The sequence below is a fragment of the Rattus norvegicus genome, chromosome 17, assembly GCF_036323735.1.
Source record: "Rattus norvegicus strain BN/NHsdMcwi chromosome 17, GRCr8, whole genome shotgun sequence".
Taxonomy (NCBI): domain Eukaryota; kingdom Metazoa; phylum Chordata; class Mammalia; order Rodentia; family Muridae; genus Rattus; species Rattus norvegicus.
In genome coordinates, this window is record NC_086035.1 from 30,368,222 (window position 1) to 30,440,310 (window position 72,089).

At 43.2% G+C, this 72,089-nt stretch overlaps 1 protein-coding gene across 2 annotated transcripts; it reads right to left on the reverse strand.

The window, feature by feature from the left end:
* Positions 1-11,574: 11,574 nt before the first annotated feature.
* Positions 11,575-31,178, reverse strand: Fam50b (family with sequence similarity 50, member B). Of its 2 annotated transcripts, none has more exons than NM_001107349.1 (2): positions 25,818-25,964; positions 11,575-12,743 (listed from the first exon to the last, which is right to left on the reverse strand). In NM_001107349.1, exon 2 carries the CDS (start codon positions 12,653-12,655, stop codon positions 11,648-11,650), a length of 1,008 nt encoding a protein of 335 aa, NP_001100819.1. In that variant the 5' UTR covers positions 12,656-12,743; positions 25,818-25,964; the 3' UTR covers positions 11,575-11,647. The 2 variants fall into 2 exon arrangements, with proteins under 2 accessions (NP_001100819.1, XP_006253889.1); XM_006253827.5 differs by lacking the exon at positions 25,818-25,964 and adding an exon at positions 30,617-31,178 and having other exon boundaries at positions 11,578-12,743.
* Between the last annotated feature and the right edge of the window lie 40,911 nt (positions 31,179-72,089).

Consider the following 72,089-nt stretch of genomic DNA (forward strand, 5'->3'; position numbering starts at 1 on the left):
TCCTCTTTCTCCACATCCTTACCAGCATTTGCTGCCACCTGAGTTTTTGATCTTAGGCATTCTGATTGGTGTGAGGTGGAATCTCAAGGTTATTTGATTTGCATTTCCCTGATGACTAAGGATGTTGAACATTTCTTTAGGTGTTTCTTGGCCATTCAATATTCCTCAGTTGAGAATCTTTTGTTTAGGTCTCTACCCCATTTTTAATAGGATTATTTAGTGCTCTGGGGTGTAACCTCTTGAGTTCTTTGTATATATTAGATATTAGTCCTCTATCGGATGTAGGATTGGTAAAGACCTTTTACCAATCTGCTGGTTGCCATTTTGTCCTTTGACAATGTCCTTTGCATTACAGAAGCTTTGCATGCATTTAATGAGGTTCAATTTGTTGATTCTTGATCTTAAAGCATAAACCACTGCTGTTCTGTTTAGGAAATTTTCCCCTGTGCCTATGTGTTCGAGGCTCTTCCTCACTTTCTCTTCTTATGTGAAGGTCTTTGATCCACTTGGGCTTGAGCTTTGTACAAGGAGATAAGAATGGATACATTTGCATTCTTATCATTCTTTATATGCTGACCTCTATTTTCCACTGGACGGTTTTAGCTCCTTTGTCAAAGATCAAGTGGCCATAGGTGTGTGGGTTCATTTCTGCATCTTCAATTCTATTCTATTGATCTACCTGCCTACCCACACCAATACCATACAGTTTTTATCACAATTGCTCTGTAATACAGCTTGAGGTCAGGGATGCTGATTCCCCCAGAAGTTCTTTTATTGTTGAGGATGGTATTTGTTATCCTGGGTTTTTCATTATTCCAGATGAATTTGCAAATTGCTCTTTCTAACTCTATGAAGATTTTGATGGGGATTGCATTGAATCTATAGATTGCTTTCAGCAAGATGGCCATTTTTACTATATTAATCCTGCCAATCCATGAGCATGGGAGATCTTTCCAACTTCTGAGATGATCTTTGATTTCTTTATTTAGAGACTTGAAGTTCTTGTCATACAGATCTTTCACTTTCTTGATTAGAGTCACCCCAAGGTATTTTATATTATTTGTGACTATTGTGAAGGGTGTCATTTCCCTAATTTCTTTCTCTGTCTGTTTATCCTTTGAGTAGAGGAAAGCTACTCTTTTGTTTGAGGTAATTTTAAATCCAGCCACTTTGCTGAAGTTGTTTATCAGCTCTAGGAGTTCTCTGGTGCAATTTTTGGGGTCACTTAAGTATACTATCATATCATCTGCAAATAGTGACATTTTGACTTCTTCCTTTCCAATTTGTATCCCTTTGACCTCCTTTTGTTGTCTAATTGCTCTGGCTAGGACTTTAAGTACTATATTGAATAGGTAAGGAGAGAGTGGGCAGCCTTGTCTAGTTCCTGATTTTAGTGGGAAAGCCTGTACCTTTTTGTCCTATAATTCTGTGTCACAGTTATTTCATCAAAACTATTGATCATATAAAGGTGGGAAAGCAAGAAGATATTTGTGGAAGTTGGTGCTAAATAGTAATTAAGCCCATGTGCCTTCACTTGTCCAGGATATATACATGGATATACTACACACACATATCCATTCATACATATGGAGATGTGTGTGTATGTGTGTATCCATATATATGTAGTCTTTTTCATAAAGTGTGACTTGGTCTGAAGGTAATGGATTCTTCAAGAGATACATTTCTAGTATGAATTAAACATGAGAGAAGCTGTTTTCTTACTACTATACACTATAAAATTTCTTGGCAAAAATAAGCATATGCAGGAAATGTCTTTTCCTGTTGCCACCCCCACTATTAGGAGCAGGGAAACACAATCCTCTTGCTCAGGAATTATGAAAAGCACAAATTCAGTTTGAATTGGGCTGCTTATGCCTGTCAGTGTTTTCTGAAGTAAAATACTCAGTTAATTAGGATTTGGAGGAAAGATGAACCAGCAAGCATTCATGTACTTGCAGGTTTTGCTGCAATGCTTTTACTGGGAGACATTTAAGCTTGGGTGGTCCTCATGTTGCCCCTGGGTAAGAGGATTATTTTGCCCTGGTTGAACAAGGCTTGCTATATCCAGCCTCCAAGGCAGCTGAAAAATCAAAAGGCAACCTCCTATTGTCAAGTGGAGGAAACAGAGCTTTCCTCAGCTAGGGAAGGCAAATCCAGGAGGGGAGGTTGGGTTCAGCAATGGTGATCTTCAGATTGGTCAATGAAATCTCCTGGACACACCAACAGGAGTCCCTCATTGTTCTTTTGTTGTTATAGTAGTTTCTTTGTTTTTCAATAAAGAGATTTCACCCAGTCAAGAGTTCTAGGTAGAAAAGAAGAGAAAAGAAGAGAAAAGAAAAGAAAAGAAAAGAAAAGAAAAGAAAAGAAAAGAAAAGAAAAGAATAGGAGTTCTGGGAAATCCTACATTCCTCATACCACCTCAGGGTGCCTGAGGCAGGGTGAACCAGAGAACTGAACTGGAGTTCTCTGGTTCAAGGCTGCTTTGCTAACCTGCCTGCCACCACAAACTAGTCAGTCCTCTGCAGGGGTCTCATTGCTATTCTGTAGTATGAGACTACTAAAATAGCTTCAGGGTTCCCAGATCTTCATCCCAAAACAATGGGGATATTCACAGGGCAGTTATTTCTGCCTATGATCCATTTCTGTAGATTTATTCATCCTCTCTCAACACACCTCAGTATCTACAATGATTATGCTCTCATTTTAAAGAATTTCTAGATTCCCCCTCTCCCCCAAAAAACAGTTTTTATTTTTTTTTACAAAACAGTTGAGGTCATTGTGGTCCTCACCCTCTACATATCTTTGAAAATGTCACTGGTCCTCTTTTGGGAGTCTGTCTGTGCAGGGCCTCCTCCTCTATTCCAGCATCCAAACATTCTCTAACAGTGTCTATGGCACTCAGGGCCCCAGTGCTTCCGAGAGGCTATGGGCCACAAGATTGGGGAGACCTAGCAGGGAACAGTCTAGTTTTGCCCTCTCCTGTCCTACCCCTGAGAGCACCGGCCGCCAGACTCCTTAGGCTCGGCTGTCATCTCACCCAGGTGTGTTGGTAGCTGCTAATTATGCTAAGCATCACTTGTCCAAAGAGCAGAAATGCTGCCACTGTTGTCTGCTGCTCACCAGCATCATATCCAACTCAGGGGGACATGCTGCTGACTCCCCTGGAAGGGAGGATGGTAATTTACTATTCAAGCCTTAAAAAATCAAGCCTATAGAAGCCATAGCTCCCTAGTTTAAATCTTCATAGCCAGCAGCCAGTACGCATTAAAACCTTCAACCCCAGTGAATTTACATTCTGAGGTGGGAGGTAATTTTAGGGTTAGATATCTTCACAAGGGTAGGGCCTTGTAGGAAGAGACAATGGAGAGGTTCTTCTATCTTGCTTTCTGTCCTTCTTTTCCCTCTCTTGGCAACACACACACTCTCACACACACCCCAAGAGATAGCAGCCAGGATGATAACAACGTGCATTGCTAAGCCTAGGGAGTAGTACACCATCCCTTTGCCATACAGAGTTGCAGCAGGGGTGATGTGGTTGTTAGAGAAGAGGAGGCAGTAGGTTGGTTGCCTGGAGAAGAACTAGCACAGCATCACCTTTCAAGAATGGAGAATGGATCTCACAGCTGTGGGAGCCACGATGAGGCCCTTGGGGTGGAAGGCTTTACAAAACGGTAGTGCATGATATCAGAGAAACATTAACGTGTCATTAAGGGGAGGAGGCTTCCTTCTGGAAAGGAGTTTAAGAGGGATAGCTTCTCCCTACCCCCACCCCCTCTCTGTGTCTGTCTTTCTGAGAGAAGGGAGAGAGAGCCTCATACATAGAAAGAGAAAAGCTTGCAGAAAAAGCCACTGACCAAAGGGAAATATCTGACCTTTGTTGAAAGGTACCAGATTAGACCCTGAATTAGCAACTATGAAGTGATGGGAAAGTTTGGTGTCTTAACTCCCTGGGGATGGGGAGAGCTGCAGGGAGGGGTGTGTGCCCTTATTTCTTCAGGCTATGGGATCTGGCAGTTTCGAATGCTCAGTGTCTTAAAGGGGCAGGCCAGTACCCAACAGTAGTGTTCCCCTAAAAGGAAACAGCACATCTGCTATTGAGAGTGATCCAAGATTACAGAAATGGATGTACCAACACCAAAGCCAGGGCTCTGCACAAAAACCAAGGCCTCAAAGGACCTCAATTCTGTCCATAATAACTGGACAACTTAAAAAAATCACTAAAACCTTTTGGGCCCTCATTTGTAGAATGGGGATCATAGAGTCTGTTACAAAGGATCTGCGTAGGAATATAATTAAGAAAAACAGTGGAGGTGTGAAAATAGTTGCTGCGGTCTATCTACTAAATGCTGGTTCCTAATGTGACCAGCAGTAGGTAAACTTCTCAGAGTGAATGAACAGAGCTGGTTGATATTCCACAAGCCAGGAAGGAAATGTAATGTCTCATTCAAAACACAGAGTTCATCTTTGAGGGAATGTGGAACATGACTTCACACAATAAGCTTGGTGACAGGAGCAGGGTGGGAGAGATGGCATATGTCTGTGGGGATTCTTCTTTTTTTTTTTTTATTAACTTGAGTATTTCTTATATACATTTCGAGTGTTATTCCCTTTCCCGGTTTCCGGGCAAACATCCCCCTCCCCCCTCCCCTTCCTTATGGGTGTTCCCCTCCCAACCCTCCCCCCATTGCCGCCCTCCCCCCATAGACTAGTTCACTGGGGGTTCAGTCTTAGCAGGACCCAGGGCTTCCCCTTCCACTGGTGCTCTTACTAGGATATTCATTGCTACCTATGGGGTCAGAGTCCAGGGTCAGTCCATGTATAGTCTTTAGGTAGTGGCTTAGTCCCTGGAAGCTCTGGTTGCTTGGCATTGTTGTACTTTTGGGGTCTCGAGCTCCTTCAAGCTCTTCCAGTCCTTTCTCTGATTCCTTCAACGGGGGACCTATTCTCAGTTCAGTGGTTTGCTGCTGGCATTCGCCTCCGTATTTGCTGTATTCTGGCTGTGTCTCTCAGGAGCGATCTACATCCGGCTCCTGTCGGTCTGCACTTCTTTGCTTCATCCATCTTCTCTAATTGGGTGGCTGTATATGTATGGGCCAAATGTGGGGCAGGCTCTGAATGGGTGTTCCTTCAGTCTCTGTTTTAATCTTTGCCTCTCCCTTCCCTGCCAAGGGTATTCTTTTTCCTCATTTAAAGAAGGAGTGAAGCATTCACATTTTGATCATCCGTCTTGAGTTTCGTTTGTTCTAGGGATCTAGGGTAATTCAAGCATTTGGGCTAATAGCCACTTATCAATGAGTGCATACCATGTATGTCTTTCTGTGATTGGGTTAGCTCACTCAGGATGATATTTTCCAGTTCCAACCATTTGCCTATGAATTTCATAAACTCGTTGTTTTTGATAGCTGAGTAATATTCCATTGTGTAGATGTACCACATTTTCTGTATCCATTCCTCTGTTGAAGGGCATCTGGGTTCTTTCCATTTTCTGGCTATTATAAATAAGGCTGCGATGAACATAGTGGAGCACGTGTCTCTTTTATATGTTGAGGCATCTTTTGGGTATATGCCCAAGAGAGGTATAGCTGGATCCTCAGGCAGTTCAATGTCCAATTTTCTGAGGAACCTCCAGACTGATTTCCAGAATGGTTTTACCAGTCTGCAATCCCACCAACAATGGAGGAGTGTTCCTCTTTCTCCACATCCTCGCCAGCATCTGCTGTCACCTGAGTTTTTGATCTTAGCCAATCGCACTGGTGTGAGGTGAAATCTCAGGGTTGTTTTGATTTGCATTTCCCTTATGACTAAAGATGTTGAACATTTCTTTAGGTGTTTCTCCGCCATTCGGCATTCCTCAGCTGTGAATTCTTTGTTTAGCTCTGAACCCCATTTTTTAATAGGGTTATTTGTTTCCCTGCGGTCTAACTTCTTGAGTTCTTTGTATATTTTGGATATAAGGCCTCTATCTGTGTAGGATTGGTAAAGATCTTTTCCCAATCTGTTGGTTGCCGTTTTGTCCTAACCACAGTGTCCTTTGCCTTACAGAAGCTTTGCAGTTTTATGAGATCCCATTTGTCGATTCTTGATCTTAGAGCATAAGCCATTGGTGTTTTGTTCAGGAAATTTTTTCCAGTGCCCATGTGTTCCAGATGCTTCCCTAGTTTTTCTTCTATTAGTTTCAGTGTGTCTGGTTTGATGTGGAGGTCCTTGATCCACTTGGACTTAAGCTTTGTACAGGGTGATAAGCATGGATCGATCTGCATTCTTCTACATGTTGCCCTCCAGTTGAACCAGCACCATTTGCTGAAAATGCTATCTTTTTTCCATTGGATGGTTTTGGCTCCTTTGTCAAAAATCAAGTGACCATAGGTGTGTGGGTTCATTTCTGGGTCTTCAATTCTATTCCATTGGTCTATCTGTCTGTCTCTGTACCAATACCATGCAGTTTTTATCACTATTGCTCTGTAATACTGCTTGAGTTCAGGGATAGTGATTCCCCCTGAAGTCCTTTTATTGTTGAGATAGCTTTAGCTATCCTGGGTTTTTTGTTATTCCAGATGAATTTGCAAATTGTTCTGTCTAACTCTTTGAAGAATTGGATTGGTATTTTGATGGGGATTGCATTGAATCTGTAGCTTGCTTTTGGTAAAATGGCCATTTTTACTAAATTAATCCTGCCAATCCATGAGCATGGGAGATCTTTCCATCTTCTGAGGTCTTCTTCAATTTCTTTCCTTAGTGTCTTGAAGTTCTTATTGTACAGATCTTTTACTTGCTTGGTTAAAGTCACACCGAGGTACTTTATATTATTTGGGTCTGTGGGGATTCTTATGGAACATTAGTACCTCTGTGAAGATGTTACAGCATTCCTGCTAGATTCAATCTAAGGGAAAATTAGCCCTATCTATCCCAGTCTTGAATCCCACCGGAAAGGTGTGGGTGCACAATGCAGATGTAAGAGATTTGTTTTGGCATCCTGGAGAGAGGTTGCCTTCATCCAGTCAAGTTAAATGGCTCATGAGGTCCTGGTGACTTCTGAAGTCAGAAGGAGGCAGGAGTCCTTGATATCTTGGTTGCAGGGTTGACAGAGGAACCACAGAATGAGAGACGAGGCCTAGCCTAACAGATTATGTGATGCCTACTATTGTGATAGGAAACAGAGTGCCCAATAACTCATTTGTGGGTTAAGAGTTCCTGTGGGAGAGGGTTCAGCAGGGCAGGTGTCTGCCTTTGAGGAGAAGACCATGCAGTGGGTCTGTACAGGTAAGCAGAGTACTCTGAAGGTTCTGAAGAGGAGGAGGCAACGAAAAGGGGTTGCCAGTCTGGCCTTCCCCTAGGGTGAGCCTGGTGATTTTCCAGGTCTGCTGTGCCTTCTATCCTTGAGCTTCTTCTGAGTGAGTTTTATGGAGTTTACATGGAAGTGGAAGACTGTGGACCTTGCCTTTAACATCTTGAGAGACGTTAGTTATACAGCCTGCCACACTGTAAGAGGCTACAGTGAAGACTGGTTTAGCAATGTAAGCTCTAGAAACAATTTGTTTTAGCTAGGGATTGAACTAATAGCCCCAAGAACATAAGTAAACACTCTACCTCTGAACTATATTCCCAGTATCTTTTTAATATTTACTTATTTTTACTTTTTATGACACAAATTATTTCCAAGTTGCTCGGGCTGGCCTTGAGCTTGCCATCCTCCTGCCTCAGCCTCTGGACTACTTTAGAATATAGGAGTGCACCACCATGTCCAAAACAATGTTAATACTTCTTAAACATCCTCAGTTGTTGAACAGAAGACACAAATCAAAAGAAAAACAGAAAAAAGAGGTGGGAAATCTCATGCTTGAGCAGAAGGAAAGTTCCAGAATACCAGCTTTCATCATGGAGAATGCTCACACTAGGTGGGAGTGTATGGGAAGGCCTCTGATCAGTTTTCAAGTAGCTGAGATTGCTGGCATGCTTGCTGATTTGGTCTCAAGAGAGGAAACTTTGGGTTTGATGTATGAGGAAAGAACGCTTGCCTGACACAGACTCCACCAACAGATGGCTGCAGCTTCTCCATAACCGCGGCTCTCTTTATCTTGAAAACACCCACAGAACCCTCCTCATTCTTGTCTTTAAAACTCCCTGCTCTTCTTTTATTTCCCACAATATATCAACAGTCATCCATGGTTTGAAAGGCACCACCTACCGCAGGCTTCTGCTGTCACTGTCTCCCAACTAAGCTCATTATCATTAGAGATGTCTGTTATTTTAGGTTTGACATCATTGCACTGAGGGGAGGAGGACACAATTGACATATTGTATGAGGTACATTCAATAACAACACAGGATTCAACCAAAATAGAAAACAAGAAACATATTAATTCATTACAACAAAGTATTTAAAATGACCATACTGTGAACACATGAATATTGATCTGGCTGAAATTGATCGAAGTGGTCAGAGTCGTGGGTGTGGTGAGGTAGGATTGGTACCTCAAAACCAACAACACAAGAGGCAATGTGATACACGTATTACTAAGGGATGTCTGTACATTTCCAGTTTCAGCTGAAACGTCTGAGGACCTGGTGTGGGAAGGGAAGAGGGCATGTGCTTTTCGGAGCCTGGCAAAATGGTCTCTGTACAAACAGAGCATGTGATGAATGAACATGAGTTACCATGAACAGGCAGTCATGGGTATTGAGATGAAACAGATTTAGATTCAAACCCGAGAAAACGCATTTGTTAATACACACGGCACAGCTGACACCAGCTGCGTGGCCATCATAACTAATCTCTGGCACCTGCTGGGGCTGCAAAAGAATGGAATGGACCCCTTTTCTCATAATGTCAACAAAGATTAACTCAAAATGGATTAAAGGCTAAACCGAAACACCCAAAGTCTACACTCTCAGAAGAAAATATACAAGGAAAAAATGACATTGTCTGGGCAAGGAATTTTTTTTTAGATGTGACCCTAAAAATGCAGATAATAAAGGCAGAGAGAGAAGATGGCATTATATAAAGATTTTAAAATGCTTCTACACCAAGGGTAACAATTCACAGTGTGACCAGCCAAACTAAGGTTGGGCTAAGAGAAAATATTTGCAAAGTAAACATCTGGCAAAGCATTGGTATCTAGAGTGAATAAGGACCTCAGCTATATTGCTAAAAACAAAGCAAAACAAAACAATTCAGATATGCACACCTACCCGAAAAGATATACTTCAAACAACAGATATGCTAATAGTTAACCGGTGATGGGAGAATGCAAACATCACTAGTAATCGGAAAGATACACATTTAAATCACACGAGGGAGCACGTCACACCTGATTGGATGGTCATTTTCAACCAAAGGACAAAACGTGCTGGTGAGGATATGAGAAAAAGACCCTTTGACTGTGGTAGAAATGTAAATTAATGAAAAAAGGTCTTCAAAAACCTAAAGGTAGAATTAGGCATCTTTTATGTTATATTAAATATCAAGTAATCACATTTTTGTTTTCAGATACACACAGATCAAAATTCATACTCGAAGAGAAGTCTGATGTTTACCTCAACACTATTCTCAATTGCCAATTATAATTACACAGTTCTCGATTCCAGAATCAATGCCCAACAAGACATGAAAGGTAAAGAGGATGCAGTCTACACTCAAAGGAATACACTCAGTTCTGAAAAAGAAGAAACTTTATCTTCAGTAGCATGAGTAGAAGCAGAGAATATTCTGCAATAAGCAAACAGAAGGAGATAAATTCCACGTGTTCTCACGTGTGGAATGTAAGTTTTATATTCAGGGAAACGAGTGTAGGGTAGGTGGTGGGAGAATGGAGGAGCAAAGTCTGAGATGTGGGAAAGTCTGAGCTTTAAAAGACACTTGCACGGCATGTGGAATATACCTAACAGTTTTAGAGCTATACATTTTAATGGCTAGAAATAATATTTTCATGTCCTCAAAAAGTTAAAATACCTGAGATGCCCAGGTCAATTAGCTTAATTTCATCACCCTACCCTATATTAAAAGTTACGATACAAACTTGAACCCCATAAATATAGCTTGTCAACACATAATTCAAACAAGGAAATAGGCACAGGAATTAGAATGTGTTCAGACACTAGGTTTCTTTTTTTTATTGGATATTTTATGTATTTACATTTCAAATGCTATCCTCTTTCCCAGTTTCCCCTCTCTCCCACCCCCTCCTCCTGCTTCTATGAGGATGCTTTCACTTCCACCCACCATTCCCACCTCAACACCCTGGCATTCCCCTACACTGGGAAAGAGGACCAAGAGCTTCTTTTCCAATTGATGCCAGACAAGGCCATCCTCTGCTACATATGTGGGTGGAGCCATGGGTCCCTCCACATGTACTCTTTTTAAATGACAGCTAGACTAGGGAATAGAGCATGGACCTGTGGACCATTAGCAGCCGTGGAATCTAGAGCTTGAGCTGAGAGGCCGGAAGTGCTGACTAGAAGGCATACGTGTGGCTGGCTAGATTGAGTCACACAAGGATGGGACTCACATTCTGATTCAGCAAGTCTGAGGTGGAGTCTGAGATTCTGATCAGTGAAGTGAATCAGAAACACTTCTGTGGGCCCTAAATTCAGGCTTGCATGCCCCTGCAGGGACTCCAGGGTAGGGCTGAGGAAGGGGAAGAGCGAAAAGAAAGGGGTTGGTATGGAGGGGTTGGAGGCTGAGAGACTACCCTTAAACCTTTGCTCACAGCCTGGCTCCCTATCAGGATGCCAAGTCTTCAAAACAGACAGATATCTCGATCCTGCCATGAGGAAAGGCTCTGGATACGACCAAGTTATTGAGAAATTTGCGTGTGTGATCCTAAGACAACCAGAACCCAGTATCACTAGGGTTGTGGGGATTCGTGTTCTTGGGCTGGCACAAGTACAATGCCAGAAACAGCAAGAGATCCAAAGTACTAGTCTTGGTCTTTAACAGAAAAGGGGGGTAACCTTAAAATTCCGTGAAAGAGACGAATTGTGTTTTAGATGTTTTTAAAGGAAAATCAACACAACACTCAACAATGAATAATTTATAAAACTTATAGGGTGGGGTTCATAATCGTGCTATGTGGATGTGAGCTTTGGATGAAGAAAAATCGGTGATTCTGACCTTAGAAACTGTATACCACCTTTCTGGCTTCCCAAGTCCTCAGATAAACAAACCTTACCCATTGATCGCCACACCAGTGATGTCTGGTCTACCCTGGTCCTGACATTTCAGAGATGGATTGTGTGGACATTCTTTAGTAAAGCAACCAGGCCCACAAAAACAACCGCAGGCATCTACTGAGTTCCGAGTGTTTACGAATACTAACTCACTCCTTGTGTTGGCCTTATGGGGTGTTGCTTCCTTGTATGGGTGGGGAAACTGAGTCAGTTGACCACAATGATTTGCTCACAACTACACAAGTGAGACATTGAGCGAGAAAATCAAACCTGGTCTGTGGCCCACCAAGTCAATGTGTACAACCCACTTAGTCAAAAACGTGTCCCTTATCACACGGAGCACAAGAGAACCCCAAACAGAAACATTAAAAACACGGAAGAACAATGCCAGGAACAGAATCAACACATCGATTCAGGGAGACCCTCTGTATTTATTGACTTTCTGTATAAGAGAGTAAGGTCACCAAACTGGGACTCAGCATCACCGGATGGTGTACTTGTCCCACTTCTTCTCGGGGTCGTAGGGCTCCCAGCGGCTGGCGGGGAAGATGTGCTTGTTCTTCTCATACCAGCTGCGCAGCACCACCTTTCCCGCGTGTGACTCGTCTTTCTCCATCGTGGCATCGCTCAGCAGCCGCACATCATCGTGCACGTCGAAGCTGAAGAGCGGCCCACTCTTGCCCCGCGCTTTGGCCACGATGAAGTCGTAAAAGGTGTGGTAGTGCGGCAGGATGAGATCCTCCTTGACGTACATGAGCTGCTCCACGCCCGCCGCCCGCAGCTCCCGGAAGTCCCTGCGCAGCCCCTGCAGCGCCCGCTTCAGGAACTGCTGCACAGTGCTGCCCTTGCGCATGCGTACTGTGCGCCGGTGGCCAGAGCCATCCCAGTAGCTGAAGGTGATCTCCACCTCCTCGCCCTTCACCTTCTCGCGCTTCGCCTCCCACTCCTGCCGCAGTTCCTCCCGCAGCCGGTTCTCCTCCTCCTCGCGTTCGCGATCGGGCAGGAAGCTCGTGTCCACATCGGGGTTCTTGCCCAAGTTCTTCTTGGCCCCACCACTGTGGACCTCAGCACCTTCGGCCTGGCGGCCATCCTCTTGGTCACCGTCTTCTTCCTCATCCAGCGTGAAAGACAGGTTGGAGATCTTGCGCTTGCGTTCGCGCCTTCGCTCCTTCTCACGCAGGATCTCTAGCTGTAGCCGACGCTGCTCCAGTTGCTCCCTCTTGGCCAGCTGTATCTCCCGCTCCCTCAGCAGGGCCTCCTGCTTGGCCTTCATGTCATTCAGGGTCACCAGGCCCACCGTGCTGGACTTCAGCTCGGCTTCCACAGCGTCGTAGTGTGCCGAGAACTTCTTGTCCACTTTTGACTTCATGATGGTCTCCTCTGCAATGCGTTGCTTCAGCACCTCCATCTGCTCCTTCTGCTTCTCGCGCTTCTTGATCAGATGCATGGCCCGGCCAGCCTCCCGCATGGTACCTTTGTATTGCGCCATGCTAGCAGCTCAGTGCAATGCCTTTGGCCTGCCCAGTCCCTGTTTCTGGTAGCCTTCCGGATCTGGCGTCAGTTCACAGATTATGCAGCTAGAAACAAACAAACAACAACTAAACAAAACGCTTGAGAATCAGACCAGCACAGCTGATTCGTTAAGGGTCTACACCAGAGCCCTACAATGGAACTTCCTCTCTCATGAGTCTGTCTCCAGGGTGACCCAATGTGGTAACTACCACAGAAGGCCCTTCAGTTCTTGAAATGCAACTACTGTCACCAAAGGAGCAATTTTACTTCAAACTGAGATAGCCTTGTGTGACTACTGGATCAGTACAGGGTGTGTTTTGAGGGGCTTGCATGTAGAGGTTGGTTTACATGCTGCCCCAGTGTCTGCTCAAGTACAGCCATCCAAGAGCAGAGCAATGAGAGAGCCTAGACCTGGAATCCTGAGAACTGGGTCACAGAAAAACTAGGGTCAAGAGGAAAACTGTTGTCTCCTGATGAGGGAGGTTGACCTCGCAGGATAGCACCTGCCCTTGTTGGACCCCACTCCTGCAGGACAGAAACAAGGAAAGTAAAAGAGCCCTTGTGAGCTTTCCCTACATGTACCTGGAGGGTGACAATGCTAGCTTAAGTTCCCATTAATGTTATGGTCTTGGGAGATCCCAAGGAGTTTTCATTCCTAGCACAAGTCTTAGGACTGATTTTTGCATGGAGTTTTAGTGGAACTCACTTTTTGTCAGTGCTAAAGTACACAGAAAGCAAAAGAACACTGAGCTCTCCCTCCCTTGAGGTGAGAAACAAGACATCAGGGGAACGGCATGCAGCAAAGATGGGCCAAGTACAAAATGCCTTCTCTGTGCTTCAGCCAAAGGAGGAGAGAGGTCTCCTAATTTAACTGGTCTCAACTTGAATTGGCTGCTTTCTCCTAGTACTGCCTTACTGTTTTGTTAGAATGGCGGCTCATCAGATAGATCGCACCAGGCCAGCGCAGTTTTACAAGAGAGGTTTACTGGGGGAGAAAGGGACGAAGAGGGGCAATGAAGAAGTTAAGAGAGAGGGAAGGTCAGGGGGCTCTGCCTTTTATTTGGGCCATGACATAATCACACACACTGCTGAGAGCAGGTAAGGGCCGGCAAGTGGAGGCTGGGCATGAATGTATATCGGTTGCCATGGCAACAGACACACAGTTCCTTTAGTGGTTGCATAGGGGTGACATCATTGTCATCACTGGATTCGGAGGGTGACCGGAAACCATAACTGGTTCCTGACTACAAAGCCGGTTCCTGATGCCAACACTTACCTTTCTACAGCCCCATCTTTACTCAGTGGACTCTCATTCCCATAATCAACTGACATCCTCTTATCCAACTCTTCCTAGTCTCCAAACTGGTCCGCCATGCCCTTTCAAACATAGTGCAAACTCATAGGACATCGTCCCTCTTTAATCTTCTTGGAGTAGACTTGAAGCCCAGGTTTCCTCTGAGGACGCCATTTCTCCACATGGCTATGTTTTGCTCTGACATTCCGTATCATTCCTAAAGCCTAAATGTGAGACACATTTCTTCACCATTCCAATAGCATCTTTATTTTCTGTGATATTACAAGCTGCTTTGAAGCTCATGCTGTTTGAACTCCTGTTTTACTAAGGCCTTGGAGATCATTGACGCATGGCTCAGTTGCTGCCTTCTCCTTTGCTATTCTGGGTGTCATCAGCCTGACCCACCCAGAACCTTTACCTCCTCACTGCCCTTGTCCACGTCACTCCCTTATTCACATAGCGATACCTTAGCTCATACCACAGTCAATAGTTCATATTAACGTTCCTGAGCCCTTCCTCTGCATTCATCTTCTCTAGTTGTCCGTATTCCAACTGTCCTTTTTTAACCCAGACCTCCACACCTAAAGGACTCCTGCCCATCATCCTTGCACCCTCCTATACCTCTGGGCTTCCTACCCACCAAAGATCAAACCTTTTCCTGAGGCATTCACAATTCTTGCTGAAATTCTCACCTAAGAAACCTCAATCCTAGCTAAACCTGGAGTATGTCTCAACCCTTAAACGCAGGTAGTTGACTGACCAAGAAAATGAACAAAGTGCTGGCCAGCCTCACTTTAAATTCATGGCTTCAGGCCTCTATGAGGATGTAAAACCACCTAGAAATTCTGCCACTCTGCTCCAGTGTGTCTCTAAAACAGAGATCTTATTCCTTCGTCATTTCTACCCTGGTGGCTGGGGACCCTTCACTGCCACACCTCTTAGTTCTTATAGCCATTGTTTGATACCAGAATCCTAACACCTTGCAAAGAGATTGAACTAGCTTTACTAGATCACTGTAACACAGCACATTCTCTAGGTATTTTATCTGGGAAAGAGGTCTCTAAACTTAAGTTCAGGTGGGAAACAGGTATCTGAGGCTAGGAAGACTTTAATCTTTTTTTTCCCCCAGGAAGCAAGGTCAGGGGCACATGGATGGAGGGCAGAGGGCCTCTAAGGTGCTACAGCACAATGCATCATTGAAACACAGCTTGTAAGTCTCAGTAACCACAACACCAAGACATGACAGGAAACAAGGGAAGAGGTTAGACACCTGCTTACATCTGGCTGTGTGAAATAGAGACCAGGAGACCAGCAATATATAATCCCCATGAGGCCGACACCTGCTGACCTCCACCTGCTCCCAGGAGGCCCCCATCTCCCAATCCTAGCCCGAAGGTCCAAGTCTCCTGCTGAATCTCAAGGCCCCGCTGGAGGTTGTCTCACATCCGCATCATAGTTTTTTTTTTTTTTTCTTCTTCTCACATCCGCATCATAGTTTTTTTTTTTTCTAGAAAAGTAAATGTTTTAAACAGGTCAGGAATGGTCACTTTAACTGTTGTAGCAGAGAATGGCAGTGTTATTTTTATGAGGAAGCAGGTGGACCCTGCACGTCGTTCAGCCTCCTCTTTCCATTCTGCATCCTCTTTCCAGCTCTTCCAATGGCATTTAAAACTGTTCCAAGTCAGAGGAAGGATGAGCTCACTCTCTGCCCCTGCTAAAACATGCCCGTGAAGCAACTTGGCCCTTTGCCAGTCCCTTCCTCTTGTTTTCCATAATATATCACTGGTGAGGATTATTGGTGCCCTAACACCACTGTGGTCCTGCTCTGCCAAACTGAAAACAGAGAGTTTCTGTTCTGGGCAAGAGACAGCATAAAAATGAATGATCGCCTACAAACTTTTATTGTCTCCCATCTGGGAGCAGCAGTGGCTGCTTTCCTGGGTCTTTGCCCTGGACCCAGGGAAAGCCACACTCCACGTAGCCAATGCTAAGGCCCAGGAGAGCATTCTGTGTGTCAGAGGGGTTGATGCACCTAGGAACTGTGGAGTGGGAGTCAGGAAATCCTGTTCCTGGGGCTACTCTCTCCAGGATGGTAGTTGTGGGATTCACAATGAGATGGGAGTCTACTCTGAAATACCAGAGTATTGAGGTAGATGGAGAACGGCAGCCGACCCACTCGGGAAATGAGATTCCAAGACATTAAGAGGCTTTAGAGAACATCTGAATCTAGCTTTGACCTGGTGAGCAGGAAGGCCAACACTTCTGGGGGAAGCATGGCTGTAAAGAAGAGCAGAATTTACACGGCTAATGTGTTCACAGCATTACTTACTGTATCCTTGTATTTATCTTTGGTTATCATTGGGGATGTGCTATTATCTAAGGCTTTTTCCCCTATTAATTTTTATACATCCACACAACGCAAACCACTCTTTTTTTGTGTTTAGTTATGGAAGTTTTCACAAATAAATGCCCAGGTGCCTAGAACTTTTGGCAAATTGTGGTCATCTTCTTCTCAGAAACACCTGTGGTGACACACCTGCAGTCAGCTGACAGGTCCTGTGAGCTGCTTTCCTGATTATCACTTGCAAAGTGCTACCTGAGGGCAGGGAGCTTGGGCCAGCCTTGGGGTGGTGCGCCAGCTCTGTGCTGAGGTCCAAGCAGGCACACACAGCTGAAACTGGTGACATCAACTCTTCATTCTGTACCCTGACCCCCACACCCTGGCTGCAGTACCACGTTCTGCAACATTATCGGTTATTCGAGTGAAACTCTCAGCTCATGACTTCCTGGTTTTCTTGTCTCGGTGTTGTGACTGAAAGTTTAGTCTTCAAGGGGAAAAAGGAAGGAAGGAGGGAAGGAGGGAAGAAAGAAGGAAGTGAGGGAGCTTTGTTGACTCTTGATCTCCTAGGTGAGATCTTGCTAAAACTGTTGTAAATAGAGCAAGATGTTGGCAACATCTTTTATAAAAAGTTAAGTATAGAGTTCTCTGCACCCAAATCCCGTGGGAGGGAGAGCTGAACCTTCAGAGAGGCAGACAAGCCTGGGAAACCAGAAGAGACTGCTCTCTGTACATACATCTCGGACGCCAGAGGAAAACACCAAGGCCATCTGGAACCCTGGTGCACTGAAGCTCCCGGAAGGGGTGGCACAGGTCTTCCTGGTTGCTGCCGCCGCAGAGAGCCCTTGGGCAGCACCCCTCGAGCAAACTTGAGCCTCAGGACCACAGGTAAGACCAACTTGTCTGCTGCAAGAGAGCTGCCTGGTGAGATCGGGACACACAGAGGCAGAGTTCATCTAGGACCGGGCACGTCCTGTGTTTGCTGGAGGTCCCACGCCCGCGGATCCCAGGCCCGCAGCAGCTCTCCGCTCCCAGACCCTGTGGGAAAGACACCTCACCGCCTGATCAGGTGGGCACTCCTGAGGCTGCAGAGCGGAAGAGACCACCAACACTGCCCACCCCTGCCCACATCCCTGGCCCAAGAGGAAACTGTATAAGGCCTCTGGGCTCCCGTGGGGGAGGGCCCAGGAGCGGCAGGACCCCTGCCTGAGACACCTCCGGAACCTGAGGGAAACAGACCGGATAAACAGTTCTCTGCACCCAAATCCCGTGGGAGGGAGAGCTGAACCTTCAGAGAGGCAGGCAAACCTGGGAAACCAGAAGAGACTGCTCTCTGTACATACATCTCGGACGCCAGAGGAAAACACCAAGGCCATCTGGAACCCTGGTGCACTGAAGCTCCCGGAAGGGGGGCACAGGTCTTCCTGGTTGCTGCCGCCGCAGAGAGCCCGTGGGCAGCACCCCGCGAGCAAACTTGAGCCTCGGGACCACAGGTAAGACCAACTTTTCTGCTGCAAGAAAGCTGCCTGGTGAACTCAAGACACAGGCCCACAGGAACAGCTGAAGACCTGTAGAGAGGAAAAACTACACGCCCGAAAGCAGAACACTCTGTCCCCATAACTGACTGAGAGGAAAACAGGTCTACAGCACTCCTGACACACAGGCTTATAAGACAGTCTAGCCACTGTCAGAAATAGCAGAACAAAGTAACACTAGAGATAATCTGATGGCGAGAGGCAAGCGCAGGAACCCAAGCAACAGAAACCAAGACTACATGCCATCATCGGAGCCCAATTCTCCCACCAAAACAAACATGGAATATCCAAACACACCAGAAAAGCAAGATCTAGTTTCAAAATCATATTTATCATGATGCTGGGGGACTTCAAGAAAGACATGAACACACTTAGGGAAACACAGGAAAACATTAATAAACAAGTAGAAGCCTACAGAGAGGAATCGCAAAAATCCCTGAAAGAATTCCAGGAAAACACAATCAAACAGTTGAAGGAATTAAAAATGGAAATAGAAGCAATCAAGAAAGAACACATGGAAACAACCCTGGATATAGAAAACCAAAAGAAGAGACAAGGAGCTGTAGATACAAGCCTCACCAACAGAATTCAAGAGATGAAAGAGAGAATCTCAGGAGCAGAAGATTCCATAGAAATCATTGACTCACCTGTCAAAGATAATGTAAAGCGGAAAAAGCTACTGGTCCAAAACATACAGGAAATCCAGGACTCAATGAGAAGATCAAACCTAAGGATAATAGGTATAGAAGAGAGTGAAGACTCCCAGCTCAAAGGACCAGTAAATATCTTCAACAAAATCATAGAAGAAAACTTCCCTAACCTAAAAAAAGAGATACCCATAGGCATACAAGATGCCTACAGAACTCCAAATAGATTGGACCAGAAAAGAAACACCTCCCGTCACATAATTGTCAAAACACCAAATGCACAAAATAAAGAAAGAATATTAAAAGCAGTAAGGGAAAAAGGTCAAGTAACATATAAAGGCAGACCTATCAGAATCACACCAGACTTCTCGCCAGAAACTATGAAGGCCAGAAGATCCTGGACTGATGTCATACAGACCCTAAGAGAACACAAATGCCAGCCCAGGTTACTGTATCCTGCAAAACTCTCAATTAACATAGATGGAGAAACCAAGATATTCCATGACAAAACCAAATTTACACAATATCTTTCTACAAATCCAGCACTACAAAGGATAATAAATGATAAAGCCCAACATAAGGAGGCAAGCTATACCCTAGAAGAAGCAAGAAACTAATCGTCTTGGCAACAAAACAAAGAGAATGAAAGCACACAAACACAACCTCACATCCAAATATGAATATAACGGGAAGCAATAACCACTATTCCTTAATATCTCTCAACATCAATGGCCTCAACTCCCCAATAAAAAGACATAGATTAACAAACTGGATACGCAACGAGGACCCTGCATTCTGCTGCCTACAGGAAACACACCTCAGAGACAAAGACAGACACTACCTCAGAGTGAAAGGCTGGAAAACAACTTTCCAAGCAAATGGTCAGAAGAAGCAAGCTGGAGTAGCCATTCTAATATCAAATAAAATCAATTTTCAACTAAAAGTCATCAAAAAAGATAAGGAAGGACACTACATATTCATCAAAGGAAAAATCCACCAAGATGAACTCTCAATCCTAAATATCTATGCCCCAAATACAAGGGCACCTACATATGTAAAAGAAACCTTACTAAAGCTCAAAACACACATTGGACCTCACACAATAATAGTGGGAGATTTCAACACCCCACTCTCATCAATGGACAGATCATGGAAACAGAAATTAAACAGAGATGTAGACAGACTAAGAGAAGTCATGAGCCAAATGGACTTAACGGATATTTATAGAACATTCTATCCTAAAGCAAAAGGATATACCTTCTTCTCAGCTCCTCATGGTACTTTCTCCAAAATTGACCATATAATTGGTCAAAAAACGGGCCTCAACAGGTACAGAAAGATAGAAATAATCCCATGTGTGCTATCGGACCACCACGGCCTAAAACTGGTCTTCAATAACAATCAAGGAAGAATGTCCACATATACTTGGAAATTGAACAATGCTCTACTCAATGATAACCTGGTCAAGGAAGAAATAAAGAAAGAAATTAAAAACTTTTTAGAATTTAATGAAAATGAAGGTACAACATACCCAAACTTATGGGACACAATGAAAGCTGTGCTAAGAGGAAAACTCATAGCGCTGAGTGCCTGCAGAAAGAAACAGGAAAGAGCATATGTCAGCAGCTTGACAGCACACCTAAAAGCTCTAGAACAAAAAGAAGCACATACACCCAGGAGGAGTAGAAGGCAGGAAATAATCAAACTCAGAGCTGAAATCAACCAAGTAGAAACAAAAAGGACCATAGAAAGAATCAACAGAACCAAAAGTTGGTTCTTTGAGAAAATCAACAAGATAGATAAACCCTTAGCCAGACTAACGAGAGGACACAGAGAGTGCGTCCAAATTAACAAAATCAGAAATGAAAAGGGAGACATAACTACAGATTCAGACGAAATTCAAAAAATCATCAGATCTTACTACAAAAACCTATATTCAACAAAACTTGAAAATCTTCAGGAAATGGACAATTTCCTAGACAGATACCAGGTACCGAAGTTAAATCAGGAACAGATAAACCAGTTAAACAACCCCATAACTCCTAAGGAAATAGAAGCAGTCATTAAAGGTCTCCCAACCAAAAAGAGCCCAGGTCCAGGCGGGTTTAGTGCAGAATTCTATCAAACCTTCATAGAAGACCTCATACCAATATTATCCAAACTATTCCACAAAATTGATACAGATGGATCACTACCGAATACCTTCTACGAAGCCACAATTACTCTTATACCTAAACCACACAAAGACACAACAAAGAAAGAGAACTTCAGACCAATTTCCCTTATGAATATCGACACAAAAATACTCAACAAAATTCTGGCAAACCGAATCCAAGAGCACATCAAAACAATCATCCACCATGATCAAGTAGGCTTCATCCCAGGCATGCAGGGATGGTTTAATATACGGAAAACCATCAACGTGATCCATTATATAACCAAACTGAAAGAACAAAACCACATGATCATTTCATTAGATGCTGAGAAAGCATTTGACAAAATTCAACACCCCTTCATGATAAAAGTCCTGGAAAGAATAGGAATTCAAGGCCCATACCTGAACATGGTAAAAGCCATATACAGCAAACCAGTTGCTAACAATAAACTAAATGGAGAGAAACTTGAAGCAATCCCACTAAAATCAGGGACTAGACAAGGCTGCCCACTCTCTCCCTACTTATTCAATAAGGTTCTTGAAGTTCTAGCCAGAGCAATCAGACAACAAAAGGATGTCAAGGGGATACAGATCGGAAAAGAAGAAGTCAAAATATCACTATTTGCAGATGATATGATAGTATATTTAAGTGATCCCAAAAGTTCCACCAGAGAACTACTAAAGCTGATAAACAACTTCAGCAAAGTGGCTGGGTATAAAATTAACTCAAATAAATCAGTTGCCTTCCTCTATACAAAAGAGAAACAAGCCGAGAAAGAAATTAGGGAAACGACACCCTTCATAATAGACCCAAATAATATAAAGTACCTCGGAGTGACTTTAACAAAGCAAGTAAAAGATCTGTACAATAAGAACTTCAAGACACTGAAGAAGGAAATTGAAGAAGACCTCAGAAGATGGAAAGATCTCCCATGCTCATGGATTGGCAGGATTAATATACTAAAAATGGCCATTTTACCAAAAGCAATCTACAGATTCAATGCAATCCCCATCAAAATACCAATCCAATTCTTCAAAGAGTTAGACAGAACAATTTGCAAATTCATCTGGAATAACAAAAAACCCAGGATAGCTAAAGCTATCCTCAACAATGAAAGGACTTCAGGGGGAATCACTATCCCTGAACTCAAGCAGTATTACAGAGCAATAGTGATAAAAACTGCATGGTATTGGTACAGAGACAGACAGATAGACCAATGGAATAGAATTGAAGACCCAGAAATGAACCCACACACCTATGGTCACTTGATTTTTGACAAAGGAGCCAAAACCATCCAATGGAAAAAAGATAGCATTTTCAGCAAATGGTGCTGGTTCAACTGGAGGGCAACATGTAGAAGAATGCAGATCGATCCATGCTTATCACCCTGTACAAAGCTTAAGTCCAAGTGGATCAAGGACCTCCACATCAAACCAGACACACTCAAACTAATAGAAGAAAAACTAGGGAAGCATCTGGAACACATGGGCACTGGAAAAAATTTCCTGAACAAAACACCAATGGCTTACGCTCTAAGATCAAGAATTGACAAATGGGATCTCATAAAACTGCAAAGCTTCTGTAAGGCAAAGGACACTGTGGTTAGGACAAAACGGCAACCAACAGATTGGGAAAAGATCTTTACCAATCCTACAACAGATAGAGGCCTTATATCCAAAATATACAAAGAACTCAAGAAGTTAGACCACAGGGAAACAAATAACCCTATTAAAAAATGGGGCTCAGAGCTAAACAAAGAATTCACAGCTGAGGAATGCCGAATGGCGGAGAAACACCTAAAGAAATGTTCAACATCTTTAGTCATAAGGGAAATGCAAATCAAAACAACCCTGAGATTTCACCTCACACCAGTGAGAATGGCTAAGATCAAAAACTAGGGGACAACAGATGCTGGCGAGGATGTGGAGAAAGAGGAACACTCCTCCATTGTTGGTGGGATTGCAAACTAGTACAACCATTCTGGAAATCAGTCTGGAGGATCCTCAGAAAATTGGACATTCAACTGCCTGAGGATCCAGCTATACCTCTCTTGGGCATATATCCAAAAGATGCCTCAACATATAAAAGAGACACGTGCTCCACTATGTTCATTGCAGCCTTATTTATAATAGCCAGAAGCTGGAAAGAACCCAGATGCCCTTCAACAGAGGAATGGATACAGAAAATGTGGTACATCTACACAATGGAATATTACTCAGCTATCAAAAACAACGACTTTATGAAATTCGTAGGCAAATGGCTGGAACTGGAAAATATCATCCTGAGTGAGCTAACCCAAACACAGAAAGACATACATGGTATGCACTCACTGATAAGTGGCTATTAGCCCAAATGCTTGAATTACCCTAAATGCCTAGAACAAATGAAACTCAAGACAGATGATCAAAATGTGAATGGTTCACTCCTTCTTTAAAAGGGGAACAAGAATACCCTTGGCAGGGAAGAGAGAGGCAAAGATTAAAACAGAGACTGAAGGAACACCCATTCAGAGTCTGCCCCACATGTGGCCCATGCATATACAGCCATCCAATTAGACAAGATGGATGAAGCAAAGAAGTGCAGACCGACAGGAGCCGGATGTAGATCGCTCCTAAGAGACACAGCCAGAATACAGCAAATACAGAGGCGAATTCCAGCAGCAAACCACTGAACTGAGAATAGGACCCCCGTTGAAGGAATCAGAGAAAGAACTGGAAGAGCTTGAAGGGGCTCGAGACCCCATATGTACAACAATGCCAAGCAACCAGAGCTTCCAGGGACTAAGCCACTACCTAAAGACTATACATGGACTGACCCTGGACTCTGACCCCATAGGTAGCAATGAATATCCTAGTAAGAGCACCAGTGGAAGGGGAAGCCCTGGGTCCTGCTAAGACTGAACCCCCAGTGAACTAGACTGTTGGGGGGAGGGGGACAATGGGGGGAGGGTGGGGAGGGGAACACCGATAAGAAAGGGGAGGGGGGAGGGGGATGTTTGCCCGGAAACTGGGAAAGGGAATAACACTCAAAATGTATATAAGAAATACTCAAGTTAATAATAAAAATAAATAAATAAAATAAAATTAAAAAAAAAGTTAAGTATAGTGAAGGCAGGGGAGATGGCTCAGCAGGTGAAGATCTGGTGACCCAAGTTTGTATTCTCACGTCAAAAGCCAGACAGAATGGCACAGGTCTCTAACCCAGCATTCCTGCAGCGAGAAGGGAAGCAGAGACAGACAGCCCCCTTCCTCCACCGGTGAAGCTTGCAGGCCAGCTCACCTGATGTTTGCAGCCAATGCAGCTGTAGAAACAAGAAGAAAGATTCTGGCTCAAGGTGGAAAGCAAAGCCTAGCCCCTAGGATTGCCCTCAGACCTCCACATGACTGTTGTGGCAAGCACGTGGGATCCCCCACCCACCTAAACACACATACGGAAGCCCAGAACAACAATTCTTAAAAATTTACTACAGTAAGATGACCTCTTTCTGGTGTGCAATGCTATGGATTTGACATGTGCACAATCAGGCACAGCCATTCTCTCTCATCCTGGGTTTTGCCTTTCAGTTTCAATTAAATGCACCCAGGAGCTGGACAGATAGCTCAGTGGTTAAGAGCACTTAATGCTTTTGCAGAGGACCTGGGCTCCATTCCCAGCACCCACAGAGCAGCTCACAACCATCTCTAACTCCAGTTCCAGGGGAGTCAACACCTCTCTGGCCTCTACAGGCACTTGTAGGTATGTACATAGGCAAAGCTCTCTACATAAATTTTTTAATAAAAAAGATAAGTTACGTGGACTCAACAGTCCAGAAAATATGAAATGGAAATTTCTGAAAATTGACAGTTTATAGTTTTTTAACTGCATGGTGTTTTACCGTTCTACTTGATAGTGTTGAGAGTTCCTATTGCAGTCTGAGTGTAATTCTTTCACGTGGCATATGGCCTACAAGGTTTTCTAACCTTTCTTTTAGGCTTGTAGGTGTCAATTTTAGAGGAAAAAGTCTTAATCTTGACAAAGTCCAGCTTATCAGTTGTCTATTTATGGACCATGCTTTTGGTATTTAAACCAAGGTCATAAAATTGGTTTCTTATGATTTCATCTAAAAGTTTTATAGTTCTCCACTTAGATTTATGGTTTGCTTCAAGCTATTTTAGAGTTGTTTTGAAATTCCCATCTAAATACTGAACTTCCTTTAACATTGGCAATTTAAAAAATATTTATTTATTAATATCTATGAGTGTTCTATCTGCGTGTGCAGCTGCACACGAGAAGAGGGCATCAGATCTCATTACAGGTGGTTGTGAGCCACCATGTGGTTGCTGGGAATGAACTCAGGACCTCTGGAAGAGCAGCCAGTGCTCTTAACTGCTGAGCCATTTCTCCAGCCCAAGATGGGCAATTTTAAGTAACCATAATTAATGTTCCTCCCTTTCTCCTTCTCTCCCTTCCTTTCTTCCTTCCCCATTTTTCTTTCTTCCTCTGCTCTCCTCCCCCTTTCTCTCCTTACTGTCTTCTCTCTTTCAGTACTAGGGACGAAACCCTGACCATTACTCAAGGAAGGCAATGTCTAGACCACTAATCTACAACTCCAGTTCTGTAGCTAAAATTTCTAAAAATAGTATTTTCTCAGTGTGATGTGAATTTATAGTGCCAACAGAAGAAAATTTACCCAGTAGAACATTGATAATCTCAGAGACTACAGGAAGACAAATGGGCAGTATCAGCCAGGGTGCTTGCCCCCATCCATGGTGTATGCTGAGACATAGTTATACCATTGATGTCAATGGGGATGACACCTATCTCCCCAAATGCTTCCCTAAGACAAGCAGAGGTGCCCATTCTGACACAGGAAGACCATTCTTCCACACACTACTCATAAGATGTCTGAGTTTCAGAGTTTATTGAAATAGAGCTGTGTTTTACTGTATTGTAATGTAACAAGAATTAACTAGAATTTCTGCCAAGCCAAAGGATTATCTCTAGTCACCCATGGGTTAGGTAGGACTGGCCTATGTGCTTTAAGTGATCACACACCTTGGCCTCCCTGACAGAACTGTGATGCTAAGGATCCTGAAATTCTAAACAGGTGACATGAAGAAGTGCTCCCACAGACGTGTATATTGAAAGTTCGGTTTCCATTTGTGAGAAACATTAGTAGATATGGCCTACCTGGAGGAAGTAGGGTAACTGGGGTTGGTTCCTTAGTGGGTATGTTATATCCACCCCTCTCCAGTTTTGCTCTGCCTTCTGGCCGGCCATGAAGGGAATAGCTTTCTTTACCACATGCTCCCATTGCCATGATGTCCTTTTCAAGCAAGTGAGACCAAGTGAGCATGGACTGAATTTGAAACTGTGAACCGAAAGGAGTTCTCCCATCCCTTTGTTGCTGCTATTGGGACACACTGATGAAAAACTAAGCAACAGAAGCTGCTTCTTACATTTTGTAATCCTGAAATTATCCCTATGATCACCAACCACAGTCACCATGTTCCCAGGGTTTGCAGCTAAGAGTTGACTGCATTTCAAATATTGCCCGAGGGCCTTTGGCAAAGTGCACATTTTTGCTGGGATTCAGCAATTTCTCTGTGCAAGAGTTTCACAGACCAGGGATCTATTTAGCAGGACTGCAGGGTGACTAGATAAGAACGGTGAGTTAATTTTTCATCCCAGAATGACTGGCATAAATTACTTCAAAGGAGGAAAGATTTATTGAGCCCACAGGTTCAGAGGTCTGCCCATTAAGGCAGGTAGGTTAAGGTGAAGCTGAACAGGTCCCATTAGGGCGGTGAGGAAGCAGAGAGGGAAGGCCTACACTGTGATCAGTCTCCTGCCCTATTCCTTTTAATTCCCTCTAGGTTCTCCAGCCTGTAGGTCAGGGCAGTTCCCCCTCTGACATAAATTAATCCTCTCTGGGAAATGCCCTCATAGTCACACCCAGAGGTAGGCTTTGTAATCTCCCAGGTGCTTCTCAACCCAATCAAGTTGACAATAATTTATTCATCACAGATGAATGGGGATTATTCCTCATAAACAGATGGGGTTTTGCTAGGTCACCTAGCTCATTGCTATGACAGCACCTCCGTTTTTCCTGCTCTAGGTCCTAAATGTTTTATAGGTTGCAGGCACAATAAACATTGTACCATTTGACTGCATGATTCTGAGATACTGTTAATATCAGCAACTCTAGGTGTCATGGTAAAGATATTCCCTGACACAGTTTCATTTTCAGTTCCCCATTTAGAACCAATGCATCGAAGTTCGATCATCACAAATCACCAGGGCTCTGACCTTCTGCACCTGGCGATTAGAGTTCGGTGTGACAGAGTAGACGTCGTATTGCCTGAGGTCTAAGGGTCTATGCTGGGTTCGCCTACTGACAGTAAAACACACTTACTGTTTAAGGAGGTCACAGGAGTATTTTAAGCCCCAGGGTTGTTTTGTTTGTTTTCCATCTGAACACTTGCAAGCTGAGACTTTCTTGCCCCTTTGGTTTGGACAGGGTTAGGATTCAGGCAAGAGTATGTTTTCACAAATCAAATTTTAAGTTCATCACAAGACATGGATAGATGGCCCATGGCCTTTTAGTGTTACACTGCCATCCTGGGGAGGGGTCTTACTATTGAGAGACTACAGACCCCGGCTTGTGGGGAAGCAGATGCAATTCCATCGAAGCATTATCGTATAGGATCAATCCCAATTAGACTTTATCCACTCGTAAGACTGCCGACGTGTTATCAACTCAGTCCAAAGGCAAATCCACAGGACTGAGAGGGCAGGGACAGACAAGAAATCACTGGGTAGGCAATGGAGGAGAAGGAAGAGGTCACTGGACCTCACAGATAGAGCCTGCTAAAGCTCTAGGGACCACTGCACAGACCTTCCAAGGAGCCAGTTCTGAACCACTTTGTCAGGAACTCATGCAGGTAGACTGAGCTGAGAAACCATATCTCTATATATGAGGATGTCCCAGCAAAGTTTTTCCATGGCTGGTTTCTTGGTTGAGGAAGACACTTTCTTGAGCTTTCCAAGAGAGTGGGAATTTTTCCTTTCCCACCTCTATACTTCTTTCTTTTCTTCTCCCAACTTTGTTAATACCCAGAACAGATTTCCTAGCCTGTATTTCTCCCTAACTTGTAATCATTTAATTCTTTATTATAAAACAAAATTCTTTTGGCAGCTTTGTAAAATGGCCTCTGAATAATCTTAAACATGAGAAATAACCATTATTAACAGTTAGGGCTTTCTTCAAAGACTTGGGTCCGCATGTTAGCATAAATCTTAATGCAAGTGGGATTATTCTGTACATTGGTAACCTCCAGCAACAGATGCCTGTTTTCATCATAAAGCTCAAGTGGCTACCTGAGCTTTGACAATGACCTCAATGTACTTTATCATCATCTTACTGTTGACTTTCCAAACTCTAATCATTATTATACATCTCTGAAATAATCTTCGGGTTTCTGCTGCTTAATGTTCATTAGTTGTGATTATAGGTAACCATTATTAATGTGATGGTCCTGACTTTAATCTTAAATATAGCATCTTATCATATGTTGCTTAAATTTTGTAATTGTACATGTTACCCAATACTACCCGCCATTTTCTTTTTTGATGCTGGTGATGAAAAACCCTGGCCTCAATACATGCTAGGTGAACATTCTACCACTGAATGATAGCCCGAAACCTTACCTGTAATAAATCTCAATAATATAGTGGCTTTGTTCTTTTCTTATTGATTTACAAGAACTCTGTACATAGAGAGCACCAACCTTTACTCTGTCAGATAAGTTTCTGCCGATTTCGTTTGTTATTTATGTCTTTACTTACATTGGGAATTTTTACAATATAACAAGTTTTATGTTTTTATTTTTATGTATTTGACTAACATATAAAATAAGTGGGATTTCTATCTTCAATTATTTGTTTCTTCACATAAATATTCTAGATGGGATCAGTTTCTGAACATGCTGTGAATGAAGGATCTAGTTTTTTTTTCTTTTTCTAAAAGAAGATAGAAAATCAAAACAAGCATTATAATATTATCTCAAACTACTGCATGGCCCATCACTCTTCTTGCTATCAATGGGCAATAGCGAAATTAGCAAAGGGGAATGATCCATAGGTCTATAACTTATGAAGTATATTTGCACGCTAGCAATTGAGAACCTTTCTACAAACAGGCAGGAGGAACCTGCCTCAAAATGGCTTCCAAACAAAAATTAAATAAATAATAGTGCACTTATCAGAAGCTATGTGAGGCCACGTGGACTATGCAGGAGTTCGATTCCAAAGTTCAGTAATCTCTCTCCTTTCTGTTTCGCCTTAGGCTGCCACTCATTAGCCATGAGATGATTCTAGCCATTTCTAGAGCCTACATGCTGGCTTCTTTGATTCCTTAAGAGTTTGGCCCCAGATCTCCTGATTGGTGTCTCCTTGCTTTGCCCACTCATTGTGGCCAGGATGATGGTTAAAAATGGTAAATTGTCCCTTCAGGTAAGTCAGTCAGGGTCTACCCTCAAGCTGGGCAGGTAGAATAAAAAGCATAGCATACAAGAAAGGAAAGAATTTTGATCAACCACATTACAGGCAAGACGGAATTGGAGCCTGTTGCTCTCTCTGCAGATAAGATCTCAGAAGTGTTACCTTAGAAAGAGACAATAGCATCATTGTGCATGAGACTGTAATTCCGTCAGTTAGCTTTTCATTACTGTAACAACAGACTTGAGATGACCAGCTTAGATGGGAAGAGAGGTTACTTTGGCTCCTGTTTCTGAGAGTTTCACCTCCTGGTCAATTGATCTCACTATTTGGGGGCTGTGGTGAGGCAGTGCGTCATAGCAGGAGTATTAGCAAGGGAAGCTGCTGACTCAGGACAGCCAGAAAGCAGAGAGAAAGAGAAGGACACCAGTGTCTCACAGTCGCCATTAGGTCCTACCGCTTAAACATTCTACTGCAATCTAGAAGTGTCAATCTGGGACCAACACATTTCACTCCAAATCTACAGGATAGAAATGCTGGATTCTATAGGAACTTTGGGACGCCCTTGGAAATAAATCTCAGCATCATGAGATGATGAAAGCATTAATCTAAGGCCTCCTAGTCTCTGGGGCTGATAGTCATTCTGGATAGCAACAGTTCTGTATGACAGGTTTACTGCCTCTGCTTTAGAATGGTCAGAGATAGAGAGTACACATAGCCTCAGGTATCTAGCATGAAGATACTTGGCTATGACCATCTACTGATGCAGTTCAGAGCAACTTAACAGGGACATGTGGGTATTCAGTCTGTATTCAGTGCTATAAGCTAATGGTATCAGACTTGAGTTAAGCAGGCAGGGCTCTCATGTAATAGTTAATCTTGTCAACCAACAGGATTTGGAATCATAGGAGACACAGGGCATGTCTATGGGGATATTGTCAAAAAGATTTAACTGAGAAAAGATAAACCATCCTAAACGTGGCATTACCATGTCCATGGGCTTGAGTCCCAGACTGAGTAGAAAGGAGAAATATGGAAAGGCAGATGAACACAGTTCTTATCTTCCTTGGCTTTCTGACTATAGAAACAACATGACCTGGGCATCTACCAACTTCTCATCATGATTAAATGTAAGTCAAACATCCATCAAAATAAACCCCTTCCCCCTCCTTGGTTTGCTTTGGTCACAGCAGTGAAAAGCAACCAATATAGATCACAAGCCCCAATTTTTATTTTCCTAGGGCATATTTGATAGCCCTTTAAGTCATCTTCTTCATTTCTTCTCATTTAGCTATTCTGGTAAGCCTTCCTAAATTACAATAAAAATGTTGGTATTATGTCACTGCTAGAGTTCATTAGTCCCCTCTGCTTGCAAGATAATGGGCAAATTCCTTTTCTTAACATTCAACTTCCTTCACAATTGGTTTCACTAGAGTTTAAAGCGCTTTACTTCCCACATCTGCCCCAGCTGGATTCAAGCCAGCTCTCACCTTTTGATATATGAGCCAAGACTCTTCCTTCTGGTACTTTTGCGATATTGTTTGTTCTAACTGACACGGCAAATATGCAAAACATTGACCAACTGCTAGGGCAGGTTCTAACCAATCAGAACAGAGACTGGGCCAATCAGGTGGTGGCCATGTATAACTGCCAACTTGGACTGACCGATTGATGTAACCCTGCTGCCAGCATCTGATCTCCTGACAACTGAAAGCTAATCCTTCCATGAAGTTTTCCTGGACTTCCGTTGCTCACTTGGGCCTTTGATTATTAGAGATTAGTTTGTTGTGTGTAGGCTGTTACTAAGGAGTTTATGTGATGCACTGGTCTAAAATACTGGCACTCTCTTGACAGCGTGACTTTTCATATGATAAAACATTCGTGACCTTATCTACAGAGGAAACAGAAAGTTCTTACTCCATCTTGCCTGTGCTATGATTGATCAGAATAGCTTTGATGTTTTAGAAAAGCTTTTTTAATTTCAAAATTTTATAAGGACATAAAATGATAGAACTTTATTTCTCAATAAATAAAGAGAAAATATCTCAGAGCTCACACCTTCATAGTGGATGGCTCTTTGTTGTCTTAGAACTATTAAACATGGGGAAACCCAACGTAAGCCCTCCACTGTGGGAGGAAACCTAGTAATTTCTTTTATGTATGAGCTATACAATTTCAAGGGATTTCAAATTTCTATGTTTGTTGCTGTTTTTTTTGTTTTTGTTTTTGTTTTTGTTTTTTGTTTTTGTTTTTGAGACTTCTCTGCAGCCCAGGCTAGCTTCTAATTTCCAATCTTCCTGCCTCAGCCTCCTGTTGGGAATGGATACGCCACATTACCCCTCAATTCTTTAAAGTGCTCTTTAAATAGCTGTCGGATATATTCCTGGAAGCTACCCAATACCACAGTGACTAACAACATTGTAATCTGTGAGGTGATTTAAAAACCTGCCTACTGAAGGGCCCTTGCATCTCTCAGTCTCTGCCTCTTGAAACTGCTTAGTCTGGTGAGCTGGTTATACCCACAGAAAAGGCTTACTGATTGCTTTTTTCTTTTCTGGGCTATTTCTCTTTGCAGTCTGATGCCCACTGTAAAATGTCCAGCTCGAGCAGCTATGTCCTGCACTGCAATCAGTGCACTGACAACTCCTCAGACCTGAGCACGTTTGACTCCATCAAACATCTGGTGGTTGGTAGGCGTCCATCTAGAAAGGCATTCTTTTAAGAGAAGCAGCTGTAATTTCCTCGTTCTGGGTGATGAGACATGTAACTAAAACTAAGCTGTCTGAGGGTGGGGCATTTTTGGGCAATGCTGGTGTGGTGATTCTTTTCTGTGTGGTATGGAACCGTGTGCCTCCTTGCTGTAGCAGCGGTTGCCACGCGTCTGCTACTGGTTGATAAGACATGATTCTCAGGCTGAGCGAGTTGCCCCGGGGGAGAGTGGGGGAAATCCATGGGAGAAATCCTGGTAACGCTATCCTCCTTTATGTCTTAAGGGGTGATATATCTCCTTAATGAATGCGGCCCATCAAGGGCGTACGTATAGGGACCCCCTAGAATGACTGATGAATCGGGGAATACTCTGAAGTCCCTGAGAGCGTTACGCACATGGAAAAGGATTGTAAGGGAGTTTAGCAGAAATTTCACTGCTCCTTCCGGGACATACAATTGAGGCTCAGCTGTCTGCTCTTCTGAACTTCTTTCTAGAACTTACCCTGATTAGAAAGAATGAAAATTTGAAAATAAACTGCAGATGCCAACCTTCACCTTAGTTTCCAAATTGTCAGGCAACGTGGAGGAAAGGGGGTGGGTGGGTGGCGCTTAACTGACTTAGAGAAGGCAATGTGAAAAGAAGATGAGGATAGGCTTGCCATTTCTTATTGCTTGGGGAAGGCACGAGGAAAAGAGTACAAATTAGATCTGCACTAAATGGGTCCTCTTTTGGTCCAAAAAGCTTAGACCACATATGAAGAATCGGACAATGAGAAGGAAGGAAATGAGGTAGAAAATATGGCGAGGAAAACAAGCATGGGTGAGGCGTGTGTGATGCACAGTCTACTGTCTGCTGGGCAGGACTGTCTTCTCCAGAGACTTGAGATGGTAATTAATTCAGCAGGGCCCTCAGGGTACTGTGGCCCCCCTCTCTGCAAAAAGGTTTCATTTATATTGTGGTAACCTCTGACCCTTACAGTTAGAAAAGCATCTGAAATATATATATATATACATATATATATATGTATATATATATATATATATATATATATATATATATATATATAAAATATGACTGTGGAATTAAAACATGTTGTTGCTGTTTGGAGTATTCCCAAGGTATCAGTGTACTTTTCAGACCCCTCTTTGTTCAAGTTGCTTGTTTGTATAATTTGATTTAAAAAAGAGGCTCCCTGTAAGATCGGGACAGAAAAGTTCAAGAAACTTTGAGTAAGCTGCCACCCATTCATGATAGGCTAAACAGCTCTATGCCTGGATATCCCAGTGCTCCCTGTGTTAGAAGCTGGCAAAAGGGGTTGGGGATTTAGCTCAGTGGTAGAGCGCTTGCCTAGGAAGCGCAAGGCCCTGGGTTCGGTCCCCAGCTCCGAAAAAAAAAAAAAAGGAACCAAAATAGAAGCTGGCAAAAACTCAGGAAACTATAGTCCGAGGCTCTAAAAAGAAACAACCCAAGCAGACAGTCCCAAGAGGCCCTGGTTCCAGTGGTGCAAAGGATATTAGAGCAGCAATCCCTCACATAGAGTACAACAGGCAGACTTCACCCTTTGTCCTGATATATAAATTTCAGCAACAGCAAAACAGCTTATCCAATTACGGATTGGATTGAAGGTATTCTGGCCAAGCCTCTTTTCAAAGGTGGCACAGAACTGAACTCTGCACAAGTGTTATGCACATTTGCAACAAGATGTGCAGACTCACATGTCCACTAGAGTCACATGATTTCAAGTCACTGAGCTTCCCCCACTGATTGAACCAACAGCCAAACAAGACAAGGTACTAAAAGGAGCATTATTCCCAGCCTTTTAAATGCCTACCACAAGTAAGAACACCAAACACAGACATGGCTGTTATAATGTAAATGAGCACAGACACCATGTAGCAAGACAGGGAAGAAAGAAAGAGGGGCTAGAGGGCTGAGTTAAGAGCAGTACAGACAGTAGTAGGTTGTGAGTTTTGACCTCTGACAACAGTAGTAAGCCATGAGTCTTGGCCTGTGACAATCTGTGCTGACAAATGGTCTGTACTCAGAGATCTAACTTTGTGGATGATTCAGAAGGAAAGAGAAAAATGAATGGATTGAGCACAATGGGGACATGAAACGTGGGAAGAAGTATATAATAAAGCCAGGATGAGGACAATCAGTTCTAGTGTACTTCCGTGTACCTGTAGAGACTGGAAAGAATTTGAACAAAAGATAACATGCATAAGTAGAAAAAGATACCCCCAGAAACCATAAAACTGCTTAAATAAAAACTCGACTATCATGGGTAGGCTACCTCCCTACCTACAATGTTCTTAGCCAGGCATCCCTCAAGGCTCTCCCCAGACAATACCGGCTATTGTTCCTGATGTTGGCTACCTACTAGACCTGGATAAAAAGACCCCACTGGTAAAGAGACCTTGTATTCTGATTGCAGGACACAGAAATAAAGCTTGGGTAAAATTGGAAGTGTCCCTCTTGCTGGCTAGCTTTTATAGTAACAGAACACACTCTACAGGCTGCTGGGGGAAAATTATTACCCACAATCCTTCTGGGCTGGAGACCCAGATTGCTAAACTATCAATATGCCAAAACCCCATGTTCAATGGTTCAATGTTCAACAGTTTAATAGTGACATAACCGATAAGGGTGCAACCGGCTATTTTCTAATTTGGCCTAAGGGCTATGATACATCACGGAATTCACATCTGCTATTGAAAGACTATATAACATACTATGACTAGGGAGGCCATAGGCTGTAGAGGAGAAGCTACACCTATTGTTGAACACACACACACACACACACACACACACACACACACAATGTGCCTGTCACATTTCCTTCTAAACATTTGTGCTTACAGAGTATGTCTGTCTTCAGCCAGACACATAAAGGAGAGTTTTTGTTTGTTTGCTAATAGGAGGAAAATTACTACAGATACCTATGTTCAGTCAAACTGTTGGAGAATAAGCAACTGTTGCTCCCCATGGCATAACCACAAATAGAACCAGACTTCTATATAGTTATTCCAGGCTCAGGGACTAGCACAGAAGAAGAGGAAGAAAGAATGCAAGAGAGAGAAGAATGGAGTTTTATAAAATGCTGTTCTCTAAGCACAATAGCCATTCCCATCCTAATCAGGAAAACTGATTACCTGCAAGTAACCCCAAGACTGGGTCTGATGACATTGCCTGATGGAAAGAGAGGATGGGAAGGGTTACCATACTCTTATCTGAGATTCCAGCCGCCTCTCCCTCTTGAAATCCCTCCTGAGCTGCATGTAATTATGTCATAGCTGCATGAGTTTTCCGGAGGTGCTAGAGTATATTGAGGTGAAAGGTTACCTGAAGGGGAAACTTCCATCTATACAGCTGCGAAGAAGCCTTCATCTACAACAGGACTTTTATTGGTAATACAGTTGTTTGGGTATCACTGATGGTTTATAAATAAATAACCCATTACCTCCTGACAAGTTTATTAACTCACCAAACTAGACATGGGCAGGGTTATTACTTTGGTGTGTTGCTGGCACCTCATCTGGTATGAGTAGACATTTGCTCACACTTTCCCAGGGAAAGTTAACACAGCATAAATGATGCAGTAAATTTATTTTTTAAGCATATTATATGTTAAGTTTCACATATTTAATAAATAGCTGTTATCTACATTTTCACATCTTTCCTTAAAACCTATGCCTTCATAATGTCCTGGCAGATAGATTTTTGATATAACATTCCCACTGATGACTGACTCCTAACTTCTCTACATGCTCTAAGCTCCTGTGCCTTACCATAGACATGCCCACATTTCATGATTCTCCTATGAATAATCACCTCTTGGTGTTTGAGGAGGTTGCAGGAAGAGAACAGTAGAGTTTGTCATCCTAAGGGAGGCAGGCGAGAAGTCCAAGCATGTCCAAGACAGGATCCTAGCATCAGGCAGGAGATTCCAAGATCCAACATCCAACATATGGCATAGAATATAGGGCATGGCCTCTAGCTGGGGACAACTTTTAGACTGAATTAGCTCACATGCTGTACAGACACTGTTCTGAGTGGAGTAACCCTGCTATGACCACTCAAACTAACAGTATCTTCAACCTGACTCTTTCCAAGGATGTCCTTATTTAGTTTACTGACAGCCAATACAAAGGGCAGTCACAATTAATTAGGAGCCCTAATCAATTATAGTTGGTTTCTTACATTGAAAAATGTTAACAAATACATGGCCCTGGATAATGGACAAGCTAGGTTCATGAAGGCGCAACTTCTTTAGCTTCCTGATGAGTCTTCTTTTCCACGTCTCCATTTAATCACTGCTGATAGACAGGCTGGAGAGACAAGATGCTCATCAAGCAGGCTTATGCTCTGCTGGAGCATGTTCGCAGACTGCATTAACCTGCAAACGTGTATATATGGGCTGTGATATTCCTAACACATACATCTGAGGAAGTGACTATCATTCAAAAATGGCAGTTTCATGTTAAAATTAATAATTTCATGCTAAAAATTTGAATTTCTTCTTTTTCCCAGTAATCAGAAAAATCTAGGGAACTAGAGATCTGTATTGGCATAGTAGAAGCAGCCACAAAGGAACTGTGGTATGGGCTCTTAAGATTTTCTTGGATTCACCAGCTCCTGTCACCTGTCACACTATCTCTCCCACTGTCTAATTCCTGGGGAACCTGAACACATGACTTATAACAATGAGGTAGGACACAGGTACATATGGAGCAAGACAGTGAGCCCAGACTCAAAGATGCATGGCCCTGATGCAGTTGCCAAGGGGCTCATCACGATCAAACAAATGAATGGCTGTGAAAATGAAGAGAAGAGATTAATTTTATTAAACAAAACAAAGAAGAGGCATTGGGCATTAGACTGCATGTTATATCCAGCTATTTTTCTATCATCTATTTTTATAATGTTGACTATACGGTATTTATGTTAGACTCTTACTCTGATCAGATCTTTAAGAGGAGCAGGTTTCTTGAGAATTTCATTAATAAGTAAACAAATGAAAAAGAAAATGCAAAGCTTCAGTTCCCCAGGTAAATAACTTCAGATTTGTCAGAAAACCTTGGTTTTTTGTGATCAGAAGAATCGGCAACAACACCCGACAATCCCATGTTGATCTTTACAAGATAAAGTACAACAGTATGGGGTTCCTGGAAAGAACGAAACAAAACAAAAATAGAACTCATGTGTACTCCAGAAGCTCCATTTCTGGGCATATATCACCAAAGAGTTGAAAACTGGGACTGGGGCGTCTGTACATCTATATTCACAAAGCGTTACAATAGCTAAGAAGTAGAAGGAACCCAGGTTTCTATTGCTGGGTGAATGGACAAATAAATTGTAGTAAGTTCGTGCAATAGCCCTTAAGAAGGAAGGCGTCTTTGACACATGATATGATATGATCAGTGTGGTGGTTTGAATAAGAATGGAATGGGTTCTATAGGAGTGCACTATTTGAAAGGATTAGGAAGTGTGACCTTGTTGGAAGAAGTGTGTTAGTGGGGTGGGAGAAGTCTTTGAGGTTTCAGAAGCCCAAGGCAGGCAGGTCTAGTGGCTCTCGCTTCCTCCTGTCTTCAGATCTGGATACAGAACTGTAAGCTACTATTTCTGCCTGCATGCTACCATGCTTCCTGCTGTGAGAAAAAAGTACTAAATTTATGAAACTGTAAGCAAGTCTTTAAAAAAAAGAGAGAGAGTTGCCATGGTCACAGTGTCTCTTCATGGCAATAAAACAGTGACGAAGACAGAAGTTGGTACAGGAATTAAGGTATTCCTATGACAGGCCTGCATAGGCTGTCTGTTGGCAGAATGTTGACTTTGGGACTTTGGATTAGGAGAGCAGTTGCATGCTTTAAGTGGAGCTTAATAAACCATACTAGTAGGAGCAATGAAAACAGTGTTGAGGGAGATTTGAACTGTGGGGGGCCCAGCTCAAAAAGTTTCAGAGAGGAAAATAGAGTCTATTCTTGTGATATTTTGGCAATATGTTTGCTTTTTGCTCTTAGCAGAAAAATCTGCCTGAGGCTAAATGGAAGAGGTTTGGGTTAATGTCATGGGCAGAAGAGATTTCAAGACAGTCTAGTATTGACTGTGTCATGTGGTTATTAGTGGCCAGCTACATGCAGATCTATAGTGAAAAGGAGAAAGCTGAACAAGGAAAAAAATACAAAACCTAAAATTTGAGGAGAAAAAGAGCACCCAAAAATGTATTGGAGCTAAGTCCAGGGCTCAAGGAGAGAAAATATTTAAGGAAAAGCACAATGCTAAATGTAATAAAGCGAGTGGTGACCTCAGGGCAAGATCCCTCCCAGCTTTGCTTTCAACTTGTGAAAAGTAGTTAAAGAAAAGCTCAACCAGTGAAGAACACCAGAGAAAACAGAGAGCTGGCGGAAATGTATTTGAAAGAGGGACCACGCAAGCAGAACTTGGCAACTTCAGCCATGTCGATAAGGCTTTGCAGTCAAGGATACAAGAAAGGGATTATGGACTTCCCCTCTTCAGCTAAGGAAAGCCGCTGAGAAGCCCAGACAGGTCACTGCATGGAGATATGAACATGAAACCTGGGTTTTATTGGTGAACTCAAGATGCTGGAGATGCCAGGGTCATAGGATACCTAATGAGGAAAGCTATAGACTGAGTGTGGAGCCAGTCAAAGAGAGAGAAGCGAGTCAACAAAGCTGAAAGGACTTAGAGATCTGAAGAACAGGCTTTGACATCAGACACTGAGACACAGAGTTTGGAGTTTGCCTTGCTTGGTTTTGGTTTTGTTTGGTCCAATATTTACTCACCTCATGCTTCTTTCTCTTCCTTCTGATAAGGCAATGTAATATTTTGTGCCATCGTATGTTGGCTGTCCATGATCTTCTTTTGTATTTTGATTTTACAGGAGTTACAGTTACAGAGAGTACCATGAATCTCAGAAGAGACTTAGAACTTCGGACATTTAAACAATGGAACTGATAGACTAAGGGGGCTTTTGAAGTTGGACTGGATGCATTTTGAATTATGGTATGGCAAGCCAGGTAGTGGAATGAAATCATTTGAATAGGAATGTCCCTATAGGCTGTGTACTTGAATGCTTAGCCAACAGGGAATGGCACTATTTGAAAGGTGTAGGAAGTGTGGCATTGTTGAAGTAGATGGAGGAAATGTGTCACCGAGGGTAGGCTTGGAGGTTTCAAAAGCTGAAGCCAGGCCCAGTGGCTCTGTCTTCCTGCTGCCTGTTGATCTTGATATAGAACTCTCAGTTATTTTGTCAGCTTACATGCCACCATGCTTCCTCTCATGAGGAATGTACTAAATTTCTGAAGCTGTAGGAAGGCCCCAATTACATGCTTTGGGGAAGAAAAAAAACAGTTGCCATGGTGACTAAGACAATGATCTATGCAGGTGTGGTACGAGGTAAAGGAATCCCATCACAGAATGATACATAACTGAATCAATAGCTCTTTTGCAAGGCATCTCTTGTCATCAGATTTATAGGGATAGAAAGTTCAGCTGTGGTGTGTAGGGCTGTGGCAGGGAAGGAATGAGCTGAGAGCACTCATTAAATACTGAGGTTCAGTTTAGGAAGATGAAAATCCTGTGGAGATGGGTGATTGACAGATGTACAACCATGTGATCGTGCTTAGTGTTACCAAAGCATTTCCTTTAAAATTAGTGACTGTCTTAGGTGTCAACTGATGGATGGATACAGGAAATGGGATATACGTACACATCAGAGAAAGGATGCAACTCACTCATATAGCATAGATAAGCCCGGGGGACATTAAGCTGAGTAATGTAAGCCAATAGAAATATAGTCACTTCATGCTCTCCCTCATACATGTATACCCCAAAAAAAGGTGACACAGGAAAGCAGAGTCTGGGAGGGGCTGGAGGGAGCTGTGGAGAAAGGGTGGTTAATGTACACAATGCAGAAATTCAGCTCTGTAAGACAAACAATATCCACTGTCCTGTTGCATACAAGGTGACCAAGAGGGCATGACTAATGGAATGTCTTAAAGTCACCAGTAAAGAACATTTCAAATTTCCTCAGCACACGGAGTTGGTAGGTATATGAAACAATGAATCCTTACACACTGATCCTTACCCACTGTCTAGAGTTGAGTGTGTGCAACTTTAGGCCTAGGATAGTTATGTGGTCTGCACAAAATTATATACTTATTTAAAAGGGTTCTGTGCAGTTGTTTCCCTTGTAACTTGATTGTGCAGTTTTCAAGTATCAACTTGGTAAGAGAAAACTTTGTATGATGATGTCAAAAAGTTGGACATATCTGGACACATATTTAAGTACTGCATTATGTCTCATAAATATGTGTCAATGAGAAATAATTTTTCTGTTCATGAAACTATCTCATGTAGGCCAGGCTGGCCTTGAACTCCCATTTCTCCAAAAATGACGTCGAACTCTTGTTCTTCTGTTTCCACTTTCCAAGTCCTGAGATTAAAGTTGTATATCACCACACCTGAATGAAGAAAAGTGTTTTACAAAGGGAGTAAATTTGAAAACAAAGGGGGGGGGTTGAAGTACAGAAAGCGAATGATCTTGTCTGGAAGGAGATTTTGCTTGACACACGTCAGACACTGTCAGGAGCTGCCACTGTGCGCACACAGCACTCAAGGGACTGCAGTAGGCTTTACCAGCAACGCACAGCCAAACAAGTTACAAGTAGAGGGATGGTAAGTGCCATGCATAGTTGCCTCGACTACAAATAAATACAAAAGACATACTTGTAACCTGCAGCTTTTCAGTTAAAGACAAACATAGCTGAGCCTGTGGACGTAGCCTAGTTGGTACAGCACATGTCTAGCCTTGGGTTCAGTCTCTGGTACCACATAAAGCTGGGTATAGCGGCAAACACTTTCGATCCCAGCACTCAGGAGGTAGAGGCTAGACCATAGACCCTCAAAGTCATGCTCAGCGCAGTTGAGCCCATTCTGGACTACAGAGATCCTGTCTCAAGAAACAAAGGCAGCTTGCTTCCCTGAGAGGATGTGGCATAGCTTCCAGAGAAGCAGATGACATGGGCAGATGAAATGTGAAGCTTACAAGGCTCATTGATCACTTGAAGAGGGACCTGCAGTTCTTCCTGAAAATGAGCAGTGTCTGAGTTAGATAGGCTTCTGGGCTGAGGAGCACTTCTGTATTTAGACAGACAGATGCTGAAAGCATCAGAATTCAATGATTACAACATTTAATATATAACTATAAATAACTTATCTACAGGAGAGTCAGGGAGCGGGCCAGTTAGATATAGACAGGCCAAGCCTGGCTGATACTCTTTTTTAAAACAAACAAACAGTTAATATTCCTAAGTCAAGGCAGGCCCGGTGTCCCAAGGAGACATGGGAGTGCAACTGACACATCTGTGGAATTATCAAAATCTGTTCTGGAAGCAGCTACAGATGCGGATCCAAGCCCCAGAAAAGCCTAACTGCGGTATCACATGGTGATGCATGGACTTAGACTACATAGGTTTTGAGTTGTGGATTTTCACACCAGCATGCCTCTAATAGCCATGGATGTCAAATTCAAACCCAATCGTGTATCACTACACTAAACCACCCATGTTATTCTGGAAATATGTACATACCGTCTAGTAATTTGTATGTATGCTTATGATATTATATTCTTTATTCGAAATGAAATGTTACCCCACTCCACCCTTGCTGTGTTTTATCACCTGGTACCTGGCTGGTGGAGCTATTGAGGAGGGAACAAAACTCTAAGACGGCGGCCAGCCTAGTCGGAGGAAGGATGTCACTGGGGTAGTACTTCTGAAGGCTATTCCTGATCCCTGATCCCTTCTTCTAAAAAGAATAGTTTTAAATTGTGTGTATATGTATGTGCGCCGGTGTATGAGTATGTACAGATGAGTGCAAGTGCTGCTGCAGAAGGGGACATCAGAACCCCTGGAGCTCTCAGTTGTGAGCCACTGAGGTGCTAGGGTCCTCTGCAGGAGAAGAATATTTTTTAACTGCTGAGTCATCTCCTCAGTCCCCTCTTCATCCTTCCTTGCTGCAAGACATTGATATTTTATTTTAAAAATTATTTTAAAGTATGTATTATATGGGTGGTGTTTCACCTGAGTGCATGAGTGTGTGGTGCCCACAGAGGCTAAAAAAAGGGAATTTGATCCCCTGGAGCTGGAATTACAGATGGTTGTGAGCCACTAGGCATATACTGAGAATCTAGACCAAGGCCCTCTGTAAGAGCTGCCAGTGCACTTAACCACTATACCATCTCTCTAGCTTTAAGCAACTGAATATTTTGTTTCAAATCCCTGTATCTAGGCTCTTGGTTAGAGTTCCTACTAATGATTTTGCCTGAGGGACAGGGACTTCAAACTGCAGGGAGACAGACACAGGAAAACCTAAACCTGATCATGGTGTGTTGTCTACTTCATAATAATCTTAAATCGCTCATCTGGGTTTATATTCAAGAAGACCTTCCCCCAGAGCACATGGTCTATGTGTGCTAAGCGTCAGCAGTCACGAAACCTGCCTGGGGCACAGTGGGTATCCAGCATGACACATGAGCTCACTAGGGTCTGACCTGGGAGTGAGTGTTTGGCTGGATCAACCAGACAAAACATGCAACGTGGTCCGCTCTGCAGGAAGCGAGCAGAGTGGGACTTAGTTTGATTACCCTTGGCTCCCATCTCCTCCAACTCCAGACATTTTCGGAACAGGGAAATGAGCCCCGGAGTCTAGTGATATTGTTGATAGGATTCACGACTCCTCAGGAGGAAAGAAACAGGAAGCAGAGGGCGGGCTGCTGTGCGGTGAGGTCATCCCTTTGGCATGCTGTGCTTGTCCTGGAGAAAGACAAGGAGAGACAGAAGCTATTTGGCTTCTTGGCTGACTCTCAAGTCTTAGCTCTGAGGGCCAGGAAAGGGTGAAGAGTCGGTATGTAGCCACTGTTGCCAAGGACGCAAGAAGAAACGAAAAAAGGAACAAAACCCTTCATTTAAAATGCCAGTGGGAAAAAGGCTCAAGACAAACACCAAGGCACACAATGTGCTTTTATTAAAGCAGCTTTTAAAATCGAGTTTTGGAAAACAGCCTCCTAATGGCTATAAAGGTCCTCCTGACTGGAGGACACTTGAGAATTTTGCCCTCACAGACAAAAACACTCATGAACTGTTAGGGTTTTGCTCCTACCCATCAGGCAGGAGCTCCTGGGCCTGGGCTGGCCACGGGCTCCTAGCCCTTGGCTTCCTTCTCATAAGTACTAGGGTTACAGGTGAGTGCCACCTTACCCGGACTGCTTCTCAGTGAGTGGGAGGCTATGTATGCTTAGGAAGGGAAGAGGACGATGGGAAAGACAGAGGCTGATGTTGAGGAAGCTAACAGGGAAGATGCTCTATTCTACGTCCCAGAGGCAGATATTTTCATTTGCTTCATTTGATGTTTGCTTGTTTGTTTAGCCAGTCTTGTTCTGCAACCCGAGTTGACCCAGACTTGGAATCTTCCTGCCTTAGTTTATCAACTGCTGGAATCGCAGGCATTCGCTGCCACATCCAGTTTTGGTGGGGATATTTTTAGATGACAAGACACGAGGCGGCTCATGCCTCACCCAAAGTCAGCCAACAAAGGTTGGCATCAGAATGGAAAGCCAGAGTGAAGGGGACTACACACTAGGTACATAACTGATATCATCCAACAGCATCAGCATTAGCAAAATAAACAGGCCGAAGCAGGGACAGTTATAGTAGTCGTTACCTCCTGGCTCTAGCTGAAGGGTTCATATCCAGCAGTAGCAGGTCACCTATTGGCTTTTATGAAGCCTATTCTATTGGAACACAGCCTTTGTACTACAGCAGAGCTGAGAAGCTGAGAAGCTGAGACCCCAGAGTCCATAGAGGTCAAAATGGTTTGCTGTGTTTTCCAAACAAAACAAAATAAAACAACAACATTGCCTGACCCCTGATTGAAAGCAAGCAGTATGCCAGAAGTGTCAGGGTGTTGTCCCCCTTCTCCATTCACAGAGTCTGCAGTGCACTCACAGTGCAGCCATCTTCCTGTCACCTCCCCTTGTTGTTCACGAGCCTGATGGATGAAGGTCTCGTTGCACAGAGCAGAGGTCACTGCCCTGTTTTCAGCTTCCTGTCAGGTCTCACAGCTGGGCTGTAGTTTAAAGGTCCTCCAGATCTGCACTTGCCTAAAGGCTCATGCTTCCCCATCCAGCTGCTCTGTTACAGTGCCAGGCGAAGTGAGCTCACTGCTGCATACTTCCTTAACCACAGACTGGGGGCTCTGTGAATGTGATCTTAATTACCACAGGTAATGTTTTCCGGATTGCTAAGCCATTGAGCACATCAGCTTCTCCTGTTGCTGATACAGATCACCCAGAACTGCAGCCCAGCTGGGCGGGACCACACATGAGGGTTTCTGAGCGGCTTGGCCTCACTTCAAACCAATTATACTTTTAACATTTATTCTACGTTTATGAAGTAGGGAGAATCAGATTTTATTGTGAGAAAATTTATACATAGCTTTCTTTCCAGCTTGCTTTGAATACAGCATAGATTTAAACGTACTACGTTTGGAGTTGGTTGTCTTATTCAACTTTTCCAGGGCTTGAAACTGGCCTACCAATGGAAATCTACCCACACAAAGAACTTAAGTAACCAGTGGTTATTCAAAATAGATTTCAAAAATATTTTTTCTTGGCTTTCACTACCTCCAAACATTTCCTGGAGTCTTCGGTGTCTCTGGTGTTTTCTCTTTTGCAATTCTACAGACACAACTTAGATCTAAATGAAATACCTGAAAATGTGGAATAAAAGAAGCCACCCAGGCCCGAGACCCTCGTCCATGGTGCACTCACTGGCCATGAAGTCTCTGAAGCAGGCAGGATCCCAGTTAGATATGAGAGATTCAAGACTCCTCTTTCTATGTCTCTCCCCTGGGAAAGATGACCATGTTCAGGGAGCCTTGCCTCCTTTCCCACCTAAAAATATAAACAACTCTGATGTGTATATGATGGGCTTATATTTTACCATTTATCCAGAGTGTCACACACACACAGAAACACACAGAGACAGACAGACACACATACACAAATGCACACGCATGTGTGTGCACACACACACAAATACACAGACACACACACAGACACACACAAAGACAGACACATACAGAGACAGACAGACAGACTCACAGACGCACAGGCACAGAGAGACACACACAGACAGACAGGCACACACAGAGACAGACATGCACACATACACACACACAGACACACACACAGAAACACACAGAGACAGACAGACAGACACACACAAATGCACATGCATGTGTGTGCACAAACAAATACACAGACACACACACAGACACACACAAAGACAGACACGTACAGAGACAGATAGACTCAGACGCACAGGCACAGAGAGACACACACAGACAGACAGGCACACACAGAGACAGACATGCACACATACACACACACAGACACACACACACACAGAAAAACACTCACAGACACACATGCACAGAGACACACAGACACATAGGCACACACACACAGACACACACATATACAGACACACACACACAGACAGATATAGAGACAGACAGACACATAGACACACAGAGACAGACAGACACACACACACAGACATACAGACACATACACACACACACACACACACACACACACACACAGTGCCGAATTAGCAGACACCTGGATTATGATTAGTTCCAATAAGCTTAGGCACAGCTGCAAGAGCTTGGCCAGCATTATGTAGGTTAGCATCCTTGCATACTTCTGCCAGGTAGTTAGCATCTATACAGCAGTAGGGGACAGATGGCCCGGAAATACGTCATTACAATGGTCACCACCCCAGGGAAAGCAGAACCAAAGGAGAGGGATGTCTATATCTTGTTCACTCACTGTTGCCCCACAGCTGCCAAGGAGTAAGTAGATAATAAGCTAGCGATAAGCAGTTGCTCAATTAACACCTGCAAGTGAGTGACTTCAGTGAAAACTTACTAACGGCCAGATTCTTTAACACTTTCTTTAATCCTGGTAACAGCCAAGAATGAAGTACTGTTATATATGTTCCAAGGGTGAGAAAACAGAAAGTTCTGATGGAAGCTGACTCACTCAAATACAGAGAAAAACTAAGATCAACCAGGCCAACTTGACTCAAAGACTGGCCCTTTGGCCACAAAACTATGGAGCTGGGAAGCAACCCTGGCATTCTGACCATTCAGGTGCAGAAAGTAACCATCAAACTATTCACAAAATATTAATGACCATAGAGAGCAGGTCTAAGGCTGTTTACAGGCCAATGGGAGATGTAATTTCCATCTGCAGATGTGGACTTGCCAACAGTCTTAGCGTGACCAGGACAATGAGGGGTGATTTTGTGGGAACATGTATGCCCATGTTTGTCCAGCAGAGGTGGGCATGGGCTGGCACTACGTAAATTTGTCCACAAGCAAGCTCTATTCTTCCTGATTTGTGTAGTGAGGAGCTATTTTTATTTGTTTTCTGGTTAATGTCTCTGTGAGCAAAGAGGACGAGCTTCACACCGCACATGGATGCAAGGGTGAGAGTGAGTCTGTATGTGTCTGTGTGCTCTATGGTACAGAGCACACATACATAGGAGAGGGCACATGCCAGCCCCGGGATAGCAGTCAGTGCTGGCCACCTCAACGCAGTGCAACTTTAAGCAGTATTAGTGCTCTGATGCTGTCCGAGGGTGGACTGAGTGGGGTCTGGTTATAAATGAAGTCTTAGGCCCAGTGCCCAAGGTACGGCAAACCAGGGACACCTGCTCCCTTGTGAGTTTCCCTGGTGGTTCTTGGCCTGCTGCAAATCAAGGTCAGGTAGAGACAGGGCTGCTATTCACTTTCCACTTTTCAGTCCTTGGTGGAGAGGCATGTCCTTGAAGGAGACATAGCACTCCAGCCCTGTCTCTTGCTCATTTCTTGGCCGTGATATAAATGGCTTTGTTTCTCTCCATGTAGCCTGCCATGACCTGCTTCCTCACCAAACAACAGGCCAACCAACCATAGACTGCCAGCTGAAATACAGGCCTTTCTCTTCAAGTTGATCATCTTGGGTATTTGTTGTAATATTCAACTGCTCAACTCAGTCTCTCCCTTGTACTGTCTCTGCCACCCAGCAGACACCGGCCACAGTGTCCTCTCCTGTCCTGACAAAAACAAAACCCAAAATGCCCAGACTACCGTCTGCAATTCCCCAGGGCTGAAATTGTTTGTCTTGCCTCCATTGCATATTCCATGAGCAGTAGAACAAAGCCAAGCCTTACAAGGATTACTTACGAAGTTGTCTGTTTAATATGAGCAAATAAATAAACCACCCACAGCCTCCCTGAATTTATGGGTGCGATGTGATTCCACACACCCTGTTACAGAATAAAAGAAGTTTAAAATAATACTTGTTTCAAACAAGGTTCTTTTGCCTCAAAGCCCAAAGTGTTTTCTGAGATGGATATTAAATTCTAAAAATATTTAGAATTTTACAGTTAGGATCTTTAAAATGGAGCCTTGCAGTAGGGACAGAAGAAAGTGACACTAATATTAAACCATTTTAGATGGTGCAAGAGTCCTATTGAGCATTCCCAGAAGGGACATCTGCCAATCTGGGTTTCTGGCAAAAACATGAATCCCAGTTATCAAAGCTCTCAACTTGCCCTAAGGTCACACAGCCCAATGTTTTGCTTATGAATAATAGCTCCTTTCACTGGTCCCTTAGCCAGAGCTGCATGCCTCTGACAGAGGTAGCTGAAAGGTTCAATTTATACATGAAGAAGTGGGGCCAAGAGCAGCTCAGTACCGTTCAGAGACCTGGAAGGGTGGCCACACTTCTATGCCTAGACCCCTGGCCTCCCCTGCTTTTCCTCAAACCATATGCCTTGGTCACTGCAGCTTCCCAGGTTGCCCCAACTTCACCCAGTGGTTAGAACCTTAATTGGGAGCAAATGCAGACTGCAGAATTCACAGCAGGAATCACCAAGGAAACCTGTACTATCATCACAGGCTGCCCCCTGTGGTGGCACCAAACCACCAGCATTCTGAGATGCTTCACAGGCAGTTCTAACCTGCAGCCCAGCTGAGGCTGATTTCCGGAAGCTGGGCTTGCTGGACCAGACTTCCGGCAGAGTCTCTTGACCATCCCTATTCCGAATGACGAGTTTGGATGCTCAATATAGGCTTGCCTGAGCATCCACAAAGGGTAGAATCTCAGTTGACCCATGACGCTAAGTAAGAATCTGTGTCTCAAAATTTGCTTGCATACCATTGCTGAAGATTTTAGAGCCCTGACGCCTGGCAAACCTGAGAGTCACACTTTTTCGTGAGAAATCACAACCCCAAGTTTTTACATCCCTGTCTGTGTAAATACTCTGAGTCTCTTTGCGGGGAAACTGGGGAACTGAGGTAACAATGCAGGTGATAACTCTCTCCATGGCTGCCCCTGTGTCTACAACATCCCCAGAGTCAGGAAATGGGAGAGCAAATAAAATCATGTATGGCAGTGTGTCACCTGTCCCTGAATTTTAGGGACAGAAGATTGCTGGGACAGTATATCATTTTCTGTTTTCTTTCTTCTCTCTCTGTCTCTTTCTCTGTGTGTCTCTGTCTGTCTCTCTGTCTGTCTTCCCCTTCCTCCCTCCCTCTATCCCTCCTTCTCTCCCTCCCTCCCCCTCCCTTCCTTCCTTCCTTCCTTTTTCTTCTTCCTCCTCTTCCTCCTCCTCCTCCTCCTCCTCCTCCTCCTCCTTCTTCTTCTTCTTCTTCTTCTCTCTCTCTCTCTCTCTCTCTCTCTCTCTCTCTCTCTCTCTCTCTCTCCCTCTCTCTCTCTCTCTGCCTTACTGGCCTTGAACTTGAACATCTCTTGCCTTTATCTCTAAATTGCTGAAATTACAGGCTTTAGTCATACCGCCATGGTCTTATGTCTTAATGGTGTACTGCTACATAACAAGTCATCCTGCAACATAATAGCTTAAAATAGTTTTCCCTTTGCCCCAGATTCCATGATTCAGCAAAGTAGACTGAGAACTGTTGGAAGTCTTCTGATGGCCTTGACCGGGGTCATACCTGCAGCTGCAGCCATCTGGTGAGTCCACGAGGTCAGGGAATCCCACAGTGGCCTACGTTACACACCTGACAGCCACAATGCTGGCCAGGAGGATTTGATTCTCTGTAGGGTTTGGGTTTTACACGGTGGACGTAGTAAACTGTGAGAACTCTCATGGCCTTACTCAAAAATAATAAAGTTGCTTCTGGCATGTTCTAGTCATTAAAGCAATGGGCGACAGGTGCAGGTCATCACCTGTCTATCATGTGCAAGGCCAAGGTGGTGAGGGTGGATGCCATCTGTAGTTTCAAGAGGCTAAAAAACATCTATGGTTTTTAAAATCTGTATGTTTTGCTGCTGGCTTCAATGACCTATCTCCCTTGTGACAATAAGCACACGTCTCAGGCCCTCTTTTTTTCCTTGCCCAGATGCAGAACCTATCATTCTATGCTTTGGAGCAGGTGCAGACATAGGTCAAGTTCCTAGGGATAAGAAGGATTTTTTCATCTAGATACCCAAGAGCTTAAAGGACAAGTTCCCTTCTCAGCCCCACCAATGTATAATGGGAAAACAAATAGGGCATTTAAATTAGAGAGATGAGAGACTGATTGATGGCAGTTGCCAGCAAATAGTGGCTCTGACTTCCAGCTGGCATGGAGGTGTGGCATGATCCTTGGTGAGATCATTTTTGCACATTTATCTCAGGAACAAATTTCCAGCTAATCCTTCTGAGAGATCTTCCTTGTGCACTAGAGAGGTCTGTTGGGGCTTAGAGTCTTTCCCAGTCTGCTTTGTGTCCATGGACAGTCTAGAATGTGGATATCTCTTTACAGTGTGGCCTGTCATGGCTCCTAGTCTAAGCTGCTGGTGCTCTCACTGGGACTCTCTTAAAGATGAAGTCTGCTCCATGCTCTAAAAGCCACAGTACATGTTTGATTTGAGACAGGCCAACACCTCTGGGCTTAGTTGAGTTTTACTCTCTGACTCTTTTAGTCCTGAATCCTCTGTGTTCAGCTTACAAACCTTGTTTCCTCTTCCCTCACCTCTCCTGCAGCATCTTACCATATGCTGCTAAGGACTGCACCTCAGCAGGCAATAAAGATATATTCTCTACCATCTCAGTCACTAAATACTTTTCTGTTTCTAACTCATCACAGATGATATTTTCTACAGCTTCTCCTCTGCCACATGGCATGTGTCACTACACACACACACACACACACACACACACACACACATAAACACATACACATACACACACACATACACACAGACACAGACACAGACACACACACACATATACACATACACACACATAAACACACACACATACACACACACATACACACAGACACACAGACACACACACACACACACACACACACACACACACACACACACACACACCTTAGAATCTCCTCACTGGCTTTCCAATCTTCACAAATGCTGTGGTTTTTTTTTTTTAATTCTTTCTACTGTTATAAATGCCTCTCTCACTTTTCCAGACTCAGCCTAACCTCCCAGAGATGATGTTGTATGTGTGTATGTGTGTGTGTGTGTGTGTGTGTGTGTGTGTGTGTGTGTGTGCATGTACAGATTTCTGTTACCTCATTTTCTTACTTCTGGAAACAATGTCTCTATCATGCATTACTGCTGCACAAGCCAAGTTTCATCCATAATGGCACATTTTAATATAAACCATCTAGTCTTCACTTGCTGACAATTGTATCTGGTCTCAGTTCAGCTAGGGAGTCTACCTGAGTCACGTTTGCTGCTCCAGCCATGCCCACTAAGCACTCAGGTTGCTAACAATTATCAGTGCTGTTGGTCTGCCCAACTGAGGACAGTTCAGGCCTCTCACGTGTTCCAAGGGAGCACCAGTGGGAGTCACAAGGCCTTCTGACGTCTCACCTGGGAGTTGCAGGAAATCACTTCTGAGGCTCTGAAAATTTTTGGTCATTTTTATTCCACCAGAATTAGGAAGTAGAATTATTTCTTAATAAATATAATTTGGTACAAAAACCAACAAACAAACTCAAACCAATGCACCCCCCTCCCCCAGTCTTTCAAGTCAGACTTCACAAGGGTCAATACATGGAGTCAGTACATGGAGGGAAATAAATATTGAGCAACAGTGATTCAGGCAGTGGGACTTGAAACACCCCCTGAGAAAGAAGGTGTTGCGGAGGAAGAGGGCCCCTGTGGGGAAGGCTTAAACCATGTAATGAGGAGAACAGCAGCTCACCAGCTCTGTAATACTAGCAGCTTCTAATGTTTACCCAGAAACAAAACCATGCATCTTTACACTTACATACAATGCTCTTATAATTCTCACTACATGATTTCTATTTGTCCTTCACAGATAGTGAGCAAAGAAACTGCAAGGAGATGGTTGGAGAACCAGAGATTCACAGCATTCGTGGCCCCTGTAGGAAGATTCATGTACAACATGAGGTCATCCCAGATATAGCAGCAAGAAAAACTTTGCTGGTGAAGGCTGACGCGTTAAAGTCAAGGGCACTGACTGTGAGGAAAGTAAGATGCGTGGTGCTCTAGGTGAACGGGCCACCTTGGAGATGAGAGGAGACAGTCACATTTTATAGGTATGAGACCTACAAGTCATATCCCTTGGAATCACAAGTGTGGCATGAGCAAACATTTATTTACTCCAGAGAAGGCACCAGTGACAAACCGAAGAAACAATCTATCTTGGTAAACCAATGAATTTAACTGGAGCTTATTAACTCTCTGTACTTGACAGTCATCCTTGATGAGCCATCCTGAGCCCTCGGGCTGCTGAAGGGGTGTTATGCATCTCTCCACCCAAGAGGGTGGAAGCTTCTCTGGATGTTCCCTGCCCTGAGGACAACCAGGAGTTAGTTAGGTTGTGCCTGTCTCCTGGGCCTGAATAAGCATTCTGACAGGCTCTAGGCCAGTGCTGCAGCTGCTCCCTGACTTCCCTCTGACCACACCTGACTGCTGAAATAGCTCACGACTTGGTGAAAAACCTCCACTTCAGGGGAGAAATGTACACAACATACTCACGAGAATGGTATTTGCTCACTCCTAGGACAGATACAATCCTTTCCTTGGTCACGGCTCTGTCTCCATATGTATCTACTGATACCATTCACCCCTGATGTTCCTGAGGCTTCCAGAACCAAAGCATAGCTACCTGATCCAGCATCCAGCAAGCCCTTACTCGGTACAGTAGTAAAATATCAATAAGTCCACAATTCAGCCTGGGACCTACAGTCACCCTACATGATCCTCATCAGCATGTAACTAGTCCATCAGGAGAGCAGTGAGGCAGTTCCCAGTGTGAGGCCTCCTTTATCTACAGCAGCCGACACAGTAGGGCTCTTCAGACCCACCCTGGTAAATCGCCCTCTCAGGCTTTACACCTTCCCAGATGCTCATACACACAGCATTCGGATTTCTGAGACATTTCTTCCCTAGGATCTTTGGCTTGCTACTTAATAAGCTTTTGAGTGACTCAGACAAGTTCTGTCTTCTGTTTTTTTCTTTTTTCTCACCTCCTCTTGATTGGTATAGCAGTCTTGTGAACCTGACATACTGCTAGTCCACACCTACATCACTCAGCTCTTCCCAAAACCTCTCTTTCCTGGTAAAGTCATGACTCAACTGAAGGTTCAGCAGAGTCACAACATTCTTAGACTTGTCCTGTGGTCTCTGTTGGGCTCACCTCTCTCTCTTAACTCTTGGTGAGCACAGCCCCATCCCCCCATCCCACAGAACTGGACAGCCCAGTTTGCACAGCCCAGTTCCCTCATTACTATTTCTACCTCTTCTCCCTTTTTGCGTTTCTTTTTTATTATTATTATTATTAACTTGAGTATTTCTTATATACATTTCGAGTGTTATTCCCTTTCCCAGTTTCCGGGCAAACATCCCCCTCCCCCCTCCCCTTTCTTATCGGTGTTCCCCTCCCCACCCTCCCCCCTTGTCCCCCTCCCCCCAACAGTCTAGTTCACTGGGGGTTCAGTCTTAGCAGGACCCAGGGCTTCCCCTTCCACTGGTGCTCTTACTAGGATATTCATTGCTACCTATGAGGTCAGAGTCCAGGGTCAGTCCATGTATAGTCTTTAGGTAGTGGCTCCAACAGGTTGGATCCTCAGGGGTCTACATAGCACAGACTTAATCTGAATGATCTTTTCTTTATGCTCCACCTTAGCCATAAGAAACAGCAATCCGATGAGACCTCCGTGTCACCGTCTCATTTATCAGTCACACACACCAACTGGAGGCTACCATGGAGGATGCCACTCATGTCTCATTCTTTTCCTGTATTCCCTCCCCAATGCAGGCGAGTCCTTTCCGGGCAGATAGTCGAGTCTGTCTTGCGCCATCACCCACAGCAGGAGAAATGTAACTCCTGCAGAGGTTTCCTGACAATCCTCTTTCAGATGTGTTACTTTCAGGGATAGTAGAGTGGTGGTAGGAGAGGATCAGGTAATCAGACCAAGGAGTGGTGGTGGTTGTGGTGTTCAATTGGTGGTTGTTTTACACTGAAAATCATAGGCAGATAAGAAAGAGTGTTTTTGTTTTTGTTATTGTTGTTGTTGTTGTTGTTTTTCCACAGTCTAGCGTTAAAGCATTGCTACATATCAAATGAAATGGCTTAAAATAATAATGTTCTATTTATTATCTCTTGCTGCTTTACAGGTTAACTGGGCTCAGCAGGGTGGATCTTCTGAATGGGGTGCTATGATTGCAGCCACCTGGAAGTGACCCTGGATATCTGCAGTAGCCCATTCATGTTGCCTCAGTGACACTGGTTGCTGATGGGTAGTTCTGCTGGGGATAGCTAAGCCTTAGCTCTGCTCTCTGTGGGTGTCGCACAAGTTCACAAAAGCAGAAACTGAAGGTCAATAGAAATCCAACCTCAGGAGTTATGTGGTATTAATTCTTCTTCATTCTTTCTGCTAATTTCTGTCAATTCTATTGATTAAGTAAAGGACGGGACTGGTCCAGATTCAAGAAAACTCTTAATGAGGAAAATGGAAACTAATTTGTAGGTATCTCTAATCTACCATAATTAGAGTTGCAATGGCCTGTTGAAATCATTTCTTACTAACCTAGTGTGATCCATATTCATTTCTGTATTATATATCTAACTGAGCACCCACTAGATAACCAAACAGCCTCTAAATACTTGGCACTGTCTTTGCCAAAAGAAGCTTAAGTTCTAGGAGAGGAAGAGGCTGGTGGTCAAGAAATTAAGCTAATTTATGCAATATTGCATCTGAGATAACAATGCCAGGGAAATACTGTATCTCTTGAGAATTAAAACAAACATTGACATACACTATCCTGGAATGGAGGGAGGTGAATGTTCAGAGAACATTCTGTTGAGAAAATGACATTTGGGCTGCAGGATCTTCTGCATTTGATCAGGAAAGAGTTGAGCTCAGAGAAGTTTAGTGACTTACCAAAAGTCACAGGGACTTAATTTGAGCCCAGATGTGTCTGTCTCCCTTATCTCATTAGACAATGGAGCAACACGGAGGACAGAGCTGGGTCACAGGGAATCAGAGGGGACAGGGATGTTTCTTGAGTTGGCGTGCATTGTTTATTCTGGGAGGTATACAAAGTCAATGAAAAATGATTCTTTTGTTTGAGAGATTTATTTTCAAGTTGGGTGTGGTGGGTCATGCCTAGAATCCGCAGCCCTTGGGAGACTACAGAAGGAGAACTGTAATTGTAAGGTCAGTCTAGGATCCACAGCAAAACACTGTCTAAAAAAAAAGAGACATTTTTAGTAAAATAAGTAATTTGTGCATATACTGTAAAACTTTTAAGTATTATAAATGTCATCAAAACCTTTTCCAATTGTCGCTAATTCTATTCTTACAGAAATTGCTGTGGTCCAGTTGTATGACCTTTACTTTTTTCCCTAGTCTCACACACTCTCAGATATTCTCCCTTTTATCGTGGGTTAGGGATACTCTCTATGGGTATATGGTTAATGTCTTGTCAAGCAAACGTCACAGAACATAGTTCCCTGAATCAGGCTGCCTATGATGTCACCAGATGATGGACTTATAGGACCACCATTGTGTGCTATGGTTCATCTGTGTTCCAGCATCATTGTGTAGCACATACTGGAATACACAGTTGAATATGAGTTTTTAGCTTATTCTGAGAGAGAGAGAGAGAGAGAGAGAGAGAGAGAGAGAGAGAGAGAGAGCGCCAAGCATGAGTTAGTTCTCTTCTCTCTGCTTTCTACCTGGATTAAGTGTGATCAGCTGCAGTGTCTTCCTAGTACCTCAACTTGAGTGGCTCTCACCAGCTTACTGTTTGCCACTGTGATGGACTGAATCCTCAAACTGTGAATCAAAACTACCCTGACCTCCCTTCCTGAAGTTGCTTTTGTTAGATATTTTTTCATAGCAATGATAAAAGTAACTGATACTTACACACACATACACACACACACACACACACACACACATTTTGGTAAGTTTTTAGTCTCTAAATATCTACATCATTCTGTAAGAATTTTAAATTTGGTGCTTTTATTTCCATGGCAATAAAAATAACTTTCCAGGTTTGAAGAGACAACTTCTCTTTAGGATTCACAGTCATCATTTGAAAGATGATACAGTAAAAAGTCCTGGGCTAAGAGCCTGGGTCTGTAACCACTGAGAACACTGCACATCCTGCATACCTTGTTTGTGATATTTTACTCAGGCAGCATCTGCATCAGTCGGGGAGTTTACTACAGGGGGCAAGAGGGACAGAGCTGCTGTGACTTGGGACTTCCTCTTCTTCATCCCTAAATTGAAGACCAGCAAGTCCTGGAGCTTGAAAAACTGCAGTGTCAGACCCTGAGGGATCCTCACTGTTACAAGCCCAGGGGACTCAGCGTAGCAAGCTGCTGGGTTTAAAGACAACATGGAGATGATTTCTTGGACACTTCTGTCAGATTTCCTGTCATTCTGAAACCCCAGCTTCAGCTGTTGAGCCCAGATACCCTGAAGCTCTCTCTGGGACAGTGACAAAGGTTCTTCCCCAGCCAATCCAGCTTTTCCATTCCCACAGCTGCTTCTGCTGAGTCATCAGAGGAAGTGAACCAGGGGAGGAAGCACTGCATCCTGTGAGCATAGACAAGCCAGGAGGCAGGTGAGTGATATCAGCAAGTGGGAGGGGTCAGACACATAGCAGGTGGGGGCGGTGTGTATGTGTGTTGCCTGTGCGCCCATATTTGCTTGAATGAGTTTATGTGTACCATAGATGTGCAAGAGTTCAAGGAAGCCAGAAGAGGGCATCAGATCCCCTGGAATTGGAGAAATAAGTAGTTATCAACTGCCAGATGTAGGTGCTAGGAACTAATCCCCAGGCCTCTACAAAAGCAGTAAAGACTCTGAACCTCTTAGCTGTCTCTCTGGTTCCCAGCTCGATTGGATGCCACCATAAAAGCGATTGCATTTATGCAACAGGACCAGGTAGATTTTTTTCTCCCATGCTTAAACACCTGGTTTCTGGCAATCACTAAATGAAACAGGAGAACTCTGGTCTCAGCCAAGTGAGCCTTGTAATTAATATTTCCTCTGGGAAGGGCACGAGAGTATCTAGAGAGCTCTGGATTCAAGTCCTAGATAGTTGGTGTGAATTTAGTTAAGTCCTGGACTCCCTGAGCTGTTTCAGCATTTGTCAGACGCTTCAAGCATCCACAGGTCTCTTGCGCCATGGATACTGAGTGAAGCAGACCTTTTTCCATTTAATTATTATTACTTAGTTTTCTCAATAACACAGCCACATGGTAGTGATTTTTATCAGCTTTTTACAACTCCTTCCATCTAAGTCTAAGAAAATACAAATGCATGTTTTTACTTACCACCTTCCACACCATATGTATTACTCCTTTTTTTTGAGGTTTGGTTTGTTGCTAGGTTTTATAATGCTAAATTCTGTACCAGAAGCCCTAGGCCAGGAGTGAATTTTTAAGTTTACAAATGTTTGTTGTGCAAACCTTGATTCTGCGTTGAAAACTGTTGGTTAAATAAAATTGGCTATAGCCAGCTACTGGAGAGATTAGTTAGAGGTAGGTGGGTCTCGAGTTACCTGTTGGGGGTGGAGAAGTGAAAGGAGAGAGGAGAGACCAGGAGGAGCAGGAAGAAGGTGAAGAGAGGAGAAGTTGGCATGGGGTAGGTGAGTCATGAAAATACGGCCATTTGGAGTTGGGAAGAGCCCAGATGAAACATAGCATGTTATAAGTCGGGGTTATTGACAAGGAAGTAAGTTCTGATAGCATAGACGGTAGGTATCTGCCCAGCTGTGGTGCAGATTAAGGCTTATTATAAATATAAAAGTTGGGTGCCTTTTATCTGGGAACTGAATGATCTAAGGCTGGGTAGAAACCCAGATTTAGATTAAATAATTACTACAGTAGTTCCTACTTTCTCTTGCTGGATTGACGATATCTACAGTCATCCTACGGTATCCACAGAAACATAGGTCTACAATCCCCTAGATACAAATCCATAGATGGTCCTGTCCCATAGGTAGAATAATGGTGTAATATATCTGTATCTAACCTGTGCATAGCTTTCATGTACACTAATCATGTCTAGATCCTTTATAATGCCATGGTAATGCTATATTCCCACTGCATTGTTCAGGTCAAATTTGATCATTTCTGACTTCACTATATTTTCCATCTGTCATTAGTTAAATCCACAGATTTAGAAATTGTCCAAACCAAGAATAGATTGCATTTCCCTCTGCAGTGACCACAGAGGCGTGTTCAGCTAGATAGCTTGTTCCCTGCATACTCCTCCATAGCTATATCCTCGTGAGTGCCTCTGGAGTCCCTGGGAGCTCAGATAAGGAGAAATTAGCTGATGCCAGCCCTGGCTCCACAAGTGTCCCTAGAACCTGAGGCCATGTTCAAAGCAAGCACCCTCATGAGGCACATGTGTGCATACACGTACTGAAGTGCACTCACAGTTCAGCATCACATTACCCAGCCCTGCCTCGCCTGTCCCACGAACTGTACTTCCTGCCAGAGCTGGCCCTCAGCATAGCCAGCCTTGAAGTGAGTCAGCTGTTTGTTCACGACATTCTTCCTCTAGAGCTATGTTTTGACTTTGTAGCCATAATCCGCAAATTCATTCCCCAAACACTTGTAAAATGCATTCATCTGTGGCCCCGTTCTGGGTCTTTGGTTATTGGGAATCACGCCTAACTCACCATCTTAGTTTGAAAGTTCCCCAAAGACAGTCCACGTCCTCCTTGTCATAAATGCCAGGTCCCAAGGGCACAAGGCAATGGCCCATTCTAATAATTTCACTGTATAAAGTGGCCATGCTATTTCATTTGCTTGTTCTATGGCAGGGTCTTGCTATGTGCCCTAGGATGGCCTGGTACTTGCCATCCTCCTGCCTCAGGCTCCCAAGTACTGGGATTACAGGTGGGATTATTCTTCCATACCAGGCTACAGATCATGCTTTCTAACACAGGAAGATGATGTCACTATGACCGGACCTTCAGTAGCTGTGAATTTACTCATTCATGTACAGTGACCTCACCATGTCTGTCGTTCTTACTTGGAATTCCAAGGCCCCACTTGTGAAGGCATTTTCAATCAGTTCTCTCCTATCCACACCCTTTTGGCATCCTGCCATCAGCTTGGCTCTTGGAACATTCATTTCCTATTACTAATAACTCCCTAGGAAGTGCTGCTGGCTCCAACTTTATTGTTATATAAAAAAAATTGAGTAATTCTTACTTCATCATTTGGCGCAGTTCAGGGATCTTCTTTACAGTGTTTCTTCCACTAAGAAAGATGTGCCTTCCAAGAGCTCTGTCTAGGAAGGAAGAAATCCAAGAACTTCCTTATGTGATTGTGTCTGGTTATTGAGGTAGGAGAGACAGGGAGGATGTGAGGGGGAAAGTAATGGCTGGGCAAGAGATTTGAAGGGTGGACGAAACTTTCTTCCTTACTAAAGTTTCATGGAGTCCCCAGTCCCCATCCTTAAAGTATGAAGACAGATGTCTGGGGTTGATTTTGGTTCAAAGTTTAAGAATTAGTTGTTGCGATTGTCAAAGATTTCTTTTCTTCCTGAAAAAATGGTATGAATGGAAGTTAAATTTTCAGAAAAAACACAAATGCCTATTTACTATAGTCTTTTTCTACTTAATTATTAGCTGTGTCAAGTAGGGCTTTAGTTGAAATCTGTCTCTGTTTTCCCAACCAATAAAGATGGTACTAAGATAGGTATCTTATGGGGCTATTAGAATAATTTTATAGGATACTAATTTGTTTATGTTGCTGTAAATACTTGAGATTAGACAATACATAAAGAACTCTATTGTATTCATGGTTTTGGAGGGTTGAGAGCATGGTATTGGCATTTGCTTACCTGTGGTGACAGTCCCCATGGCCATGGTACATAACAGGTCATTTGAAAGAAGGTAAGATCACATGGTAAAAATGGAACCCAAAGATGAAGGCAGGGCCAATTTGTTATTTCATAAAAACCCATTCTCAAGAGAACCAAGGTCCCTTTAGAGCTGTGTTAATCCCCTCCATGAGCAGAGCCCTCAGTAACCTAATTACTTTGCTCTAAGCAACATTTAACATTTTTAGGGTCCCATCACATTCCGGAATCACCATATTGAGGACACATGAATCTTTGGGCAAAAATTCCATCGAAATCATAGCCTGTGGATTTATATATATAAAGTACTTACAAAAGCAATGGGCACATAATCAGTGTCACATTTACCTTTGTTATCATTTGTTGTAAAACTATAATATACTTCAGTCACTGTCCTGGATCCCTGATGAAGGGATAGATTCCTAGACCTGGCAAAGGCAAGGGATGAAACTCTTGGTCAGGCATGTCTCAAGGCAACTGAAACGGAATCAAGATTGAAGAACTATTCCTGCCTGGGTCACTTGCCACCTTAGCTAAGGTGGAATCTGCTGAGCTCCCAGGGAGGGCCAGTCTCTCAGTCAGATATTGTAGAGCAAGAGGATCCATGAAGGGAAGGAGAGCTTGTGTCTACTAGGGGTAGCATAGAGCACTATGGAACAAGTAGGTCACCCGGGAGGACTTTGAAGGACAAGGCTATTGTCCAGAGATTTACCATCCCTACTTTACAGAACTACAAGGTTAAAGTCCTTGCCCAACACAGTCTTCATGTTGGGTTTCACTCTGTTGCCTTCAGATTAATCCAACACTACTCCTAAGAACTACTGAGAACAAAGTGAAAGGCCTCCCTCAGGGACACCCATATCTTTATCAGGGCCCTCTCCTTCTCCTTCTAATCTGGGGTTAAAGAGCAGGCAAATGAGTTAAGGAACAGGGTGGGAAAAGGAAACAATCTTCCCCAGGAGACAACATTTCAGGAAAGGCTCATAACTGGCCAAGAGTTGGCAGGGGCCATGGCCAGGAATATGAACTTCAGCTCTAACACTCACTTGTGGGACTCCCAGACTATTTTGTTTGAACCACAGATTCCACCCTCAAAACTTGTCTTTCTTGTTTATATAGATATTTTCTTCCTCTGGACACAACCTGGATTGCACAGCTTCCTCCTTCTCTTCTTCCTTTTCCTTTTCTTCCTCCCCTGCATCTTTTACAACCTTCACCAAGGAGGCCTGTGTCCTGCTGAGCATATCCAATCCTAAATATTTAAAATTTGTATCATCTTCACTATTACCTTGAAAATTTACAAAGGTATACAGTGTATAATCACACACACACACACACACACACACACACACACACACACACCCCTACTTTGTAATCTGTGTACAACAACTCTAAACAAACATCATTCCACAATATGCTGGAAGAAATGGACTTGGAGTCATTTTAAAGCATTTTATTAACAGTAAAGGCTGATGAGCACTGATGAGCCCTCTGAGGTCAGTATTCTCCTCAGACTCCTTGACACACTTAGTTGATTCACCAAATCAGCATAAATGAGCACCTTTGTGTGCTGCCCAGAGTTGAGACCCTGTGGTGAAAAGGCAGATGCAGACACACCTTCATGAAATCCATTTCTATAATTATACAACATAGACCCTTAAAAATAAACCTTCTGGCAAAGTTTTTGCTGCCAATATTAATCATTAAATCAGTGATTAATAATCTCAGTGTAAAATGCATGTCTCATTTCCTGTCACATGTAGTTCTCACCCATTCCTAAAAGCAAAACTACCTTACTGTTGCAGGATATTTGATACAGTGGAACCCCAAGATTGTGTTGTGACTGAAAAAAACTCTTTCCAATTGTGATGTGGGTCAGGCTTAGCACATACATTTAATTCCAAACAAGGAAGTTTAAGTTAGTTTGGAGAAGGAAGCAGCCATGAGTGGCAGACAAAGTGACCAAAGAAAGATTTGAGAGAATAGGACGTACCCAACTCTCATGAGAACAGAGAAGAAAGAGAGGTAACTTAAGAGACATGAGTGCCAGAGAAAAAGAAGGCAGTTTAACTGGGACAGTTGTACAGAGAAGGTTGTAGAGAGAGGAAAATCTAGACACATGAGAAGACAGAACAAGCTAGAGAATGAGGAGCCGGAAAATTAGAACATATTGCCAAAGTTTGTATGAGGAGAAGCAGAGCAATTGAATCAGAAGCTGAAGGAAGCCAGTTTGAATCAGTCAGTATGGAGAGGAGTTTTGAGCCAGAACAGCAGAGTTGACCAGCCAGCCAGAGTTCAGAAAGAAGTAGGAAGGGTGAGCTTATTTAGCAGTAAGTCTCAAAGGCTAAAAATATTCTAGGCCTAGATTAGATTATATGGAGGCTATTGTTTATGTTTTAAGTAGCCTAAACAAGTTTGTTTGACCCAACTACACTAGATGTGTTTGATCACATGTAGGCAGGAAGTACGTGGGCAGGAAATATGTCAGGATGTATACTTGTCTCCGATTGATTGGGTGCGTGGGTGGGAGGTAAGCAGACAGGAAGGGCATCAAGGTATACACTTGCTCCTGATTGGACTTGATGAGAAATATGGTGGTCTTGAGGGTTTTAAGCCTCTGTAAGATATAACTTGTTGCCATTTTTTGAGAACCCAGGAATGGAGCTGGCCAGAGTCCATCCTGTCCAGTATTTAATCAAAACTTGCTTCAAGTTTGTCTCAAAATTGTGGTAGTGGTATTATTCTCAAGTGGTGGGACTAACAGCAGCATAACCCAGGTGATGCCTACCAAGGGAAGGTTCTATATCTGCAGCTGTGTGGCAGTGCATCCTGGGAACTCTGCCGTTCATTCTCACCACACCAAGAATGTCATAGTGCCTGCCTAGATTATACACATATAGAAAAAAAATACCCTGTACAAATACACACAGACAAGTATACTGAACCATGAGTGTGATGTGGTAACATGGGCAGTTAGCAGGGAGACACCGTATCAAGTCTCCCATCCAAATACATGTCTAGGAGACCAGAAAATGCTCTAAATCCAAATATGTCTCTTCAGCATAAGAAATCTTTTTTTAAAATGCATCTTATGAATTTTATTATATTTTTTTAAATATTTTGAAAAACCACAGAAAAGAAGCTCTGAAAACAATGGGGAAGATACATTTATGAGGGAAATTTACATCTCAAAGGGGCATCTCCATTTATGTGGATTCCCTTTTCTACCAGAAAAATAAAAGGATAGACAGACCATGAAGAAGGACTATAATCAAACCTGCATTTTAAAAAATGCTGAAAGGCTTTTCCAGGCCACTGCCCATGACTACCCCACATCCTGCTTTGTTTCAGCTGAAGACTGGGATAAGCCTGAACTCAAACCACCTCTGAAACATACTCATTTTGCTGTGAATATTATATATGCTTATAAAATGTACATGTTATTAAGAATGTGTTTTTTTCTTTGGTTCATCTGTCCTTTTTTATAAGGTCCATCCCCTATTAAGAAGTCAGGAGGATCAAAAAAAAAAAAAAAAAACAAACCCACCACCACCACCACCACCACTACCACCACCACCACCACCACCACCATCACCACCACCACCACCATCACCACCACCACCAACAACAACAACAAAACTTGGTTTTGTCCTTTGTGGGGAAAATGTGTGTCACTTTTCAACGTGTGAGCACTCGCTCTGAGGGTGCACTGTGGGGACAGACCCATCTCCTAAGTGATAATTTATTACCTGGAAGGACAATAAGAAAAGTGTGGCACCGAGCTTCAGCTGTAAGGGTGTTTACCTCACAGTCTGATGACCTGAGTTCTATTTATCCCTGGAACCTATGTAAGGTGGGAAGAGAGAACTGACCCCCCCAAATTTATCCTTTGATCCCCACATGTGTGCTGTGGCACCTGCATCTTCCCTTCCCCTGACACACATTTAAATACAGAACAAGCTGTCAGGAGCCTTGAGACAGCCTATGTCCTTTCAAAGAATACACCATTTAGGAATATCATGGCTTTATGCATATTATGGGCATGAATACAGTAGAGGCTTCAGAAGAAAAGAAGAAGGGAAATGACTTCCCTCTACAAGTAGATGATTGGTTGTGTAACCTTTGCTACGCCCACATGATGAAACACTTCCAATACCTTAATATTTAGGTTTTAGAATCCTATAGCATGTCAGTGTAACCTCAGTTCGATTATACTAATAATGAAAGAATATATTTCAAAGTTATTCATGATTCTAACCATCTTCCTATGAGACTTCTGTTCCCACTTCATTTTCATTTCAAATAATAAATACACTTTTTAAAAGTTTATTGTGACAGATAAAAATGTCCCAGCTGACTTTATGTGTGCAGTCCTATAAATTTTGACATGTGACATATGACTATAGAACCATTCCAAAATACAGACTTTTTTATTATCCTGATGTTAGATAGTGTGATGAGTATACTGTCAGAAACAGAGAGTATGTTCATGTCCTTCTATGATATTAGAGCTTAGTGAATAGTACTACATTCACATGCTACAGTTTCCTTGGCTGCAAAATGCCAACTAGTCTCAATCTACATGTTATTTTATTTCCATTGTCATTACTATTATTAGCTTTCAGATTACATATCACAATAATTTTTCTATCATCCATCTATCTATCTATCTATCTATCTATCTATCTATCTATCTATCTATCTATCTAGTATCTATCTACCTAACAGAACACAGTCAAACAGCCCAGCTGGAGAGCTACTGGAAACAACCAAGCAGAGAAGGATAGGCAAGGTGTAGAGCCAAGTCAAGACAGAAAAATAGGTGAGTGAACAGTTAGTGATTTGACTGCCCATGTTAGTCAGTGGGTACTGAGCCAAGCTGAAGCCCCTGAGACATCTAGAAGTTCTTTGCCTGTCAGTCCTTTGTTCTACATACCAGGTAGTTAGAAGACAGGAGAGTAAGGAATATTGCTATTGCAGTGTTAGGTGTCCTCTGCTTTTGAGTCCAGGTGAGGACACTGCACACATTGCTTAGCCTGGTGTGTTAACTAAGTAAGTATATCAATCAGTCAATCAAGCATTCAATTTCAGGTCCATTTTTTCCTGATGTGGCCATTCCGAGAGAAGAGAACAAAAATTAAAATAAAAAAAATCCCTATTCATCTCTTACCCTGCACAAAAACCAACTCAAAACAAACATAAAGCTCAAAGATGTTAACTTAAAACCTGAAATGCTGAAACTCTTGGAGGAAACCACTTTGAGATATAGGCATAGGCAAGACCTTTTGAGCAGAGCTCACATGATATTGAAAATACCCTCCTCAAGAACTAATAACAGGATAGCATGAGATTAAAAAGCTTCTCTACAGCAAAGTACCAGCAGAGCGAATAGCCTATAGAAGGGGACTAATACTATAAACTTGAAGATTGATAACTAGACTACACACAGAATTGCAAACACCCAACAGCAAAATGCATAACTGCCAGTCAAGAAATGGGATATTTAAATGAAGTTCTCCAGAGAAGCATACAACAGGCTTGTTGTGCTTGCTGTATTTGTTTGGTTAGGTGTTGTTGTTTGGGGGGGAGGAGTGTTTGTTTGTTTGTTAACATGGCATAAGCTAGAATCATCTGGAAAGAGAGAACATTAATTGGCCTGTAGGCAAATCTTTGGTGCATTTTCTTTATTAATCATTGATGTGGTTAGGGCCCAGCCCAGTGTAGATGATACCATTCCTGGGCAGGTAATCTGAGTTGAATGAAAACAGGAGCGAGTCAGCAAGCAATGACCCTCCATGCTCCCTGTTTCAGTTCCTGCCTCCAGGTTCCTGCCTTGCTTGAGTTCCTGTCTTGGCTCTGTTACCTGGAAGTATGAGGTGAAATGAACCCTTTCCTCTCCAAGTTAGTTTTGATTATAGTGTTTATCATGACAATAGAAAACAAGCTAAGATACCAACAAGTATTTAAGTGTTCACCTTTAACTATCAAGAAAATGCAGTCAAAACTACTTTGATATTCATCTCAGCCTGAGTGGCTATTGTCAAGAAAACAAAGAACATACCCAAAGGACATTTTATCCTAACACAGAGAGATGTGTTTACAGCTAGATAAATGGATAGTGGAGCCTTGTCAGTGCCCTCAGGAATCACCCAGCACCCTGTTTAGGTTTCTTAACAAACCTTTAAGGATATCTTTAAACCCCGCCAAGATCCTGTATATATAACTCTGTATATTGACATTGTCTGTCTTAGACATCTACATCTAAGCCCTTAGAGATCTGTCTGTCTGTCTGTCTATCTGTGTTTGTCTCCTCTTTATTTCTGCCTCTTCTTCATTCTTAATCCTCATGATTATACTTACATTAAAATACTTTTAATAGGGAGACATGTCTCATCAATTAAGAACACTGGCAGCTCTTCCAGATGTTCTGAGTTTGATTCCCAACACCCACATGGTAGCTCATTTATAACTCCAGTTCCAGGAGATCCAACACCTCTTCTGGCCTCTGTGAACACCTTTGTGAGCTCATGGTGCACAGAGAAACATGCATGTAAAACACATACTTTAAAAGCCCCCAAAACCACAAAAGTCCTCCAACAAAAATCTCCAAATTCGACAGGTGTGGTGGTGCATACCTTAAATACCAGCACTTGGGAGTCAGAGGCAGACAGATCTCTATGAGTTCAAAGCAAGTTCCAGGGCACCCAAGGCTACACAATGAAACCCTGTCTCAAAAAAACAAAACAAAACAAAACAAAAACCAACAACAAAAACAAAAACAAAACAATAGAAAAAAATCTCAAAATCCTTCATACTGACTCATCCTAAATTTTTATTTTTTTCATTTTTATTAGTTATTTTATTTATTTATATTTCAAATATCCCCCTTCCCACTTTCCCCTCTGCAAACCCCTATCCCATCCCCGTCTGCTCTGCCTCTATGATAGTGCTCCCCTACCCACCTACCGACTCCTCTCTCAGTGGCCTAGCATTCCCCTATCCTGGGTCATCAAGCCTCTACAGGACTGAGGGCCTCCCCTCCCAGTGGTGCCCGATAAGGCCATCTTCTGCTGCATATGTGGTTAGAGCCATGTGTTCCCTCATGTGAACTCTTTGGTTGGGAGCTCTGGGGGTTCTGGTTGGTTGGTATTATTGTTCTTCCTATAGTGTTGCAAACCCCTTCAGCTCCTTCAGACCTTTCTCTAACTCCTCCTTTGGGGACCCTGTGCTCAGTCTGATGGTTGGCTGCGAGCATCTGCATCTGTAATGATCAGGCTCTGGCAAACCCTCTCAGGGGACAGGTATACCAGGCTCCTGTCAGCAAGCATTTCTTGGCATCAGCAATAGTATCTGGTGTAGTGTCTGCAAATGGGATGGATCCCTAGGTGGGGCAGTATTTGAATTACCTTTCCTTCAGTCTCTGCTCCACTCTGTCTCTGCATTTCCTGTGATCCTCGTGTATCAGAGCCTCATCCTAAACTTTTTATATGTCAAAGCCATTAGTTCTGATTTGACCTGAGATAAGGTCCCTAAAAGATTAGGGAAACACCTTAGTCTGAAGTAGGCAACAGAGTAAAGTTATGCTTTTTTTCCTGTTCCACTTGACATACCAACATACAGTCACAGAGACGTATCCATTAAATACAGTATTATAAGTATATTAAATAAGAACATAATGCATATATTAACATAGACAGGATCTGCATGTGAAAGAAAACAAGGAACAGTAGAAACTACATACGACAAATTGTCTGCATCAGATTGCCCTACTGGCATGTCTATGACACATTTTCTTAAGTGTTAATTGATATAGGAGGGACCAGCCCCCAGTTGGTGGTGCGATTCTTAAGTGGGTAGACCCAGGAGGAAGCAACCTAGTAAGCAGCCCTCCTTTTTGGTCTTGGCCTTTGATTGCTTGGCTTGAGTTCCTGCATGGCTCCCTTGAAGACTAACATGTAAGCCACATAGGCCTTTTCCTCTCCTAAGTTGCTTTTGATCGGTGTTTTATCACAGCAACAGGAAAGCAAAGAGGACATTGTTTGCCTGGGCCATGCTAGCAAGGGAATCAGGAGTAAATGGTTGCCAGTGCCTCATTATTATGCTCTGTGCTTAGGATACAAAGTGTCCAGGACATCCATGCTTTGCCCCTAAATGGCCGGTCTCAGGAAGGATAAAGGATGTTAGAGAGTGGACTACCCTAAAAAAGATAATGATGTGCTTCCTATCTGTCCAAATAGACCCCCATCCATGGGGGGTAACCCTTAGCAAATTAAAACTATGGTGAGATATCATTTCAGCACAGCCACCACATGTTGGTGAGGATTCAGGGAAAGGGTAGTTCCTGTCCCCTGCCAGTAGGGATGGAAATCTGTCCAGCTACTACATGAGTCAGTGCAGCGGGTTTTCAGAAGACCTAAAATAGAATCATCATATGATCCAGCTTTCTCACTGCTGTATGTCCCTGCAGGACTCTAAGTCAATACAGCACAGACACACTTTCATTTCCCTGTTTATTGTGGTGCTATTCACAAGAACCAAGTTACAAAAGCAGCCTAGATGCCCTTGACGGGTGAAGGAAATGTGGTTTATAAAATAGTTGTTTTCTTCTTCTTCTTCTTCATCATCATCATCATCATCATCATCATCATCGTCACCATCCAGCTGCAAAGAAGAATGAAATAATTTTGCTCACTAGAAAAATAGAGGCAACCTGAGATTAACATGTTAAACAAAATACAGCAGACTAGTGATGTGTGTTTTCTTTCTTTCTGTAGAGCCTCGATTTTATATAGGCACATAAAAGCATTTTTGTGTACATGACAAGAAAGCAGAAGTGAGACCGTCTGGGGAAGGAGGAGACTAGCAGGAGGGGGGGAGGGGAGAGTGTAGATATGAATATGACATGCTTGAAGGAAAATGTCTTTATGAAACCCATCACTATGCAACACACACACACACACACACACACACACACACACACACTATGCACCACTTTTTACATGAAATCTTGATGAAGACCAAAAGAGTCAATTCCTGCAAGAAATATGAGATCTCTGTCTTGGAAGCTGACTGCATTTATCTATGAACAACATACAACACACACACACACACACACACACACACACACACACACACACACACACACACACACAAACATATTTTGCTTGCTTGTTTAGCTTCTGTATTCCCAGGACCAGATCTGGAACATGTATTTTTAACATCTTTTGCAACAGCCCCAGGCAAATTAAAACCCAACCAAAATACTGGACTTCAAGGGTAGATATGTTAACCTCTTGTCATGACACTGGCAATCAGGAACAGGTAAGTGATCCTAATTACAGAGAGGCCAAGAAGAGAGAAGAGAATAATGACAGAGAAGCAGCTGAATGTGGCATCCCCTCCCTACTGTGGCCCCCACACTGCCCCCAGCTGGAGAGTAATTGGCGGCCATTCCTCAGCTCAGACCTCAGGATCACCTCATCTGCATTTAGAGCTAACCACAAATACTAGTATCTCCTCCTTCCTCTGAATGTTTGCTTTTCGTTCTTCTTCCCTTCTGTCCCCAACTCCCACATCTAACCATGTAAGCACTGGGGTTTCCAGAATCATAGGCCTTGCCTCTGAGAGTCCTACTTGCTCTCTAGGGGGGTCTTTCCCACTTGTCTGTGGAGACCATCCCATCAGAAAAGCAACTCCTTAGCCTTTGGAACCATTTTTGGTCACTCGGGATTCTTCGGTAAGCACCTACAACCCAACTCAACTTAGCCCATGCAAAGAACAGGCAACATTGTTTTCAAAAAACCATATTTACATAGATAGAGCAGAAATGCCAAGGAGGCCCAGATTCCACAATAGGAGTCATAAATCTCTGATGGCCATTGGTCTCTTTGTCTCAAACTCTGCTTCTGGGAAGAGCCAGGGAGACCTGGGTCCAGATTCCAGCCTGTAACTTCACATGTGGTTAATTCTGGCCCTAGCTTAGAGCTTCACACATGGGTGCCTCTCGCCGCAGCCCACAGCCTTGTGCATTGGTAATTCTAGCCTACCATTAACTCTCTGAGTAATATAAAGAGATGAAGTGGAGATTTCTTGTCAAATACCCAGCTTCTGCTTTACTAAATGTTTATCAGTTAACAATTAAAGTATTTTATAGTGGCTTATTTTAGCTTAGTCTACTGATGATGAACATGGTATTGAAAACATTTTTGTAGGTTTTTAACTGCTCTGTCTCCTGAGACTGACTGGCTTCCTTTTGCTTCCTATGGCATTAAATAAAGCAAATGACAATACTCCAGTAAATTGTTAAGTCAAAAAATATGTGGTTTGAGTCATTTGTCCTAGATTCTCTTGAAAAAATATTGCCTGATGTAGGGGTGTTTGGGGGGAAAAGTACAGTGTATATGTTTTGGGCCCCAAGAATCTTGTATGTTGTCTTGGTCAGGGTTTCTATTCCTGCACAAAACATCATGGCTAAGAAGCAAGCTGGGAGGAAAGGGTTTATTCATTTATTCAGCTTACACTTCCACATTGCTGTTCATCACCAAAAGAAGTCAGGACTGGAACTTACACAGGTCAGAAACCTGGAGTCAGGAGCTGGTCCAGAGGTCATGAAGTGGTGCTGATTACTGTATTGCTTCCTCTAGCTTGCTCAGATTGCTTTCTTATTGAAGTCAGGACCACCAGCCCAGGATGGCACCACCCACAATGCACTAGGCCCTCCCTGTTTGATCACTAGTTGAGAAAATGCCTTACAGCTGGATCTCATTGGAGGCTTTTCCTCAAGAGAAGCTCTTCCTTTGTGGTAACTCTAGTTTGTGTCAAGTTGATACACAAAATCAGCTGGTACAGGTGGTGGACTGTGAATTTAAGGCCTGCAATGGAGGAGGAAGAAGAAGGCCTGGAAGCAGAGTTCCCACACTCTGGGTCTTATCCTTCCTCCTACCACTTTTCCAGGCCCATCCATGGCCTATAGATTCCACATACTGAATTTCACCCAGCTGTCTGGTCTTTCTTCCTGCTAGAACCTCAGAATGTACCTAGACCATCTCTCTAGACCATAGTTTGGCCAATTCTTCCTCAGGTCCAGAAGTAACTGCAGTCAGATATCGAGGATAACATTCAGATCACTGATGGACCACATAATTGATGGTAGCCCCATAAGATTATAATGAAGTTGAAAACTTTTATGGCCAAGTGACACTGTAGCCATTCTGACAGAGCACAACCCATTATTAATGTGCTGTGGTGACTCTGGTGTAAATGTTGGTGCGAGTGTCATTGGACTTAAAAGCACAGCACATGTAGTTAACTATGTACAATACTTGGTACTTGAGAATGACAATAAATGCCTCTGTTACTGCTTTTTTTATATTTACTACAATTTATGATTGTTTTGGAGCGTATTCCTTATACTTACTAATAGGCATTTGATACAGAACAGTCTGCTGAGGTTTTGTGGATGTGCAATCTGTATCCTGCTTGCTTGCATCAACCCAAGTTCAAACATTAACATGGCCAGTCGTGACCATGGTCCAGTAACTCAGGGCTCAGGCTTGACTGGGGCCTAAGGCCTTGGATAGCATTTCTCAACCACTTCATTCCCAATTCTTGGCTGGTGTTTTAATTTTTTTTTATGCCCTCAGGACCATACAGCGTACCTGGCACCTAAGAGTCAGTCTATAAAAGTTTGTTGAAAGAACAAATGAGGCCCCAGCCCCTGCACACACCCCTATGATATCATACCGTAATATATTTGCCAACTACTGCTTCCAATCTCATTAACTGAGATAAAAGAGTCCACACTCCTTTGAGATTTATTAAAAATTAGAAATAGATGTTGCTTCTTAATGCCACATCTTTTATCCACTCATGTGCTATGCACAGTTTAAGAAATGGAGACGCCAGTATCTGGTATTGCAGGCACTTTTAAAATGTTGCTGGAAATACATGCAGTAAGTTCAATTACAGCTCAAACAAGAAGTGTTTTGCTTTGCATTTAAATAAGAGCATCTCAGACCTAGGAGAATGATGCGAAGCCCAGGACCTGGCAGGAAGAACATAACACCATTAAGCTTGGTGTTTTGGTCAGACATACTTCGCATAGCTGTGGGGCTACTCACTCTTGGAAGGAAGTCCTTACCTTATTACTCTAAGTCACAGCCAACAGGCTTTGCTTTAAGGTTTGCTTTCATGAAGAACGGTTGCCACGATCTACCCAGCTTAGCTCTGTCACACATGGCTTGATTCAGACAGAATGTGCGTCCACAGGGACTAGCATGAAGCATGGGTATCAAAGGCTGAGTGGGTAAAGCTGCAACTGGATGGAACCTTCAAGCCAGAATATGATCTAGGTAAATGGTCACACTCACAAAGTCCTCCAACACTTCCTGGCCCCCTGCCTTTTGTTCGTTTGTTTGTTTTGGTCTTTTGTTGTTGTTTGGTTTGGGGTTTGTTTGTTTGTTGTTGTTTTTCTCTATCGCTTCATGCATGGCTGGAGATATAAACAGAGGCTTAATGCATATTAGGCGAATACTCTAACACTGAGCCAAAGCCCAGCCCCACACTGCTTTTAACAAACAGTGTCTCACAGAACTGAACACTAAATAGGCAAACAGGGCTTTGGGATAGACCCCTAATACGCCCATCTTTGAACTGGTAGACGAGGGAGCTGGCTTTGCCAGCCAATAAGAGGCAAATATATCATCTCTTCACAGAGACTTCTCACTGGTGACTTGAGATCAGAGAAGGGAAGTGTTTACACAAAGGAAAAGGACAAGTGA

Excerpts from the sequence above, each read along its gene's own strand:
- Fam50b (NM_001107349.1), bottom strand. The coding sequence starts at position 12,655 with ATGGCGCAATACAAAGGTACCATGCGGGAGGCTGGCCGGGCCATGCAT.